We start from the raw sequence: 71488 nt of genomic DNA, 5'->3' as shown, positions 1-71488 counted from the left end.
GTATCACTAAAATATAAAGCAAAATAAAACGTTTAAAGGAAAACATGAGGTTTAATAAATGCTTAGGGTTTCCCCCCCCCAATTGAATGCTTTCTTTTAATGACATCGTTAACATTTCTCAACAAAAACACATGAAAGTATCACTGATAATTCAACAATAAAATCGCTTCATGTTGTGGCCATCACACAGTGTTTTCCAAAGTGATTCACGAGCTGAAAGTGCGCAGATTTAACGTATATAATCCTTTGTTAGGTTTATTATTTTCATTTCACACGTAAAACACATTTATAGATTCATCCACCACTCCACCACTGTTAGTTTTGGATGCGCTCGGCTCCAACCAATCAGACCAATTTATGCAGACGGCGCACTAATCCCGTAACTGCACACTACCCATAATCCTCAAACGCCGTTGCTATGGAAATGAAGATAACAACAGCTTGGTGCTACCCGTTATTCCTTTATTTACTCTAAAATAATAACCAGCGATAATACTGCCAACATAACAATCAAAGAAAGGATTTGTTGCCCGGACACTGAACTGTGTGCTGTTGGACTCAGGCCGTATTATTTACCCAGGGAATTCTCTCACGTCATCTTGGTGGCTGTCTATGTTCCCCCCTCTGCTAACCCCACAGCTGCATGTGACACTATCCACTCTGCCATAGCTCGGCTACAGACTCAGCACCCGAGTGCCTTTATTGTGATCTCGGGTGACTTCAACCATGTATCACTGGACAATACACTACCAACATTCAAACAATATGTGGACTGTCCCACCAGGGGAGAGAAAACTTTAGACTTACTGTATGCTAACGTCAAGGATGCATACAGCTCCTCCTCCCTCCCCCCACTTGGTAGGTCAGATCATAACCTGATTCACCTCACCCCCCGCTATGTGCCAATTGTGAGGAGGGAACCTGTGACCACCAGGACTGTTAGGAGGTGGTCAGAGGAGGCAATAGCGGAACTACAGGGCTGTTTCGAGGTGACCGACTGGGAAACACTCTGTGAGCCTCACGCTGAGGACATCAATGGGCTTACTGAGTGTATCACAGACTACATAACTTTCTGCACCGACTCCATTGTTCCAGCTCAGACTGTTCATTGTTACCCAAATAACAAGCCGTGGGTGACTAAGGACATCAAAGCCCTCCTCAACAACAAGAAGAGGGCTTTCAGAGGGGGCAACAAAGAGGAGGTCAGGAAGGTCCAGGTGTTACTAAAGGACAAGATCAGAGAGGCTAAGGACAATTACAGGAGGAAGCTGGAGTGGAAACTCCAGCAGAACAGCATGAGAGAGGTGTGGAGGGGCATGAAGACCATCACTGGATTCAGGCCAACCAACAGCAGGGGAGCTGAGGGAGGTGAGAATAGAGCCGACGAGTTGAATCTGTTTTTCAATAGATTCGACACCACAGTGTCTGCTCCCACCCCCACAACCTCACCTGCAGTCAGCCTGGAATCCAGAGCCACACCACTGTGCCAGCCTCTCTCTTCACATGTTGCCTCCTGTGAGATTCCTGACCAGTGTTGGTCAAGTTACTTGAAAAAAGTAATCAGTAACTAATTACTGATTACTCCCCCCAAAAAGTAATCCCGTTACTTTACTGATTACTTATTTTCAAAAGTAATTAATTACTTAGTTACTTAGTTACTTAGTTACTTTTTAAAAACACGATTTACAACCTGAAGAGGTGATAAAGTGATAGATCTTTCAGCCCAATTCTACTTTTTCTACATAATCCATCATACAAAATGTAATCAAATGGAAAAGTCTCTTTTTTTAACTTGTTTTATCAGTTTTAATCTTTTAACTTTATGCATCAAGCAAAACAATGCAACATTCTCTGACTTGAATAAATTAGTTTAACATTTAAACCTATTTTCTACACATTCCAGCACATAAAATAAAATATTTTTTGTGTTTTCACTCACTCTTTCAAACAGATGCAAGTAAAACACAGCAGAAAATAAATAAAGTCAAAGACTCAGCGGTCCTTTTGCTCTATTTTCACCTGTAAAGCAGGAGCAGGGTAGGCGGAGGGTTACCCTGGTGTAGGTGTGCTGCGGTCAGTTGAAGAATCCGCGCGAGTGTCTCTGTGAGTTTCCCATCACGTCGTAGCTACTCGGTGCTTGCTCGGAAGTTTAGGGGTTTTTTTCGCTGTAAAAAGAAGTTTTCTTCCCACGCACGATGGACGCTAATGTTTTTGTCACTTTTTATGGAATCAAACTCAAAGTAAGGTCAGTACTTCCACACTTTAAACGCTGCACGCTCATACTCTCTCCCGCACTCGATATATTATCCATTGTTGATCTGCACACAGCTGCTGTCACCAACGTCGCACTTGCTTACGTCACTGTCATGAGACATTCTCGCAAAAAAAATCACGGTTTTAGTAACGCAGTAACGCAGCGTTCCTACGGGAAAGTAACGGTAATCTAATTACCGATTTTGCAATAGTAATCCCTTACTTTACTCGTTACTTGAAAAAAGTAATCAGATTACAGTAACGCGTTACAAGTAACGCGTTACTGCCCATCTCTGTTCCTGACACCCCTCCCCCACCCATCACCTTCACTCAATACCAGGTTGAGATGCAAATGAGGAGACTTCACTCAGGCAAGTCTGCTGGACCAGACGGAGTGAGTCCCCTTGTCCTCAAGGCCTGTGCCCCCCAGCTGTGTGGAGTCTTTCATAAACTGTTTATGCTGAGTCTGAGTCTGCAGAGGGTCCCGGTGATGTGGAAGACATCATGCCTCGTCCCTGTACCAAAGACGCCTCGTCCCAGTGGCCCCCAGGATTACAGGCCCGTGGCACTGACCTCCCACATCATGAAGACCCTGGAAAGGCTCATCCTGGACCAGCTGCGACCCATAGTAAGACCACATCTGGATCCCCTTCAGTTCGCTTATCAGCCTCGTCTCGGAACAGAGGACGCCATCATCTACCTGCTCAATCGTGTCTACACCCATCTGGACCAGCCGGCGAGCACTGTGAGGGTCATGTTTTTTGACTTTTCCAGTGCTTTCAACACCATCAGGCCGACCCTCCTGGGTGATAAGTTAGCAGCGATGCAGGTGGATGCTTCTCTGGTGTCCTGGATTGTTGATTACCTGACAGGAAGACCACAATATGTACGTCTCCCACAGTGTGTGTCTGACAAGGTGATTAGCAACACAGGGGCACCACAGGGGACTGTCCTCTCCCCCTTCCTCTTCACCCTCTACACCACAGACTTCAGCCACTGCACAGAGACCTGCCATCTTCAGAAGTTTTCTGATGACTCTGCAGTGGTTGGATGCATCAGCAGGGATGATGAGACAGAGTACCGGGCTGTGGTCGACTCCTTTGTCACGTGGTGTGAGCAGAATCATCTGCAGCTCAACGTGGCAAAGACCAAGGAACTGATCGTGGACTTCAGGAAGACCAGGAAACACTTGACCCCTGTTTCAATCCAGGGGGTCAGTGTTGACATTGTGGAGGACTATAAATACCTTGGAGTACACATTGACAATAAACTGGACTGGGCTAAAAACACCACAGCACTTTACAGGAAGGGCCAGAGTCGTCTCTATTTTTTGAGGCGACTGAGGTCCTTCAACATCTGCCAGAAAATGCTGAGGATTTTCTATGAGTCTGTGGTGGCCAGTGCGATCCTCTATGCTGTTGCATGCTGGGGGAGCAGGCTGAGGGTCGCAGATGCCAACAGACTTAATAAACTGATCCGTAAGGCCAGCAATGTTGTGGGGATGGAGCTGGACTCCCTCAAGGTGGTGTCGGAGAGGCGGATGCTGTCCAAGATAAAGACAATGTTGGATAACACCTCCCACCCACTCCATGACATGTTGGTCAGTCACAGGAGCTCGTTCAGTGAGAGACTGAGATTACCGAAAAGCACCACTGAACGACACAGGAAATCATTCCTGCCTGTGGCCATCTCCCTGTACAACGCATCCACTTAACACACTGTTTGCTGCTACAACTACACATGTTTCTTTTCCAAATATTTATTTATAAGTGACTTATGTATGTATGTATGTATATATATGTATATATTGTACTATTCTTAGTTAGCGTATTGTCTGTCTTGTCTTAATGTTGGTTTAAAATGGAGCACTGTAACAAAAAATAATTTCCCCCAGGGATCAATAAAGTATTCTGATTCTGATTCTGATTCTGATTAATACGAAAATAAACTGGCCCAGTGTTTAATTATGTAATTACAAATTGCAAATTTTATTTTTTTATTTTATTTTTTACAAATTGCAATATTTATCTACAGCGCGCCTTTAGTGACATGTCAACAGATCTTAAGCAAGGCGATTGGATGGTTTTTACTGCAATGCATCTTGGGAGTCGTAGTAAATGTATCTTTCAACTCACGGTCCTGCAGCGAATCTTTCGACTCGACACGAGGCAGATCCTAGCTAAGTAAGTTGTAATAAACTGTGGGTAATTTGCATGTTAAACTGATATTAAACTTGAAATGTTTTCACAGAGCAGTCTGTGTACCAAGAGAACTACTTCTGCAAAAGTTTATTTAATTTTTTTTGGTGATGTATTCTCATGTGTAAGACACTTGCTTGGCCACCCAGCTAATGTTAGTGCTGCTCGATTTTAGCAATGTATCTTTTCTGTAATCAATTCAGTTTTTTTTAACCCTATTCACGTAATTAACTCAATATTAACGACTTTAATCTCGTAATTGATTTTTTTTCTAAATATGGTGTAATACTGCCTCGTAATATAAGTTATTTCTTTGGTCATAAATTATTTTTGTAATCATTTCACCAAAACAGACCTGAAATAATCCCTACATGTTCCATTTTCATTTGCAGAAATGACAAAGCCAAAAACCAAACCATGCCCTTCCTGTCAGGCTCCAAACACCTGCAACAGGAAGACATGCAGTGGATGTCTGGGCAGCCTGAACGTAAAGGAGGGATTGAAAAAAAACAAGAACAGTTTAAAAACAGTAACTGGGCTGCCTCTGTTAAAAACAACAGAAATGCGAGCAGGGTGGTTAATTCAGCCCAGTTGTCAGTAAGTTTAAAAGTTCTGATCTAATAAGTGGTTGGTCTGCTAGACAATTCTTTATTAATCACAGTTGTCAATGTTTTCTTGTATATCATGAAGTAAGAAACTAACAAGGCATGTATATACGCATAAAATATTAATTTATAAAAGAGCATAAATAAAAAAGTTATTCACATCAGAATAACATCATCACACTAAAGACATCAAACTAGAAAAAACTTGTTAAAAACTATGAGGAGACGACAGGAACAGTCAAGCTAGGTCGCTTAATCCAGAGATGGAATCACTTCATCCTCTACCAGCTCTTCCAGGAGACACAGGAGCAGGAGGATCCACGGGCCTACAGGACGACCAGGAGCAGGTAAAACACATCGTTGTTGACCTGCATTCTTACTGGACACTGTCCCAGTCTTATCATTATGTTTGTTTATAAATGCAGAGTTTTCCTTCTGGTTTCTGAAACTGTGATTTGTGTTTGTGTTGCAGTTCTCTGGGCTCCCCTGGCGACTCTGTCATTAGAGAGCTGTTTTGTTCTGAAGTTGAGAACCGCAGCCCGTGTCTCTGTGGCATAGAAACAGTCTACTCCTCCCTCGTGTCGCTGTTCAACATGCATTACCCTGACTCTCAAGGTGAGTCTGAGAGCACTGAGAGCATGGATATCTGTGACTGTGAATTACTCTGTCTTTGAAACTTGAACTATTAATGATTACATAATGGTTTGAATGAATTTAGTTTTTGAATGAGCAGAGGGAAATATCTGCTTGATTTGATGTATACACTGATATTCATTGTACTTTGACACTTCAGGAGAAAGAATAAAGGAGCACGACTTTGCTGAGATCCTGAAGAAAAGCATCTGCCTGCAGCAGAGATCTCACACATGGTGTGGAAACTGTGACAAGTATCAGCCCACAGTGAGTTACAGCTTTCATTCACTCATAATGACAATTCATTTATGGTTGGTTGTTACCTGTTGTGCAGGGTAATCATTTCTTTGTGTTACACTGTAGGTGCAGACACGCAACATTCAACGTCTCCCAGATGTTTTGGTGATAAACTGTGAGGTGAACAGCAGCAAAGAGGCCGAATTCTGGAAGGTTCAGGCCGAGGTAAGCCACTGATTCACTGTGTTTAAATACAGTTAAAAGAAAGTAATGATTTATCTGTTCATTATTTACATGATTGCCCATGTTTCTGTTTTTATAGTACGCCTTCAACAAATCCATGCAGAAGACAGATCAGGATCAGCGTCACGTGTGGATCCCCGCCACTCTCAAGATGTCCCTCAGCAAAAGTCAGAGACTGGAGATCAGCAGCTGGCCTGAGGGTGAGGAGGTGAGGACTTTAGATTTTCAGCTGATCTTTGCACTTGAAGAAATAACTGAGTAACTTTTCATTACTGAGTTAAAATTTCACTTCAAAATTAAATCCATATTTCCAGGAGCAATATTTTTAAAACATTATTACACTAATCTGAAGCATTGTAGATATTGAACTATAGGTTGGTTTTAGTGTTTTTGTTTCTGTAACACATGAATTTCTCAACTTTTGTGAAATGAAAAAGTTTATCTTACAATTATTTGCACTTTCTGTTACTAGTTAAGTGCTGCTGAACAGGCGGAGGGAGCTTCTCTGTATGACTTGGTGGTCACGGTGCCGCACATCCTGGACGCTGGCGCGGGTGGTAATCTGGTCGCACACATCAAAGTGGGTGAGACCTACCATCAAAGAAAAGAGGTGAGTGACGCTTAGATAAGAAAATTTGACATCTGCTGACTACAAAAAGTTTCATTTTTAACATTCAAAATGATTTTATTATTTCAGGGAGTCTCTCGCCAGCAGTGGTACCTCTTCAATGACTTCCTCATTGAGCCGATTGAGCAGGTAAGGATCCTAGATAAGATTCCTGCTTGTTTATTCATGCTAACTTTAATGTGTGCAGTCATTTAAAAATGTTCTCCTTTTGTTTTCAGACTGAGGCTGCACAGTTTGATGTGAGCTGGAAAGTGCCAGCCATCCTGTGTTACGCCAAGAGAAACTACCACACCAAATACGACCTCCGCAGTGAGTTTCAGCACAATCAGTCTGAAGTCAAATCCGACTTATATCGGACTCAGAAGCAGAGCAAGACAGACGCCACTTTCATCCCACTCACAGTCAGTGAGATGCTGCAGGCTGGTGACCTGGTGGGGCTGAACGCTGAGTTTGTAAAACTCAGTGAGGTAAGTCTGGCTATGATACCATCATTAATTATAATATAGGATCAAAAACAATTTTAAATATTCCTAATACATATTTTCAGTAGTTCAGCTAATCTGACTCAAGTATTTAAAACAAATTTGACCCCTGAATGTGTGCGTTTGCAGGAGGAAGCAGTGCTGCATAGTCACGGCACCAAATCGACCATCACGCCCAGTCAGATGTCTGTGGCCAGGATCACCTGTGTGAGGGGTCAGGGGCCCAACGAGGGGGTCCCCTTCATCGATGACTACATCTCCACTCAGGAGCAGGTGAGAAGCTGCAGAGAGAAAAGACCACGATGACCTAAAAGAATGAATATATAATGTTTCAAGGATCCACCCGCTAACTTGTCAATTTGTTCTTCCAGGTGGTCGACTATTTGACAAAATACTCTGGAATCGAACCTGGAGACCTGGATGCCACAGTATCCTCTAAGCACGTGACCACGCTGAAGTCGACCTACCTGAAGCTACGCTTCCTCATCGATGCAGGAGTTCGCTTCGTCGGCCACGGCCTGCAGAATGACTTTCGTGTCATTAATTTAGTGGTACGTTATTTCATCAGTTTTAAATTTCAAATTAGTTCATATAGTTTAAAGATGTGATTTTTTTTATAGATGTGCTTTGATTTTAATGTTTTTTATTTTCTGTTTCTTAAGGTTCCCAAAGATCAAGTTATCGACACCGTGCACCTCTTCCGATTGCCCTACAAGAGGATGATTTCTCTGAAATTCCTTGCTTGGTATTTTCTTGGTAAGTTAGTAGAAACAAAAAAAACAAAATCAAATCCAAATAATCCAAATATGAGTCTTTAATCGAATTAAATCACATTATTACAGTGAGAGGGATTAGGATCCAAATATGTAAACTGGATAATCCGCTCATATTACCGAAGTCAGTATAGTTCATGATGTTTTAGTTGTCATCAAACTCATCTTGGAATTAAATCTGAACAACAAAGTATTTAGAGGCTTTTTTGAGTTCATGCACTAAAGCGTACGTGTCAATTCCTCATATCCACACTGTAATCTGAAGCTGAACACTTTCATTTTGTCAAGGGTAGTGTCGTGGATGAGAGAAGGAGGACCCAAATGCTGGACTCACAGGCAGGTAGGTGAAGGTGGATGTTTATTGCCGAAGGAGTGAGCAAACAGTACAGAGGGAGGAAATGGCTGGCTGACTGAATGAACAAAGGACTGACTGACTGGACATACAGACGACATTGACATCAGACATACATCATTAATGACCCGACATTGAATGGGTAGAACAGAGGGCTTAAATACACAGACTGGTGATAATGATGATAATGAGAGACCGGTGAGTACACAGCTGAACATAATGAACTAATGATAATGGGAAGAGGACGGAACATAATGCACATGGACCAAGGCTAACACAATAAAACAGGAGGTGAAGCAGACAGAATATAAACAGTGAACATGAACTAAGAATACTGGGTCAAAGACCCAGAAACCCTGACACATTTTAATCATTCCTGACCTTTTTTTCATGTCCACAGGCCTCAACATCCAGGGAGAAACCCACGACAGCACGGAGGACTCATGCACAGCCCTGAAGCTTTACAGGAAGTACCTGGAGCTGTATCAGGAAGGAGGGAATCATTACGTGATGAAGGTGCTCTACGAAGTCTACGACAAAGGCTTCCAGCTGAACTGGAAAGTCCCGGATTCGGACATGAGATAGTCCGTCTGAGTGGACTGAATGCACTCTCCTTCCATCCACGGGTGCTGCTGTGCTTCCCTCTGTGATGGGACTGTGAGCAACACCATGACCTGAAGATGCTCGGGCTGCTTATTTTGTATCATATTTTATAGTTATTTGCTTTGAGTCAGTGACTCAGTTGTTTTTATCATATCTAAATATAAGCTTTTTATATCAGAGAGGTTTACAGGGGGGAAAGTGATCATTCAAAATATGAATTTGAAGCATTTTGTTTTTGTTTTTAAAAAAGGAAAAAGTCAAAATTGTTGCATGTAAATGAAGTCATCCTGAGCACTGTTTGTTGTTTGATACCAGGAAGTGGAGAATGTGCACGAATCCATGAAAATCTTGATTAAAACAGATTCCAACCACAATGAATTTAGTTTGTTTTTTTTTCACCAGATTCTGTGAAATCTGTTGCACTGTTCATTTTCCAGCTAACTTTTTGCAGCTTTCTCAGAATTCAGATCAACGTTCAATTTTTCAAAAGCTGTTATTTCTCTTCTATAAATGACACATTTAGCAAGTTTGAAAAAATTGTCCTCAATATTTCACCTCGACATCTTTAAAATGCTCTAACTGGTAAGGACTGTGCTTCAAGTGCAGCATTTACAGCCACCACCAAAAGTAGTAACTATACTTTAATAGATGTGCTTCATTTAATAAAGCTTTAAGTCACATTTGAACGATTTTTTGATATAATGGTGCCCTCTGCTGGATGATATGCACACTCTTACCGTTCACTCTTACAGTTGTTTTTAAAGGTTTATGTCATTATTTTCATTGTTTTTTGGCTTGTTTTGTTTTGGGAACCATAAAATGAAATTGTTTGAACTCCTTGTCTGGTCTTACAACAACTCTACAAGTAAAACTAAACATACAGTTAGTAATGATCCAGTAGATATGTTAAAAAACTACACAACACAGTTATTTCAATGTTCCACGAAAGAATGTGTAAATCTACACAGAGTATAGTAATCCTGTTCAGCTGGATATGTGGAGGTCAGGGATGAATGTGTTGTGTAGTCTCAATAATATTAAAGCAATAGTGTGATCACAATACTGATAACTGGGAGGCTTAAAAACGAGCTATTACAGTCTCAGAAATATTGTAATATCGATAATAATACTAAAATAAATCAGTACGAATATTTTTGTCAATATGTGGCGAGTAAGACAGTCAAGGCCTTTGAACCAGTTCAAGGCTCCGAAATCAACAGATTCTGTGAGAGAGAGGAAGCATTTTTTCAGGGGTATAAAAGTCCAAAGAAAGCCGTAACCTTTTCCGTGCCAGAGTATTGTTTAAACTTAAAAGTCAGTCAGAAGTCACCAAACACTCAGGACTCTTCAGAAGATCGTGAAGTAGACTTATAACACTACGAATGGCTGGTGTGAAGCTGATATCCAGGTCCAGATTTAGTAAGTAGAAATTTCTTTGGGTGATGCACAGTGCGCTAATTCATGTGATTCATATACAAAGATGTAAACATTTAATTTCAACAATTCCCAGCCAAATGCAGCGCAAAGCAGCGGCTTACACATGAGCACATCCGCATCCACAGCAACAACCAACATAACCACAAGTAACAGTAAATAATAAATATTGAATGTTACTGAGCAGCACACAAGTCCGACAACACACACCTGTGTGCGTGTAGATCCATATATTCACAAGGGTTCTCCGTGTAACTGTCTAATAGTAGGTGTGGGGAGCCCTGCCCCCAGGACATGAAGCAGGAATGGAGGAGATCAAGGCCCCAGACATCTACAAGCCCCCCAGAGCACGAGAGCAGTGTAGCAAAGTAACTGCGCGAATTGCTCGTTATTTTCTGCAGGCTGTGTGAGGCTGTGTCTTACTGGAGTCTGACACCGACAAGGTCACACTAACAGCTGCATTTTGATATTTGAATATCGTGGTTATGTTTTGACTGAGAGAAGAAAAAAAACCGAAGTAGACGAAAATCGCTCCAATTTCAATTATGGGTCGATCTGTGTGAGGATATTAAAAAAGAAAAGTTCATCTCAGTTTTGCTGTTCCATAAAAGATCAGTATTATTTCTGAAGAGCAGAAACGGAGAGACAGAGAGGGAGCACAACATTTTGATCCCAACCCTCATATTTACCTATTAACAATTAAAGAATGCCTAATTGGGACCTGACTGAAAAGATGATTAAAATGAGAAATGGACCCTTTCATTCAAAGCAGGACACAAATGTGTTCAGTTAGTCACAGCTAAACATAAAAGTACAATAACAAAAATATGAGCAAAGATTGATGCTTGACTTTAATGGCAACTTTGACAATTAATTCTCATGGATTTCTGTCAATTTGCAAATTATATGTACTATGTATAAAATTTGTCTGTTTAATAAAAACAATTTGTTTTATTGTGCATATCTATGAAATATAATGTGGATAAATGGGACAAAGGTTGAACTGAATCTTAACATTTATCAGATCACAGGTGAGGCTGTGTTAAAGCAGCAAGGAAAACATTTTTTGAGACACTAGAGGATGTTGAATTTCAGAGGTCCTAAATATGCATTATTTAAAGGTCTTAAAGGTCTTCTGAGTTTTTGCTTTTTGGTTGTGCAAACAAACTAAATACAGGTATGTCTGTGAAGGTTCTCAGTCATCCAGGTCATCGTAGTCAAAGGAGCTTGCAAAGAAAAGCGTCTGGACTTCTTTAAGTTACTTGAAGACTGTGATGGCTGCACTTACAGCCACACAGTGGTAATACCCACCATGTTAGTGTAGAGGCTTATAAGTAACATTGCATTCACATTTCTTTCTTTAAATATAGGAATTTATTTACAGGACAATAAATAACTGGTTTTGGTTTAGTTAATTAATATATCCACATAACGCTGCATTCTAAAATAAGTGCACACATTTTAGTTTACACTGTTATGTATGATTAATCTTTTGTTTTCTGAGTTACCTTAGTTGCAGCTGTTCCAGTCCCTTGATTAAGGAGCCAAGAGGTGGAAAAGGGGCAGAGCGAGCTTTAAAGGAAGGCTACAAATTGGTTCACGCCATAACTCAGGACCATGGGGGGGAATTGGAGTTCATTATGTTTGGTTTAGTTAGGTTTTGTGTGTTTTACCCCTTTTCCTGTTTTTGTGGGCTGATCAGCCACTATTTAAGTTTCCCCTTTGTCTCATTAAGTTAGGTCAGTTTGTTTGAGTTATCAGTTGTGTTGTTAACTTTGAGTAGAGTTTTGTTAGTTTGACCTCTTTTATGGGCCCAAGATTTTGATTCTTTTTGCATGAGTTAACCAATTATGTTTTTTGGGTTAAATAAAAAATCATTTTTTGGACTTTAACCTGTGCCTAAGTTTCCTTCACTGCTCGGTCCATCACAAAGACGTTGTAGCCGGTGTATCAGAAAAACTCAGGAGAGTTTTCTCCAAGCATGACATCCTGGTGCATTTCAGACCCAGCAACACGCTCAGACAAAAACTGGTTCACCCGAAAGACAAAACGCCAAAACATATGAGTGTACAATGTGGTGTATGCTGTACAGTGCAACGAGGAATGCCGAGACCTCTTCATTGGAGAGACCAAACAGCCACTTCACAAGCGCATGGCACAACATAGAAGAGCCACCTCCACAGGACAAGACTCAGCAGTCCATCTGCATCTTAAGGATAAAGGACACTCTTTCGAGGATGCCAATGTTCACAGTTTGGACAGAGAGGACAGATGGTTTGAAAGAGGAGTGAAAGAAGCCATCTATGGGTCTGGGTGCAATTCCCCCCTCCAGGGGCAAGGGTACCTAGACCCGGTTTGTAGAGTACGCTTGGGGAGTGTGATTGTGTGTACAGCGTCTCTTTATGTCTGTCTCCACGTTGGTTGAGTGTGGAGTGAGTGCATATGAGAGCATGAGGGTGGGAATGGATGTTTGTGTCTGTGTGTGCCTGTATGTCTGTGTCTATATGTCAGGTTGGGTATCAGACGCCACCTCTCTGGGGACACCTCAGGCCCTCCAAGGTTTGGAGGCCTATCTCCACCCACCACCACTTCCCCTGCCGGTGGCGGACTCCCTCAGGTGTCGGTGTGTTGGTGGTTCTTTGTGTCTGGGGGTGGGCGTCCGGGTACACACCGGCTCACTCCTTGGCGGCCGCTTGTCGGGGCCTGGGGCCTGGGGCTCGCTCGGGCCCCTTTGGAGGTGGGGTGCCCCCGGCCTCTCGGCCTGGGGCTCGGTCACTCAGGCACAGCTGGGGGCCGGCGGAGCTCACGGGCGCGTCACTGCAACTCCCCCTGACTTCTGCTCCGCGGCTGCTGGGCGAGCCCTCATCTGGGACTCTCCTCAGCTCTTACTGGAACAGTGGCGCGGCTGCCCCTCTGTTGGTCTTCCATGGTCTATTGTGTTCTGGGGGCCTCTGGATGTCTGGAGTTTTGATCTCCTCCATACCTGCTTCACACCCTGGAGGACGGGGCTGTGGCCCCCCCACACTCCCTAGCAGATCATTACATGGAGAAACCTTTGGAATGCAAGCATGCTGATCCACACAGGTATGCACACATGGGTATTCACAGACGCGGACTAAAGCTTTCTTGGCTGCTGCCTCCAAGCACACTGTGCGCTGTCTGTCTTGCGTGCTGCACAATATCGTTTATTATTTAGTAAATATTGATATCTATGACTAGCTAGTTTATTGTGATGGTGCTTTGTTTTCTCTATTATTATGTTGCTCTTTGTTGTTTGCTGTCCCCTCTGTTTGTTTTTTTTGTTTGTTTTTTTTTTTTTCTCCATACAGGTGACCCAGGAGTTCTTTTTTTTTTTTCTCTCTCTTCCCCCCCTTCTCACCGTCTCTTCTCCCCTTTGGTTTTCTTTCTTTCTCTCCCCCTCTTTCTCTCATTCATTCCCCCTGTCCTATTTATTAAAAAAAAAAAAATGACAAAGGATGAACTGAAGCTCTGCCATCACGTAAGGTCGCATACTGCTGTTTCTGATGTCATTTTAAAAAAAAAAAAAAAAAGCCATCTATGTCCACTGTGAGCGACCATCTTTGAACAGAGGCGGGGGTTTACGACACCAACTCTCTGCCATCTATAATCCAGTTTTGAGATCCCTTCCCAGATGCGTTAACGCTCACTCACATCCTTTTTTATTTATTTATTTATTTTTTGTCCCGTTTGGATCTATAGCCATCAGAATTGTTGTCTTAATTGGCCTTAAGAAAGATGCCAAGCAGATTTATTTTACCAAGTGGATCATCATGGCCTTGCCATATTGGTCCATTTGATTGACCTTTATTATAATTATGAATTTATTTTATTTTCAGTTGCTACAAAAGGGACAGACATGACTGGGGGATAGGACAGGGAGAAAGAATGAAAGAAAGAGAGGGAGAGAAAGAAAACCAAAGGGGAGAAGAGACGGGGGGAAGAAAGAAAAAAAACCCCAAACAAACAAAAAAAAAACACCTGGGTCACCTGTATGGAGAAAAAAAACAGAAGAGAAAGCAAACAACAAAGAGCAACATAATAAAAAAAAAAGCACCATCACAATAAACTAGCTAGCAGTAGATATCAGTACTTACTAAATAATAAACGATAATGTGCAGCACGCAAGATAGAAAGCGCACAATGTGCTTTGAGGCAGCAGCCAAGAAAGCTGTAGTCCACGTCTGTGAATATCCAACACCCACTCACATCCTGGGCCATCTGATCTCAGGAATTCGCATGATAAGGTGGGGCCAGGTTTCACAATGAACTCACCCGAAACTCTGGCTGATTGGGACCCACACCCAGTTTCACACCTTGGCTCAGGCATTTAGAGGATCATCAGGGGGTCCTTTTGTCCCTCTGTGGGGGGTTAGTCCCACTAGGTTTATATCTGGGACTCTCCACCATTTGACCTTAGAACTGAAGAAGCTTCTCGGATGAGAGGTGAAACGTCTTCAAGCAACTTAAAGAAGTCCAGACGCTTTTCTTTGCAAGCTCCTTTGACTAAATACAGGTATGTTACTTTTCCTGGAGGGCAGCCATTTTTAAAAACAAGATGGCAGCTGAAGTGTAAGTCAGACTGTGTCAGACCTTCGTCCCGTAATGATTCTCTCCTTCCTGAAACAGTTCCAGGAACTTCCTGTAAAGCTTCAGGGCCGTGCATGAGTCCTCCGTGCTGTCATGGGTTTCTCCCTGGATGTTGAGGCCTGTGGACATGAAAAAGAATGATCAGAAATTATTCTCCTTTCTTTCTCTCTCAGTCTATCTTCCACAAGCTCTTCTGGAAGCTTTGCTGATTTCAAATAACCCTTATCTTCACCTTACACTCTCTTGTTCGTGAGCATGGAAGAGCCTTTGCCTGCCCTGGATCAATTGTTTGGTCTTTTTCACTTATTTTCCTAACTTAGTAGAGTTGAAATGCCTGCTCAACGAGAGAAAGGTAAGATGACATTTTTCTTGCAGACATGCTTGTGGCTCAAGAAAAAATGAGTATCTGTGTTGCATCATTTAGACATATAATGCTTATGAAACTACACATTGTGAATTCAAGAGGGAAATTTGTGTCACACGCTGAAGAGTATTTCATGGTTCTCATGGAGTGGTCACTTTTATCATGAAAGGCAAATGAAACTATGCGGAGAGCAGCATCTGATGAAGGCAGTAGATTCCATGTTGGTTGGTGGAGAAAGATCCTGAAAGACGTCCACTGTTAAAAATAAGCATAAGTGGAGAGACCTGAGTATGGTTTTCATCTAAAGCTAGTCCACCTTCCAGAGGTCGTCTAACTTCCAGGATTATTAATGGTAAACCAAATCAACAGTCAAGTATCTTTTGTCATTAAGTGTATTTTAAATGAAATTCAGCTTTCTGTTGGCTAAACAGCATATAGTACAATTCAGCACCTGGAAACACAACACTTACCAAAGAATCAGTACAGTGGTAGCTTAAGTCAAAGTGAGCCTGCTCAGCACATCTGTGAAACATCCAGCAAAAATCAGCAGCACAATCACATTCAGCCAAAGAAATATGTCTAGTATCTCGTGAACATGGTGGCAGAGTCTTTTTGGTGGCTGCCACTAATCTTTAGGATAACCTCCCCGATTAACATAACAGGTGTCTGATCATTTTAAGACTCTGTTAGAAATCAGTTTACTCTGACTGGCTTTCAGCTTTAGCTGTTTCAGCTGTTTTATTGAGTGTTATGTTTTTATTGTGTATTTCTGTGCATGTTTGTTGATATAGTGATCATAAATGTACATTTTTTTATAGCCTGTACAGCAGGTATTTTAAATGAGCTTAAAAAATAACCCTAGTCTTGACTTCTCACTGAGTAACAAAGGCTTCCCCTTAGAGTTGTTTTTCCTGAGCAGTAAAACCTGGGCTGTAAAGAAAACATGGCAGGGAAAAAGAAAAGTGTCTGACTGCTGTCAAGTGCTTTGCAAAAAGTTTTATTATGACAAGTTTTATTCAGTTTAATCAGCAGCTGGATTGAAAACGTTTTAAGAGGCGCTGATCTTGACTATTAAAATAATGCAAGAAGCTCTTTTTAGATACTGTTTTATTATATAATTTAATTTATGGTTGATTTTCACATTTGCTTCATTTAAAATGTAAGTGATTCTCTTGCTTCAGACGTTATATCGGTAACAATAATAGATCGTATTAAAGATGGATGTGTTTTAGGTTTTTAATAGTGAAGCTGACACAGAAGTGTCTTAAAGCTGCATTCTTTCTTATGCTACCAAGGGGCAATACCTGGCTGAAAGATTTGTTGTCCTGTCTGAAGTTGTTTGTTTGATGTTGTTTGAAGTTTCCAGATCCAGATGCTCCTTCAGTCCCCACAGTCAAAGCAACTGAGGCACCTCTGAGAGTTAAAAACGGTCTTTCAATGTGCAGCTGTTCTCAGAGGTGTTACAATAAGGACTTCACCAAGTTCAGTGGAGTTAGAAGTTCACATGAATTTAGCAAGTTAGTTTCAACCTAAATATGATAAACCATGTTCTAACTAAAATGTACAGCTCTACCCTCATCATACGACAGGGAGAAGACACCAAAAACCAATATCACTCACTCATGAAAGGGAACAGCCATGGAATTTATCCATCAGGGTCAACTTTATTTAGCATCAGTAGGAATTTGAATAATGGAGGAACCTTCATTTGATTTTAATGTTATTGAAACACAAAAACTCCCAGGGCTTATGTGGCTGGTAAATTAGCCAACTAAATTAGCTAACTATAAAATTATAGCTTGCAAAAATGATTGCTAGCTAAACCATATCCTTTTATTCTCTTAACTTGTGTTTTATGCAGTCACCAACACATTGAAAAAACACAAAGTCTCCTTTCTGCAACGTTACAAGCTGTCAGGAGAGATATGTTGAATTTTAACATCCTCCTGGATGTCCAGCAGTTGGTTGTCCTGTCAACTGCAGCATAAACAATGTGGCCGAGAGAGGAAGCAGGAAAGAAAAAAAAAAAAAAAAAAAAAAAAAAGGAAAGAAAAAACCCCACGTTGCATGTGACAACTTAGTTCAAGCTATGCTGCTTCTTCACAATACGGTTATCTTCAGAGAAGGGGAGATAGGAGAATTCACCAGTGTGAATTCTCATGTGTGTTTTGAATGTTGATGAGGTAGCAAATCTTTTCTCACAGGTGCTACAAGAATACGGCTTTTCACCTGTGTGAATTCTCATGTGTCTTTTGAATGTTGATGAGGAAGCAAATCTTTTCTCACAGGTGCTACAAGAATGCGGCTTTTCACCTGTGTGAATTCTCATGTGTGTTTTGAATGTTGATGAGGTAGCAAATCTTTTCTCACAGGTGCTACAAGAATACGGCTTTTCACCTGTGTGAATTCTCATGTGTCTTTTGAATGTTGATGAGGAAGCAAATCTTTTCTCACAGGTGCTACAAGAATATGGCTTCTCACCTGTGTGAATTCTCATGTGTGTTTTGAATGTTGATAAGTCAGCAAAACTTTTCCCACAGGTGCTACAAGAATACGGTTTCTCACCTGTGTGAATTCTCTTGTGTTTTTTCAATGTTGATAAGTCAGCAAATCTTTTCCCACAGGTGCTACAGGAATACGGCTTCTCACCTGTGTGAATTCTCGTGTGTGTTTTGACCTTTGATAAGGTAGCAAATCTTTTCCCACAGGTACTACAAGGGTACGGCTTCTCACCTGTGTGACTTTTCGTGTGTTTTTTGACTTCTAATGAAGTAGCAAATGTTTTCCCACAGGTGCCACAAGAATACGGCTTCTCACCTTTGTGAATTCTCTTGTGTTTTTTGAATGTTGATAAGTCAGCAAATCTTTTCCCACAGGTGCTACAGGAATACGGCTTTTCACCTGTGTGAACTCTTAGATGTGTAATCATATTGTATTCATCCTGTAAAGTTTTTCCACACACTTCACATTGTACAGACTTGTTCTTTGTGTCCGTTCTACTTTTACTCGATGACACAGGAAGGTTGTCTACTCTTTGACTGTGACGTCTCTCATTCAGCTCTGTATTTCTAGTAGTTCCTGAGACCACATGCTGACTTTTTTCATTATCTCGGGTCTCTGCTTCAGGAGAGCTGTGAGAAAGGAGCTGCTCACTGTTTGGTTCTGGTTTACTGCAGGCACTTTCCTCATAAGCGGGTGTCACCATGAAGGTATCAGCCTCCTGCTTCAGCCCAAGCTGCTCTCCCTTCTGACTGCTGCCAAGTTCCTCCTTTTCCTCTTTAATCTGTGGATTCTCTGGTTTCTCCTGGTTCAGACTGGAGTTCCTCTCCTGGTTACAGACCTGCTGGTCTGTAAGAACCTCCTCTTCCTCAAAAGCATGCTGCTGTAGGGCATCTGAATGCACAAAGGGGAAAAGATGATAGTAAAACAAACATTTGAGAAAATATTTACTGGTCTGAACCATTAGCAGGTCTCTACATAGTGAGCCTGTTGCTCACATATACCACTAAAATTAAAGTCTACAAACGTGACAAATTATTTGGGCACTGATGCAAATGTTTAGTTCTGACACACTTATTAGCAAATTTCAAAGTTCAGCTTCTTATGTCTTTGATATATAAAATAAATAGATGTTGTTTTTTGTTAAATGAATGTGGATGTCTGAATTGGCCGCAGTTACAAGAAGGCATGCTGGGGAAGAGCTCTCTTACACAGTAGTAACCGTTTTGGCTGTGCTTGAAATGCCATGAAAACACTCTTCTTGTCTAACAAATGTAACTTTAGAAACTCTGAATTCCATATTTTCCAAAACAGAATAGAAATATTTATTCATATTACCCAGACCTGTAAACTGTTCAAATTTACCATTTCCATGCTGCAGAGGAAACATAATTCTTTAACTTAAACTGATAACAGAACATAATGAAACTTGTGTTGTTGACTTTGTGTCTCTGTGTAGATTTTGTCTGACCAGTGAGTGGAAATTTGAAACCCAGATGTTTCACGTCTTTCATTCTGGTGAATTTTTACGTACTAATTTTCACCGTTTTGCACAGGTTAATGGTGGAAATGTGTTTAAATAAAGAACAGAAAATCAGGCTGAAGAGATTCATTCATGTTGCTTATTACTTTTTGACCTTCAATTCTCTGACAGTTCATCAGTCTGTCGGAGGGTCAACACAGAAACACAGACAACTATTCACACTCATATTCACACCTATGAGCAATTTAAAATCACCAACTAACCTAACCCGGCTGTTTGTATGTCTCTGGATAGTGAACAAGGGGAGAACATGCAAACTCCACACAGAAAGGCTTGGCTACTTGGTAGAGTCAAACTCAGGACCTTGTTGCTGTGAGGCAACAGTGCTAACCACTGGTCCACTGAGCTGTCTGTGAGTTATATTCACTTTTATTAAATCAACATAGTTTTACATACCTATTCTGTGTAACTTTATCACAGGTTTCCAGATGGTCTCCAGCAGTCTGAGCTGCTTTTTATCAGTCCAGACAATAATGCCTTCAGCCTCCTGCTTCAGCCCAAGCTGCTCTCCCTTCTGACTGCTGCCAAGTTCGTCCTTTTCCTCTTTAATCTGCGGAGTCTCTGGGTCCTCTTGGTCCAGACTGGAGTTCCTCTCCTGGTTACAGACCTGCTGCTCATCCAGATCCTCCTCTTCCTTACAGTCATGTTGTTTTGGGAGGTCTTGAGGAATAAAGAAACACAAGAACAATAATCACTATTGTGTGATACAAAAACTATATATTTTTTATATTTAGTGATTGTTACGGCCCTAGCAGGGCCTCCTCCTGAAGGTGCCTGTGTGGGAGTGTCCTTCAATCGCTTCTGCTTGAGGTGCCACCTTTCCCTTTTACACAGCTGACTCTCATCAGTAATTAAAGGTATTTAACCCCAGGGAAAGGTGAGCTCTGGGCCAGAGTGCCATGTGAGTGGTTACAGCTAGTGAGCTGAGAGTTTGTGGTGTTTGCCGCTAGTGAGCTGTGTTATTGTGGTTTGCAGCTAGTGAGCTGCGTGTCTGTGTTTGCAGCTAGTGAGCTGCGTGTCTGTGTTTGCAGCTAGTGAGCTGCTCTTTCTTTTTGGCTTATGTTTTACTTTATTGACCAACGCCTGAGTTTTGTTTTTTTTCTTAAATGGTGATAGCGGCTCTTTTAGTTGAGCTACTTTAATAAAACTGTTTAATTTAACCCGTTTGCCTCCTTAACTCTTTTTCCTGACCCGGACACTTTTTGTTACTTCCCCCTCACCACCTAGACCCCTCAGGGGAACATAACAGTGATATAAAAACTAATATTTTTAAAAGCATGAATCAAAACCCAAGAAATGGTGATCAGCCTATCATATGACCCATTACGAGCCCCACACACACACACACACACACGCACGCTCAGGGAAATAGTTGTGCACACTCACAGCAAGGATCCTCACTGTGAGCAAAGACACAAAGTTCACCAAACTAAAATGCAATGTGACCACCATGAAAACAGTGTGTGTAAGGAAGAGGACTCCCTTACTGCATTTATTTATATTGTATTGTCTGTATAGCACTTTAGAGCACACCTTTCACTTTATTAAAAGCACCTTATCAAGCAATTTATGAGCATTGCACTTTAAGCATGGATTTGCACACTTCTTCCTCCTAGCGTTTTTCCCGCTCGGTTGCAGGGTCCGCTTTTCTGCAAAGTCGTCTCCACTTGGGTCGGTCAAGGGCGTCGGTCAGATCGGCTTCGATCTTCTTCACGTCGTCCTTGATTCGGTCCATCCATCTCCGCTTTGGTCTGCCTCTAGGTCGACGTCCTTGGGGGCTGAGCCGCAGTGCTGTTCTCACCACTGAGTTCTCATCGCTCCGTACCACATGTCCGTACCACGGACATGTGGTAAGCATGGATTTGCACACAAGAAGTTTAAATATTTGTTGACTATTTATTGGGAATTTTAGGGTCAGTTGGTGGCCTTGTTTCAGATCCTGCACAGCTGTTCCTCGTCAAGGAATGTGGTGGTTGTCTGTCAGGAGAGAAGAATGGTGATTGAGATTGTGATTAAGGTTTACCAATAAGGAAAACTAATGCAAATGTGTGTGTGAAATCTAGGGATAAAAGTGGTGCAAATAAGTGTTTGTAAGTTAATGATTACTCACCTTTCTTGCCTGTGTCTTCTTCAAGGTGTTTGGGCAAATGTTTCCCCTGGGGTCCAGACACCATTTAAAGGTTCCGGGAGAGACCATTGGTAAAGAGAGTGTGGTGAATCTTTTTGTGCTTGGGTTTCTGGGTTTTTATAATATTGGGTTTGGGGTAACATTAAAGTGTGAAATATTTATTAATATGTAAATGTGAAAATGTATTTATGTATTTATTTATTCTTATTGATATATTGTGTACTGTGGTGGAAGGTTGGGATTTAAGAATTTACCTGAGAGTGGAATAATGGTTAAGTCTGTGACAGCTGAACATATTTAAGGCTGCCAGTTGTCATTAGAGGGTGGATTTTTTTTTTGTGCTGTGAAGAAGCTCGACAAGTTAATTGTTGTAAGGAGAGCCATATAGCAAATAAATACTTTGTTCCACTACACTTGCCTTGGTCTGTCTCACTGTGTTTCCAGCCGCTAAGGGCTGCCCTGTTACAGTGTGTAAAATCCTTTTTTAAATGAAACTTCACTTCAACTTCAGAGAAGGCTGTTAACAACTTGTTAAATGTGTATTCCACTGACATCTAACTATATTTTACTGCACAATCTCAGTGTTTACAGATGATCTAAAACACTAATGCCTGATGTACTCAACATTGGAATCTGTTAGAGAAAAAATTTAAATAAATAAATGAATTAAAATGTATTAAAACCTAACCTATCAGTGACCATCGACCTGCACCAGTTCAACATAGTCCATCACTGAACATTGAACTACAGCACTGATAAATTCAATTTATTTATTTATATAGCGCCAAATCACAACAACAGTCGCCTCAAGGCACTTTATATTGTACAGTGGATTCTACAATAACAAATACAGAGAAAAACCCAACAATCATATGACCCCCTTTGAGTGAGCACTTTGGCGACAGTAGGAAGGAAAAACTCCCTTTTAACAGGAAGAAACCGCCGGCAGAACCAGGCTCAGGGAGGGGCCGGGCCATCTGCTGCGACCGATTGGGATGAGCAAAGGATACCCAGTTTAACATATTCTAGTAAAGCTAATCATACTGAAGAATCTCAGCTTCAACAGCACATTGTTAAAAACATGTCCATACCTATGATGTGTGAGTTTCTGTCAGGTTTCCGGTTGATATCCTGTCTGCGTAGACGGTTGATCTCCTCCTCATACTGGATGATGGTTTTTTGAACCTCTGAGAAGATTTCTTCATAAACAGCAGTTAGTCTCTCCTTGATGAACTCTCTCAGATACTGTACTGAACTCATTGCTGCTTCAACTGAGACTGGGCGGATCAATACAAGCATCAATAGAAGTGACACAGATGTTAATATTGGTATCAGATCCACACTAACTTGACGGGATCAATACTTTAGCTTCTGTCTCTTCTCTAGGTTCAGTCCGCTTCTTCAGCAGCAGCTATGTCTGCAAACACACTGCTCCACTACCACAGTAGTGCTGTCCTCCTCCCTTCTTCTTTGGGGGTTGATGGCGTTTGACATATCAGCTTACAGATGCATTTATCCCACCTTCTGGACTGGAGTGTGAACAGGAGAATAGCAGGGAAGACAATTATATTCTTTCATCAGTCTTATAATTCAATACTACAATTTTCCATTTACGCCTAGATTTCTGGGTTTAATGTTTTCCATAACACGTTGTATGCCTGTATTAAAGAAGACAGCTATCATCATTTCCTTATTTGTTTGAGCTTTCCTGATTTCTGATTCCAAACATAATAAACTATCCATCATCCCTTTCTTTATGAAACCCATTCTGATCCCCAGAGAAGAGACTGTTAGTATCTAAAAATCAGGTTAATCTGTTTTCTTTTAGAAGTTGAGAAAGAAATTAATAGATTACCCACAAACTGAACATGGACAGGATTTACTACAGTAGTTGAAAAATCCACTGGAAAAGGCACACATGAGATTATAGGTTTCACCTCTCGTTCGCTCTTTCCCTCCGTGCTCTGTTTGTGCGCAGGCTCACACTGCACTCACCCTCCCCCGAGCTAAACATCCAATCACTGTTAGTATGCAAATTACCCTGCATCAGGTTTCTCATTAGGCAGGGCTTTAGGGGTTATTTATTTGAATTAGACTAGCCAATCAAGATAAATTTTATGTTGTTGGTTGTAAAGATCTTGATGGACATTTGATTTTATTTTTTATTCTAGTTTTCAGTTTTATTTTTCAAGCTTTGCTGAATTTCCTTTTTTTTTTTTTTTTTTTTAAACTTGGTGTTAAGGCCCCTGGTCTCGGAGGAAGTGGCCGGCCATCCTGTAAAGAAATCCAAGCGTAATTAGTGATTCGCTGTAAGCTACACTAACAGTTTTCAGTTCTGTGTTTGTAATAAACCCTTTTCTTATATTGACCTCCCTTGTGATGGGCTCGTTTATGTTACCTTCCATGGCCCCAAGCCGGGTCGTAACACTTGGCCTAACCTTGTTAGTTTTGTTAATATTGGCATTGTGTTAATGTCATATTTGATATAAGCTACTCTGCATTTATTAAGGCTGTTGTGTGCTTAACATGTTTTAATCCTTTGTATCTTGTTTTCTTTAATCTGAACAAGCACCTAAAAACAGACAGTGATCTCTGTCGGCCTCTCTCGGTTTCATTGCCACCATTCATTTTAAAGCTCAGTTTTTAAAACCTTATGATGTAACTCCAGCCCAGCCTATTGTTGTTCTGCTAACTGAAGTTTGGTCCTTTTACAGCATCCTGCCATGTGATTACATTTATCCCTTACCATCGGGAATCCTCACGTTAACTTTCATCAAGTGGAAAACAGTTAGCATTCATCTTCCAGCTTCACTGTGTTTATATTATGCTAAGCATAGCTGTGCAGCTAGCCACCAAGTAGCACATCATTACATACCAGCTAGCCCAACTTCAGTAACCCAACAAACATCACTGCCATTTAGTTTTCTCTCTTAATTTATGTCACAAGTGATAGCAGAGCTGCATGTTTTAATTTTTCCAGAAATCCATCAGTCAGGGTTTGCTCACCACCATAAGCTCATGTGCCCCCTTTACATTTCTGTCTGCCCCCTCATGTATGCCTGTCTAGAACCGGCTCAGATAGCACTCTTAACCCTTTAGAGCCGATCGGAGCGGGAACGCTCTGTTATGCGTAACTATTTTTAAATCCCGGTAGCACTGCAACCACGTAAGCTAGCGCAAAATTTTTTTTTGCATATGAAACCGGAGGAGTTGTACTTACATATTGTGCCATCAGCTTGTCCTAGGTCACGGTTTCCTTCCACATAAAGCTTTGCAAAAACTGCATAAAAAGCGCTTGCAGGAACAAAAACATAATATTCCAGAAACACGCTTTGCCGGTCCGATCAGCTGTTCAAAACACTTCCTACGTTGGAATAGACGTCAGCGCGAACTTTTGCATTTCCGCCATTACCTGGCCGAAACCGGAAGTGACGTCATTTTCGCGGAAATGTAGTCTTTTTTGCGATCAGGGCCTCAGGGCCTATACTGCTCTTTTTAAAAGTTATCTTTGACTTTATGACTTTCTGTGTCGTTTCTGGGATGCTTAGGACTCATATTGCACTGCTGGAAATAGTTTATTTTGATGCATATGCTGCTTTTTTGCAAATTTGCAGTATAATATTTATTTTCGTTTTTCCTGCAGTGTATAAAAATTGGTGTATTTCAAAAATAAAACTATGAAGACACTCAAAATAAATTTCCTGTGGTGGGAAACTATTTTGTGCAACTTTTTTGTATTTACAGTTTTGAGGGATAAGCCTCTTAAATTTCTCTAACTACAAATATATGTTAAAAAATCAAAAACGATTTTCAATTTTTTTGTAGTTTATTGCACTTTTTTGCAATTTATGTAATTACTATGCACTTAATGAATACATATTATTAAAATCTGGGCTATAATGGTTGTATTGATGTATAGCAACTTGAAATGCTCCCAAAAATGGCTCCACAGCATGTAAAAATATAATATAAGCTCTGGCGGACTTGGTTCTATGGTAGGTCTTAAAGGGTTAATCTCCCAACATGCTTATTTATTGGTGTTGTTGCTGAATCTGGTTCCACTCACCAAACGACGGCCATTCTGGATTTTATGATCACTTGAAATCCCTCCTCCCGTTATCTTATTTCACCTCTACATCATCTCTCCCGCCATCTACTTCTGCTCTCCTTTCACTTCCGTCACATCACTTTCCCGCCTGCTGTCCAGTCACAGCCTAACCGGCCAACCGCGCCCCTCCCCCTCCACTCCTGCTCTGCTGTGAGTTGTTGTTGTGTGGCCAAGAGACTAAACAGACGCCTTTGTTTGTTTGTTTTTGGTTTACAAAACTTATAGAGACAGTGTAAACAGGTCCGTACAACAAACCTGCGACATTACCCACAAACTGAAAGGTTAAGAAATACACTTTATTAACCTTGTTATTGATACAGTATTTATTACAGGTGCTCCATGCATTCTCCTGCTGTATATCATTAAGCAGGGCTGCCCGTTTGTCACCTATTCTGTTCGTAATTATTTTTATGGACAGAATTTCTGGGCGTAGCCAAGTGGCGGAAGACTTTCACTTGGGTGGTCTCAAAATCTCATCTCTGCTTTTCGTAGTTGATGTGGTTCTTTGGCTTCGTCGAGTGATGGCCTCTGGCTCGCACTGGAACGGTTCGCAGCCGAGTGTGAAGCGGTGGGAATGAGAATCAGCACCAAATCTGAGGCCATGATCCTCAACAGGTGGTGTGCCAAAAAGTGATTGTCTGCCAGAAAGTTGCTTATAAAGCTGCAGTGCCCAGATTATGCACGTTGACAGCTACTTCCGTGCGACTGATTATGAAAAAACAACAACATTTATGCATTTGTTATTAGACACAGGTATGCAGTTATGAAACTTTAACGTTTCTTGTAACCGAATTATGACGCTTGTCAGAAGTTTGCTTTCAGTGTGTAGCGCAGTCACGAATAACTACACGCATGAAATAATTAATGCCTACAGGTTTAGTATATATACTCTCGTTTATTATATTTGTTTTAGTATTTTATATTTCATATGCATTCATTTTGTTTTCTTTGTTCTTTTTAAACATACTGTAAGAAGTTTGTAAGAATAAATCATTCCCATTGCCATACACGGGAGGTAACTCTAAATGTGGTGGAAATTACGGCGGCTGGCTCGAGTACATAATGTCAGTGGCACAGGAAGGGCGACAGTACGGTGGCCCCTAGAGACAAAGCACGTACAAACTCCAAAACACTTACAAAATCCAAAACACGTGCAAAATCCAAAACACATGCAAGCTCCAAAACACTTACAAAATAAAAAACACATGCAAAAGACAAAACACGTACAAAATACAAAAAACATGCAAAATCCAAAACACGTACAAAATACAAAACACGTGCAAACTCCAAAGCACTTACAAAATCCAAAACACGTGCAAACTCCAAAACACTTACAAAATAAAAAACACATGCAAAAGACAAAACACGTACAAAATCCAAAACACGTGCAAACTCCAAAGCACTTACAAAATCCAAAACACATGCAAAATACAAAACACGTACAAAATACAAAACACGTACAATATACAAAACACGTGCAAAATACAAAACACGTGCAAACTCCAAAACACTTACAAAATACAAAACACATGCAAAATCCAAAACACGTACAAAATACAAAACACGTGCAAAATACAAAACACGTACAAAATACAAAACGCGTGCAAAATCCAAAACACGTACAAAATTCAAAACACGTGCAAACTCCAAAACACATGCAAACTCCAAAACACATGCAAAATACAAAACATGTGCAAAATACAAAACACGTGCAAAATACAAAACACATGCAAAATACAAAACACGTGCAAAATACAAAACACATGCAAAATACAAAACACGTACAAAATACAAAACACATGCAAAATACAAAACACATGCAAAATACAAAACACGTGCAAAATCCAAAACACGTGCAAACCCCAAAACACAACGGAAGTGCTCCAGGACGCTAGGGGCAGTGTTGAGCTTTTGTTACCTAGTAACTACACAAGCCAGGAAGTACCAATGACCGGATTTGGGGTCTGCAGCCTTAAAGGCCGCATTTTAAGGCCGATTATGTCACAGCGACACGACAAAGACTGTCCCAATTCAAAGGCTGCTCGAAATGCGGCCCTCAAATGCGTCCTTAATTTCCCTGAATTTTAAGGATGGGTCTGTGTAGCCTTCATGGCCCAACATATCCCAGACTTCATAGCGCGGCGGTGGTTTGGATAATTTTGCCGAAAAAAAAACGGCGGAAGCGGAGCGGACGAAGAGTAAACTTCCAGAAGTAAGTACTGAATATTATGTCACTTATTTATGCGCAAATGTTTTTATAATGAAGAACATTAAAACATTACTGTTGGCAACATGTCGGGAAAGTTATGTGACATTAGCGACGTTTGTACTAACTTGGTTTTAAAGCCTTCACTTCAAAATATTCGCCGTTCAATAGCTGACTTTAATCTTACAGAGAATGTGATGATTTTATGCGTAATTAAAGTCAGTCATGTCAGTCAGCTGACGGTTCACTCCTTAAGCTGAAAGAAAGATGCTTTAATCACAGGAGTCACACATGTGTCCACTGTACCATCTGGGAACTCTTCTTGTTTAGCACTCGTAATGACACAAACACTAAATCCTCCTTCTCTGGTGCTGTTTTGTAGCAGTGTGTACACCTGAGACTGTCACCTGTCTGTCTGTCCTGCACTCTCTCTCTGTTTCTTTCTCTCTGATTGTGGAATAAAAGTATGAACATGTATTTATAAGTCACACTTGTGTTTGAATCCTGCAGCTTATCACACATTTGATTTCTATGTGTGACACCTGCAAGTGTCCAGAGTGAGGACAGACTGAGGGACCCACTGCATTACATCATCTGTGAGGCTTTGCACCCCTGATGATCCACCAGGACAATCTCAGCAGTATGTGAGGAAGAGGAGGAGGAAGAGCCAGCAGCAGCTGACAGATGGAGAGAATAGACAGACTGTTCCCTGTTTGTGAAGGACTGCTAGAAAAGTTTAAAATAACTAATTGTCTGTCCTGAATCAGTCTTATTAGGTAATGTTCAAATAATTTTATCATTCCAGTGTTTCCAGTGTGGGAGAAAGTACTCAGGGCCTTCAAGTTACGCACTATGAAAGGCAGCAACAAGTTTGATGTTCAGAAACCTAAAGTCTGTATCAGCAGCAGAATGGAACTAAAAATAAATGTTTGTTTCGGTTCTATGAAGCTTTGAGTATTTTGGATCAGTAGCACTGCTGTGTTTGTTGCATCATATTGCTGTAATTGTTTATATGCTTTATATATTCTGAGGTAAGTTGATCTATAGTGTTACATCATATTCTATAAGGATGTTATGTGTTTGTATACTTTCTGCCCAGTGTGACCCATTTAGCAGACGTCAGCCTGTTTAAAGCTCTGATATCTATTCTGTATGACTTAAAGCAGTTATGACATGGTCTGATTTTCTCACCCAATAAAGGAATATTTAATACATCAGTCTACTCTTCATTTTATCAGAAACATATATATACTATTATATATTGTACATATATTTATTAGTTTCAGATGTAGCCATTCTTGTATTTTGCTTGTTTACATTATTGTATTTTGCACAACTCTGTTGCTTGTGAAGCTCGCACACAAGAATTTCACTCACATGTGCTGTACCAATGTACCTGCACATGTGATGTGACAATAAAAGTGATTTGATTTGAAACAGCTCACAGCTTGTACATTTTCTTTTTACACATGTATGTAAGCATTTGAGCCAAATTTAGTAATGCCAACATACTGAAGGAACAACATTTGTCTCTTATATATGATACACCTATATATGCACTGTCAATATACATTTTGAACCAGCTGCAGATGTCAGAGTAACAACTGACTGACCCCCACATAAAGTGCGTTACAGTAGTCCACAGGGGAAGAAATAAAAGCATGGATCACGGTTTCAAAGTGCTGCCTAGAAAGAAACGATTTCACTCTTGCCAGTCGCCTTAAATGATAAAAATGGACTGGTCCAACTTAAAACCAAGGGCAGTAACAACAGGTTTAAAATAAACCTCCAGGGGTTCCAAATGAAAAGAAGAGGACTCACAGGGGCCACTGGGTCCAAACACCAACAAATCTGTTTTCTTTTCATTCAAATTTAAAAAGTTTAGAGCCAACCAAGCTTTAATGTCATCTAGGCATGTCAAGAGAGGTTTTATTCAGATGCCATCCTTCGGCTTCAGTGGCAAATAAATTTGGCAGTCATTCCTATATACTTGTCTTTGAGTGAAGATTTAAGGTGGTAAGACATGTAAATAACTGCAACTTGAATCTGTACTGAAGCTCAGTATTTGACAAAGAGTTCATGTTCACTGCTGTAATACCTAATAATGACTAATATAATAACCATAATATTGGCCATATTATATTTACATTACCAAAGTGATATGACTTTAGTCTCATGAACAACATTAGCTAATTGTTATTTACTAGCTAATCTTAAATGACTGTTCAGTACAGAAATGAAGCCCAAAAATCATGTTTTACTGTCCTGTGGTCTCAGCCTCAGATACTTATCAAATCACACAAAGCTCTTGTAGAAACAAACAAACAAATGAAAAAAAAATATGTTCTCCTTCATTTCTGTCAAAAAAAGTTGTATGACACGTTTCCAGCTGTTAGTATCATAGTTGCTAGGCAACCTGGGAAGCGCAACGGAGACTAGAGCCCATGTGTTTGCAACAAACTTGCCGTTTATTTTACAAATCGAGCTCAACACTGCCCCTAGCGTCCTGGAGCACTTCCGTTGTGATTTGGATTTTGCATGTGTTTTGGATTTTGTACGTGTTTTGAATTTTGTACGTGTTTTGAATTTTGTACGTGTTTTGGAGTTTGCACGTGTTTTGGAGTTTGCACGTGTTTTGAAGTTTGCACGTGTTTTGGATTTTGCACGTGTTTTGGATTTTGCACGTGTTTTGTATTTTGTACGTGTTTTGGATTTTGTATGTGTTTTGGAGCTTGTACGTGTCTTGGATTTTGCATGTGTTTTGGAGTTTGCATGTGTTTTGGATTTTGTATGTGTTGAGGAGTTTGTGCGTGCTATTTGGAATTTGTAAGTGTTTTGGAGTTTATACATGCTTTGTCTCTAGGGGCCACCGTACGACAGTATTGAGTGACCTCAAAGTGATAGTGCAGTAATGCGCCGAAAAGGATGCCAGTTGCCGTTAAGCACCGAAGAAGAAGGGGGGAAAAACACTCGAGTTGGTATGAAGGAGCAAAAATGTCGCGATTAAGAAATATTTTTTCTTATTCTAAATTGAAAGAAAACATGTCCAAAAGAACTCAAAGACAGAGAAAACTTTCCGGAAGCTATATAGAAGGGTAAAATGGCCTGGGTGTAGGACCAAGTTCGTCTAGAGCCTCTAAACAAGAGTAATTCACTTTTTTTAAATAAAAAAATGGCAACTTTGCTAAAGCTAAGTTTCGTCTTTGTGTTAATTATTTTTTTAATTATATTATAATTTAAAATTATTGTTTTTGATTGTCAAAAAGACTTCTGAATTATCAGTTGGTTTCTTTTTACTCAGTTCAACAAACTTCACTATTATTCATTAAAGTTCTGCATTCTACATTTATAAAATAACTTTTATCCTCAAAGTATGCAAGGTTTTATTGTTATTAATTATTATTTTGGGGGCGGGCGGGGGCTGAAAAACGCAACACTTTTGTACAAACACAAACACTGCAAGAAATCTACAGTGAGGGGAAAAAGTTTGACTGGAAGAACCTAACGCTAGAGTTGTAGAAATATCTTGGACTTCTACTAGACATGGCTGTCATACGGCTACAGATATTTTGCTATGTATAACGTTAGTGTTTCTGAAAATCCTAAAAAAAATCTATTTATTAACAAAATAAACTAAAAATAGACTTTATTATATTTTATAGTTTTAAAATTGGATAACAACTGACTTGAACATAATATGAAAAAATGTGTTTTCACCATGGGAACACTGGGAACATTGATTGCTTTAATAAAGTTATCTATATTTTTATTTTCGTACTTTCCATTTGTATTTAGATGGGGCGATGCATGGCAGATTCTCTGATGTTTCTCTGTTTCTACCTGTACTGATGCTAGCACGACTAAAACTAGCCAAGCAGCATTAAATATGTGAAGCAAGGCAGAAGGATATACTCATAAAATGAACAGAATCATGAGAATATAACACCACAACACTGCAAATGTAACAAAAATATGTCAGTATCAACTGGTATGTTATTTAAAATCTATATGAACACTCAACAGCTTATGCTCCGCGGCTGTTGAGTGACCCCTCATCTGGGACTCTCCTCAGCTCTTTCTGGGATAGTGGTGCTGCAGCCCCTCTTTTAGTCTTCCTTGGTCTCTTGTGTTCTGAGGGCCTCTGGATGTCTGGAGTTTTGATCTCCTCCATACCTGCTTCATGCCCTGGTGGACGGGGCTGTGGCCCCCCCACACCCTCTAACAGATCATTACATGGAACCTTTTAAATACAAGTGCGCTCATGCTCACAGGTGTACACACGGGTGCTCATACACACAAACTACACCCTTTTTGGCTCCTACCTTAAAGCACACTGTGCGCTGTCGATCTTACGTGCTGCACAGTAATGTTTAACATTTAGTATTTACTGTTATATTCCCATAGATCATCGTGATGTTGTTTATTCTATTGCTCTAGTCTTCTTCTGCTTCTTTTCTTTTTTCTTTCTCAACAGGTGATCCAGGAAAAGAAAAAGAGAAAAAAAAGGACACAAAGACAAAGGTGATGAAGCAGATTTTCATTGTCTTTTCTCTCTATCTCTTTTCTCCTTTTTCTTTCCCTCTCCTTCTGTTAACTTTCTTCTGAACTTTTCTTTTTGTTTTTCTTTCCCGTCCACGAGTCTGGCCTGATTACAATAACTTAGAATAAAAATAAGTAATAAAGATCAAATAAACTATGACAATCAAGTGGACCAGTATAGCAAAAGGCCCACTTGGGAAAGTAAATCTGTTGGGCATTTTTCTTGGCCTTCAGACAATAATTCTGATTGCTACAGTGCCAGACAGGACACACACACACACACACAAAAAGACTATGACGTTAGAGGTTTTGTGCTTTGAAGTGATTGGTTACATGTCAATGGAACAGCCTTTGAGCTTTAAGTTATCTCATGTGATGCCATCACAAGCTTTTCTTTTGATGTGTGTTGATTGGAAGTATTGCAAAATAGTTGATTATATAATTATATAATTATAAAATAATAATTGTCCAGAAATAGGCTTTTAAAGGCTTTTATTTTTTTTTAGTATATGCTGAATTAACAGTATAAGAGCCTCTCTACCAGAGTATCACTAAAATATAAAGCAAAATAAAACGTTTAAAGGAAAACATGAGGTTTAATAAATGCTTAGGGTTTCCCCCCCCAATTGAATGCTTTCTTTTAATGACATCGTTAACATTTCTCAACAAAAACACATGAAAGTATCACTGATAATTCAACAATAAAATCGCTTCATGTTGTGGCCATCACACAGTGTTTTCCAAAGTGATTCACGAGCTGAAAGTGCGCAGATTTAACGTATATAATCCTTTGTTAGGTTTATTATTTTCATTTCACACGTAAAACACATTTATAGATTCATCCACCACTCCACCACTGTTAGTTTTGGATGCGCTCGGCTCCAACCAATCAGACCAATTTATGCAGACGGCGCACTAATCCCGTAACTGCACACTACCCATAATCCTCAAACGCCGTTGCTATGGAAATGAAGATAACAACAGCTTGGTGCTACCCGTTATTCCTTTATTTACTCTAAAATAATAACCAGCGATAATACTGCCAACATAACAATCAAAGAAAGGATTTGTTGCCCGGACACTGAACTGTGTGCTGTTGGACTCAGGCCGTATTATTTACCCAGGGAATTCTCTCACGTCATCTTGGTGGCTGTTTATGTTCCCCCCTCTGCTAACCCCACAGCTGCATGTGACACTATCCACTCTGCCATAGCTCGGCTACAGACTCAGCACCCGAGTGCCTTTATTGTGATCTCGGGTGACTTCAACCATGTATCACTGGACAATACACTACCAACATTCAAACAATATGTGGACTGTCCCACCAGGGGAGAGAAAACTTTAGACTTACTGTATGCTAACGTCAAGGATGCATACAGCTCCTCCTCCCTCCCCCCACTTGGTAGGTCAGATCATAACCTGATTCACCTCACCCCCCGCTATGTGCCAATTGTGAGGAGGGAACCTGTGACCACCAGGACTGTTAGGAGGTGGTCAGAGGAGGCAATAGCGGAACTACAGGGCTGTTTCGAGGTGACCGACTGGGAAACACTCTGTGAGCCTCACGCTGAGGACATCAATGGGCTTACTGAGTGTATCACAGACTACATAACTTTCTGCACCGACTCCATTGTTCCAGCTCAGACTGTTCATTGTTACCCAAATAACAAGCCGTGGGTGACTAAGGACATCAAAGCCCTCCTCAACAACAAGAAGAGGGCTTTCAGAGGGGGCAACAAAGAGGAGGTGAGGAAGGTCCAGGTGTTACTAAAGGACAAGATCAGAGAGGCTAAGGACAATTACAGGAGGAAGCTGGAGTGGAAACTCCAGCAGAACAGCATGAGAGAGGTGTGGAGGGGCATGAAGACCATCACTGGATTCAGGCCAACCAACAGCAGGGGAGCTGAGGGAGGTGAGAATAGAGCCGACGAGTTGAATCTGTTTTTCAATAGATTCGACACCACAGTGTCTGCTCCCACCCCCACAACCTCACCTGCAGTCAGCCTGGAATCCAGAGCCACACCACTGTGCCAGCCTCTCTCTTCACATGTTGCCTCCTGTGAGATTCCTGACACCCCTCCCCCACCCATCACCTTCACTCAATACCAGGTTGAGATGCAAATGAGGAGACTTCACTCAGGCAAGTCTGCTGGACCAGACGGAGTGAGTCCCCTTGTCCTCAAGACCTGTGCCCCCCAGCTGTGTGGAGTCTTTCATAAACTGTTTATGCTGAGTCTGAGTCTGCAGAGGGTCCCGGTGATGTGGTAGACATCATGCCTCGTCCCTGTACCAAAGACGCCTCGTCCCAGTGGCCCCCAGGATTACAGGCCCGTGGCACTGACCTCCCACATCATGAAGACCCTGGAAAGGCTCATCCTGGACCAGCTGCGACCCATAGTAAGACCACATCTGGATCCCCTTCAGTTCGCTTATCAGCCTCGTCTCGGAACAGAGGACGCCATCATCTACCTGCTCAATCGTGTCTACACCCATCTGGACCAGCCGGCGAGCACTGTGAGGGTCATGTTTTTTGACTTTTCCAGTGCTTTCAACACCATCAGGCCGACCCTCCTGGGTGATAAGTTAGCAGCGATGCAGGTGGATGCTTCTCTGGTGTCCTGGATTGTTGATTACCTGACCAGGAAGACCACAATATGTACGTCTCCCACAGTGTGTGTCTGACAAGGTGATTAGCAACACAGGGGCACCACAGGGGACTGTCCTCTCCCCCTTCCTCTTCACCCTCTACACCACAGACTTCAGCCACTGCACAGAGACCTGCCATCTTCAGAAGTTTTCTGATGACTCTGCGGTGGTTGGATGCATCAGCAGGGATGATGAGACAGAGTACCGGGCTGTGGTCGACTCCTTTGTCACGTGGTGTGAGCAGAATCATCTGCAGCTCAACGTGGCAAAGACCAAGGAACTGATCGTGGACTTCAGGAAGACCAGGAAACACTTGACCCCTGTTTCAATCCAGGGGGTCAGTGTTGACATTGTGGAGGACTATAAATACCTTGGAGTACACATTGACAATAAACTGGACTGGGCTAAAAACACCACAGCACTTTACAGGAAGGGCCAGAGTCGTCTCTATTTTTTGAGGCGACTGAGGTCCTTCAACATCTGCCAGAAAATGCTGAGGATTTTCTATGAGTCTGTGGTGGCCAGTGCGATCCTCTATGCTGTTGCATGCTGGGGGAGCAGGCTGAGGGTCGCAGATGCCAACAGACTTAATAAACTGATCCGTAAGGCCAGCAATGTTGTGGGGATGGAGCTGGACTCCCTCAAGGTGGTGTCGGAGAGGCGGATGCTGTCCAAGATAAAGACAATGTTGGATAACACCTCCCACCCACTCCATGACATGTTGGTCAGTCACAGGAGCTCGTTCAGTGAGAGACTGAGATTACCGAAAAGCACCACTGAACGACACAGGAAATCATTCCTGCCTGTGGCCATCTCCCTGTACAACGCATCCACTTAACACACTGTTTGCTGCTACAACTACACATGTTTCTTTTCCAAATATTTATTTATAAGTGACTTATGTATGTATGTATGTATATATATGTATATATTGTACTATTCTTAGTTAGCGTATTGTCTGTCTTGTCTTAATGTTGGTTTAAAATGGAGCACTGTAACAAAAAATAATTTCCCCCAGGGATCAATAAAGTATTCTGATTCTGATTCTGATTAATACGAAAATAAACTGGCCCAGTGTTTAATTATGTAATTACAAATTGCAAATTTTATTTTTTTATTTTATTTTTTACAAATTGCAATATTTATCTACAGCGCGCCTTTAGTGACATGTCAACAGATCTTAAGCAAGGCGATTGGATGGTTTTTACTGCAATGCATCTTGGGAGTCGTAGTAAATGTATCTTTCAACTCACGGTCCTGCAGCGAATCTTTCGACTCGACACGAGGCAGATCCTAGCTAAGTAAGTTGTAATAAACTGTGGGTAATTTGCATGTTAAACTGATATTAAACTTGAAATGTTTTCACAGAGCAGTCTGTGTACCAAGAGAACTACTTCTGCAAAAGTTTATTTAATTTTTTTTGGTGATGTATTCTCATGTGTAAGACACTTGCTTGGCCACCCAGCTAATGTTAGTGCTGCTCGATTTTAGCAATGTATCTTTTCTGTAATCAATTCAGTTTTTTTTAACCCTATTCACGTAATTAACTCAATATTAACGACTTTAATCTCGTAATTGATTTTTTTTCTAAATATGGTGTAATACTGCCTCGTAATATAAGTTATTTCTTTGGTCATAAATTATTTTTGTAATCATTTCACCAAAACAGACCTGAAATAATCCCTACATGTTCCATTTTCATTTGCAGAAATGACAAAGCCAAAAACCAAACCATGCCCTTCCTGTCAGGCTCCAAACACCTGCAACAGGAAGACATGCAGTGGATGTCTGGGCAGCCTGAACGTAAAGGAGGGATTGAAAAAAAACAAGAACAGTTTAAAAACAGTAACTGGGCTGCCTCTGTTAAAAACAACAGAAATGCGAGCAGGGTGGTTAATTCAGCCCAGTTGTCAGTAAGTTTAAAAGTTCTGATCTAATAAGTGGTTGGTCTGCTAGACAATTCTTTATTAATCACAGTTGTCAATGTTTTCTTGTATATCATGAAGTAAGAAACTAACAAGGCATGTATATACGCATAAAATATTAATTTATAAAAGAGCATAAATAAAAAAGTTATTCACATCAGAATAACATCATCACACTAAAGACATCAAACTAGAAAAAACTTGTTAAAAACTATGAGGAGACGACAGGAACAGTCAAGCTAGGTCGCTTAATCCAGAGATGGAATCACTTCATCCTCTACCAGCTCTTCCAGGAGACACAGGAGCAGGAGGATCCACGGGCCTACAGGACGACCAGGAGCAGGTAAAACACATCGTTGTTGACCTGCATTCTTACTGGACACTGTCCCAGTCTTATCATTATGTTTGTTTATAAATGCAGAGTTTTCCTTCTGGTTTCTGAAACTGTGATTTGTGTTTGTGTTGCAGTTCTCTGGGCTCCCCTGGCGACTCTGTCATTAGAGAGCTGTTTTGTTCTGAAGTTGAGAACCGCAGCCCGTGTCTCTGTGGCATAGAAACAGTCTACTCCTCCCTCGTGTCGCTGTTCAACATGCATTACCCTGACTCTCAAGGTGAGTCTGAGAGCACTGAGAGCATGGATATCTGTGACTGTGAATTACTCTGTCTTTGAAACTTGAACTATTAATGATTACATAATGGTTTGAATGAATTTAGTTTTTGAATGAGCAGAGGGAAATATCTGCTTGATTTGATGTATACACTGATATTCATTGTACTTTGACACTTCAGGAGAAAGAATAAAGGAGCACGACTTTGCTGAGATCCTGAAGAAAAGCATCTGCCTGCAGCAGAGATCTCACACATGGTGTGGAAACTGTGACAAGTATCAGCCCACAGTGAGTTACAGCTTTCATTCACTCATAATGACAATTCATTTATGGTTGGTTGTTACCTGTTGTGCAGGGTAATCATTTCTTTGTGTTACACTGTAGGTGCAGACACGCAACATTCGACGTCTCCCAGATGTTTTGGTGATAAACTGTGAGGTGAACAGCAGCAAAGAGGCCGAATTCTGGAAGGTTCAGGCCGAGGTAAGCCACTGATTCACTGTGTTTAAATACAGTTAAAAGAAAGTAATGATTTATCTGTTCATTATTTACATGATTGCCCATGTTTCTGTTTTTATAGTACGCCTTCAACAAATCCATGCAGAAGACAGATCAGGATCAGCGTCACGTGTGGATCCCCGCCACTCTCAAGATGTCCCTCAGCAAAAGTCAGAGACTGGAGATCAGCAGCTGGCCTGAGGGTGAGGAGGTGAGGACTTTAGATTTTCAGCTGATCTTTGCACTTGAAGAAATAACTGAGTAACTTTTCATTACTGAGTTAAAATTTCACTTCAAAATTAAATCCATATTTCCAGGAGCAATATTTTTAAAACATTATTACACTAATCTGAAGCATTGTAGATATTGAACTATAGGTTGGTTTTAGTGTTTTTGTTTCTGTAACACATGAATTTCTCAACTTTTGTGAAATGAAAAAGTTTATCTTACAATTATTTGCACTTTCTGTTACTAGTTAAGTGCTGCTGAACAGGCGGAGGGAGCTTCTCTGTATGACTTGGTGGCCACGGTGCCGCACATCCTGGACGCTGGCGCGGGTGGTAATATGGTCGCACACATCAAAGTGGGTGAGACCTACCATCAAAGAAAAGAGGTGAGTGACGCTTAGATAAGAAAATTTGACATCTGCTGACTACAAAAAGTTTCATTTTTAACATTCAAAATAATTTTATTATTTCAGGGAGTCTCTCGCCAGCAGTGGTACCTCTTCAATGACTTCCTCATTGAGCCGATTGAGCAGGTAAGGATCCTAGATAAGATTCCTGCTTGTTTATTCATGCTAACTTTAATGTGTGCAGTCATTTAAAAATGTTTCTCCTTTTGTTTTCAGACTGAGGCTGCACAGTTTGATGTGAGCTGGAAAGTGCCAGCCATCCTGTGTTACGCCAAGAGAAACTACCACACCAAATACGACCTCCGCAGTGAGTGTCAGCACAATCAGTCTGAAGTCAAATCCGACTTATATCGGACTGAGAAGCAGAGCAAGACAGACGCCACTTTCATCCCACTCACAGTCAGTGAGATGCCGCAGGCTGGTGACCTGGTGGGGCTGGACGCTGAGTTTGTAAAACTCAGTGAGGTAAGTCTGGCTATGATACCATCATTAATTATAATATAGGATCAAAAACAATTTTAAATATTCCTAATACATATTTTCAGTAGTTCAGCTAATCTGACTCAAGTATTTAAAACAAATTTGACCCCTGAATGTGTGCGTTTGCAGGAGGAAGCAGTGCTGCATAGCGACGGCACCAAATCGACCATCACGCCCAGTCAGATGTCTGTGGCCAGGATCACCTGTGTGAGGGGTCAGGGGCCCAACGAGGGGGTCCCCTTCATTGATGACTACATCTCCACTCAGGAGCAGGTGAGAAGCTGCAGAGAGAAAAGACCACGATGACCTGAAAGAATGAATATATAATGTTTCAAGGATCCACCCGCTAACTTGTCAATTTGTTCTTCCAGGTGGTCGACTATTTGACAAAATACTCTGGAATCGAACCTGGAGACCTGGATGCCACAGTATCCTCTAAGCACGTGACCACGCTGAAGTCGACCTACCTGAAGCTACGCTTCCTCATCAATGCAGGAGTTCGCTTCGTCGGCCACGGCCTGCAGAATGACTTTCGTGTCATTAATTTAGTGGTACGTTATTTCATCAGTTATATATTTCAAATTAGTTCATATAGTTTAGAGATGTTTTTTTATAGATGTGCTTTGATTTTAATGTTTTTTATTTTCTGTTTCTTAAGGTTCCCAAAGATCAAGTTATCGACACGAAATTCCTTGCTTGGTATTTTCTTGGTAAGTTAGTAGAAATAAAAAAAACAAAAATCTAATCCAAATATGAGTCTGTAATCGAATTAAATCACATTATTACAGTGAGAGGGATTAGGATTTAAATATGTAAACTGGATAATCCGCTCATATTACTGTCAGTATTAAGTTAAGTATTCAGTATTAAGTCAGTATGGTTCATGATGTTTTAGTTGTCATCAAACTCATCTTGGAATTAAATCTGAACAACAAAGTATTTAGAGGCTTTTTTGAGTTCATGCACTAAAGCGTACGTGTTAATTCCTCATATCCACACTGTAATCTGAAGCTGAACACTTTCATTTTAATCATTCCTGACCTTTTTTTTCATGTCCACAGGCCTCAACATCCAGGGAGAAACCCACGACAGCATGGAGGACTCATGCACGGCCCTGAAGCTTTACAGGAAGTACCTGGAGCTGTATCAGGAAGGAGGGAATCATTACGTGACGAAGGTGCTCTACGAAGTCTACGACAAAGGCTTCCAGTTGAACTGGAAAGTCCCGGATTCGGACATGAGATAGTCCGTCTGAGTGGACTGAATGCACTCTCCTTCCATCCACGGGTGCTGCTGTGCTTCCCTCTGTGATGGGACTGTGAGCAACACCATGACCTGAGGATGCTCGGGCTGCTTATTTTGTATCATATTTTATAGTTATTTGCTTTGAGTCAGTGACTCAGTTGTTTTTTTCCATATCTAAATGCTTTTTATATCAGAGAGGTTTACAGGGGGGAAAGTGATCATTCAGAATATGAATTTGAACCTTTTTTTTTCTTTAAAAGAAAAAAACAAAATTGTTGCATGTAAATGAAGTCATCCTGAGCACTGTGTTACAATCCAATGTTGTCAGTGTTTTGTTTAGGCGTGACTGTTATGTGTTTCCTGCTTTACTTTGAAGGTCTGTCTTATCTCAGTGTGTTCAGGTTACGCTTCCTTGTCTCGTCAGTTCTGATTTGCCCCAGCTGTGTTTCCCTCCTGTTGTCCGGTCCCTGATAGCTCCCTCTATGTATTTAAGCCCTATATTTCAGTTTGTCATTGTTGCTGTTGTGGGCAGCACGGTGGCACGGTGGTTAGCACTGTTGCCGCACAGCAAGAAGGTCCTGAGTTCAATTCCACCATCAGGCCGGGGTCTTTCTGTGTGGAGTTTGCATGTTTTCCCTGTGTCTGCGTGGGTTCCCTCCGGGTACTCCGGTTTCCTCCCACCGTCCAAAGACTTGCAGTTTGTGGGGATAGGTTAATCGGATAATCCAAATTGCCACTAGGTGTGAATGTGAGTATGAATGGTTGTCTGTCCTTGTGTGTTAGCCCTGCGACAGACTGGCGACCTGTCCAGGGTGTACCCTGCCTCTCGCCCTATGACAGCTGGGATTGGCTCCAGCACCCCCCGCGACCCTGAAAAGGATAAGCGGTAGCGAATGGATGGATGGATTGTTGCGATCTCCCCCTGTGTTGTAAATAGTTTGTTGTATATAGATGTAAATAGTTGTCGATACTTTGTCTTACTTGGTAGCTGTAGGGGTGAGAAGCCATTTTTCTTTGGGAACCTTTTCTCCTGTTTTTGGTTAGGGAGGCAGGTAAGACACCTGTAATTTTCGTTTGGGGTTTTCTGTGAAGGTAAGCCAGCTGCATTTCATTTCTAGAGTTTTTGTTTGTTGTTTTGGCCATGCTCACCCTGACGCCTGCTACCTTTTGGGACTTGATAAATTGACAGGCTGTTGTGAAATCCGTGGTAGCTGTTTTTTGTTGGTTCGTCTTCCTTGAGAGCAGGGAGTGTGGGGGCATTTCTCCTTATTTTTATTTTTCTTCTGTTGCACGCCAGTTTTCCCTGGGCTGGGGTGTAACAACTGTAAAATGTTTGTTGTTTGATACCAGGAAGTGGAGAATGTGCATGAATCCATGCAAACCTTGATTAAAACAGATTCCAACCACAATGAATTTAGTTTGTTTGTTTCACCAGCTTCTGTGAAATCTGTTGCACTGTTCATTTTACAGCTGGATTTTTATTTTTATTTTTATTTTTTTAGGTTTCTCAGAATTCAGATCGATTTTTAATTTTTCAAAAGCTGTTATTTCTCTTCTATAAATGACACATGTAACATTTTTGGGGGAAAAAAATGTCCTCAATATTTCACCTCGAGCTCTTTAAAAAGCCCTAACTGGTAAGGACTGTGCTTCAAGTGCAGCATTTACAGCCACCACCTTTGAAAAGTAGTAACTATACTTTAATAGATGTGTTTAATTTAACCCTGTCAAGGCAGGCGTTGCAGATTTGCAACAAGTAAAAGCTAAACAACCTGATTACCCCACATACATATTTTATGAGTTTTTTTTTCCCCTCAGAAGTACCACTGGAGGTATTCTTTTGTACATTAGCAACAAAAACTTAATTTGAGCCTGAGAGGGTTAATAAATCTTTAAGTCACATTTGAACGATTTTTTGATATAATAGTGCCCTCTGCTGGATGATCTGCATACTCTTACCGTTTCCACACAGTTGTTTTTAAAGGTTTATGTCATTATTTTCATTGTTTTTTGTTTTTTTTTTGGCTTGTTTTGTTTTGGGAACCATAAAATTTTTCGAGCTCCTTGTCTGGTCTTACAACAACTCTACAAGTAAAACCAAACATACAGTTAGTAATGATCCAGGAGATATGTTAAAAATCTACACAACACAATGGATTTCAATGTTCCACGAAAGAATTTGTAAATCTACACAGTATAGTAATCCTGTTCAGCTGGATATGAGGAGGTCAGGGATGAATGTGTTGTGTAGTCTCAATAATGTTAAAGCAATAGTGTGATCACAAAACTGATAACTGGGAGGCTTAAAAACGAGCTCTCAGAAATATTGTAACATCGAGTAAGTAAATGCATGTATTTGGAAACATATACTTCTAAAAATACTTTTATTGCACCATGTTCATTCACTCATGAGCTGCTGTAACATGAATCATGCAGTCAAGTTCTATAGTCTTGCTAATGACCTACTAGGTGTGTTACGCGTCGGGAGTGAGAACGGGTTGTGCAACAGGGACACATGGAAAAGTTGCAGGACGGCGGCCCTCGAGGACTGGAGTTTGAGACCCCTGCCGTATGGTGTTCATGCAGTTATCTACCCCACAGTGACAGCATGTCTGACTGCCTGTTCAGCATATGTAAAAATATATGATGAGTTTAAGCATGTGATGACAAACATGGTGTTTGTCATCACATGTCACATACATCTGGATGATCATTTGGAATAAACAAGAAACTAAAAACTTGTTGCTTCATCTTTTACCGTTATTATCATTATTATTATTATTGATCTTATTTTACATTTTTCATTGTTAGGCATTAGGTTTATTTTTTTTTCCTTCCAACTTCTTTTCCTCTTCCATGTTACTGTGTCAGCTTGTCAGCATCTATTTGGGGTTGGGAGCGGAACAGAAAGTAAGGAAATCCAAAGTGCCATTTAAACCAGGAGAGGTTCTTTTTCAGAAGAAGGGATTAATTCAAAAGAAATGAATTTACACAGGTGTTGTCGAGTTTGGCGGGCCACTCAAGCGGCCCTACTACGCACAAAAGAGAACAACAAACGCATCGCAGATCGGCACCGGACCCGTTCCCTGTGCAACTGTGACTGAGCAAGAAGAGTGGTGGAGAAAAGAGGAGCTGTTTGTGTGTGGAAACCCCCTCCCCTGGACTCCGGCCCCTTTCACTCCTGGACCCTGGAACCCTGGCCCTTTCCCCCAAACACCTTTGTATATATATTGCACTGTGGCAGATCACTGTAAATAAATTCACTCTTGTTCGAAAGGAGTTTGTGTTCTGCGCTTGAGTCTGTCCCTCTACTCCTCTTCAGTTCGCCTCAACATAAGCTCATCATATTCTATGATTTACTCTCAGGTGTTTGACGAGGTTAATGGTGCTGTCACAACACCTTACTGTCTTGCCACATGTATCGCAAACCGCGTCTTAGCTGTTTGTGGAGGTAAAATACATCCACACATGACTCCGTTTATGCTCAGCCATTGCTGTGAGTGTGCATGCCAGAGGCTGCTACACATTTATCCAGCCGTATTTCACAAATGACAAAGGCGTAAGAGGAAGTAGTTCCTTCCAATTTAGACGATCCGAATGATATAGTTTATTTCCACTGTTCCTGTTAATGAAACACTACAAATTTACCCCAAAGTACTAAAATATCGATATTTTAATATGAGAATCGATTCTAGAACATAAATTACTGGTATCGGAAGAATCGATATTTCAATATCGATCCGCACACCACTATTAGGAACTTCGTCTGTGTGTCATTCCAATTCAGGTTTTTATTATTTTATTTTATTTATTTATTTATTTATTTATTTATTTATTTGTTTTAGGAATTTGGATTTTAGGATACTTCAAACAAATCTGCCAGATTAACAGGGTGTGTGAAGCTGGAGTTTGACACAAGATTGGTATTTTTAAAAGATTTAAATCACCAAATTCTGAATAAAAGTTTAACAAATTCAGGACATAATTAGTAATAGAAAGTAATAGAAAGCTAGTTGTATACATTATTAATCAGGATCAAAATTAAGGCATGTCAAAGCTATCCAAAAACATACCACATTAAATGCACAAAAGGCGCACAGAAAGCATACTTAGTTAATCTTTGAGTAGCCAGTAAAGATTATGAAGGTGCTAATTAGAATAACAGTTATCTGTTCTGCAAAGAAAAAAATAAATATGGGTAAAATTAACATGAGTATGAGAAATTTCAGCATTAAGATCTACCTAATGTGCAACAGTTCCCTGACATCTGTTTCATCTTTACAACACATGGCTACTTCACAAAATGCACAAAATAAAAGATTACCAGAAATTATTGAATTACAAATGAATGAAATTGTTACAGCTCAATTAACAGTTTTCATGTGGATCTTTGTGGGACTGTGTGCCATGATACATACTGACACAGAATGAAACGGCAAGATTTTGAGTAGATGTCCCCAACACAAAAACGTTTTTTTAAACAAAGGTAGTTTGTATTTCTGTGTATATTGCGAGTACAATGTTTTACTTATGTTTACATCAGACATCAAATCTACTCACTCTTTAGAATATAAGAACACTCAACTCTTTTCTTTAAAAACATCTATAGATTGATAAAAATCTATTAGTATAACTACAAATCTATGCTCTGTGCTGTGTTGATAATCATGCATGCAAATCAAAATCAAAGATGAGAACGATGACATAATTTTTTTTAAAGTTTGATTACAATTCCAAAATGTATTATGCCATTCAAAAATATTTTGGTGATCACACATATTTTTCTTTATTTGTTTTCCTTAAAAACCAAGCCAAATTCTTCTGGGATTAAATATTATATAAGCTATTAATAAAAACACAACAGATTAACTCACTGATACTATGGAAAAAAGGAACAAAGAAAAGCCTGACTTCTTGTTGGTTATCTGAATAACCACAGATTTCTGCATTCATTATGTGTTGCTAGCTGAATGTAAATCACTGGATGCACTGGATGTCATGTTGTAGCCATCTAAAAAAAACAGAGCAGTATAGTTAATCTGTGGCAAAAAATAATACACAGTAGACACTGAAGTAAGAAGTAAAATAATTGTATGAATAAATAAAATTAAAAAAATTAATTTGTGTTAATGTGCAACCCATCCAATTGTTTTCTGTGTTGGACTGCCTGATTAAGGTACAAGCACACCTAACAACACACAGCTTTTCCTGCATCTTTATGTTAATTTTTTAATTGTTATTTACCTCTTCCACGTCTCCAGTTCCTTAAAAATCGAAGTCCACTTGACGATGAGTTTCCAGCACTTGTGCTCTAAAATACAATACAAAAAACAAATCATGCAATATTTGAAAAAACAAAACAAAACAAAAAACAAGTTGGCTGAGATCCAAAAATAAGGAAAGAAAAAAGGAACACGAAAACTGTTCTTACCCCTGTCCCACTTCTGGACGGTCGTGCATATGATGATATTGCTGACCGCACCTGGTAAGTGAAATCTCAAATGTTACACTACAATGGAAGTTGCACAAGTTAGCTGTAAAAGTAAATTAATTCATGATGCCCAGCCAAACACTAAAAGGAATCTTTTTGTAAGTCTATGGTGATGTTTATCTTGCTTTTTTGTGTGCTTGTGTGGGATACGAACACATACATATAACTGTTATTTATTGAAGTGTGGGCCCACCTGCTGTTTGCTACTTTCACCATCAAGTCTGAATTAGTCATTTATATGGATTTACAGAGAAACCATGAAATGGCACTAAAAGGCAGAAGTTTGACTTGACAAGAGGATTTTAGTGTAGTATTATTACAATTCATATTCCTTTGTCAGTAAAGGTTTGTAGACATTAAGCACTTTGTTGGTTAAACCAAATTATATCATTTAACATTAATTTAAAGTAATTCAACAATAAGCACTTATTCATTAACTTGACTTAAAATTGAGCTGTACATACCTTACCATCCAGCAGTGTTCCAAACACCAAAATAAAGAAGCCCTTTTTTAAAAGACAGAGTAATGTCCGTTATCAAGGATTCAGTGATTAAAGATTCTGCTATTATGGTATAAAAAGGTAAAAAGTTTATTTGTACCTGTAGCGAATTGAAGAGTGCGAATGCAATATTGATTCCTATGTCTCTTGGATGCACCAGAAGTCCAGCTCCCAAACCCCAAGTTATTCCAAAAAATGGTGTAAGCACAGCCAAGCTCTTGACAATAACCAGTAAAACGCTCTTTTCACCTGCTTGTGCAGCAGTTGTTCCAACCCTTCTCCTTATAATTTTGTACAAAACCACAACCAGGATAATGAGATTTATCAGCACTATTGAAAGTGCAGGAATCACAAACGCCAGTAGAGCTTTGGACTCATCCCAGTTGAGCCAGCAGATTACATTTTCTCTGATATATTTGTTGTCTGGTGCAGTTGCAGCTATAGTTACTGTTGCTATGATTAGAGGAGCTCCGTAGCCTAGAGAAAATCCAATGGCCAGCATAGATGCTTTAGACAAACCCCCACCAAAGACATTAGTTGTACGGTAGAGCAGCAACAAAGCTGAGGCAAACATCCAGAAGAACAGAGCTAGGTAGAACAAATGGATAAAAAAGGTAGTTGCAGTGCATGCTGAGTGGTTTTTATGATTTGCATCTGAAATGGCTGCTCCAATTATAAACCAAATATCTGCAATCAGGAGGGACACAGCAATGTTAACTATGGAAACATGACGCAGGTAAGAGGTTTCATTCGTTCTTATTTTTCTCCATATGAGGCCTTCAATGATGAGACATATGACCAAGGAACCCATGGAAATGCCAACTCCGATGTAGGTTATATAGTCCAAAATTGGGCTAATTGGACTGTTTGGTGACATCAGGATAGAGAATGAGGTCAGGTGGTTGCAGTTGCAGGTGACAGTTCCAGTTTCATTTGTATTTACCACTTCACAGCCCTCATCGTCCCATCCTCCGAGACCATTAAGGAGACTGAAGTTCCAGAAGACACATTTTGGATCTCTCAGTGTATCATTTAAAATATCAAATGTCAAAGAGATATTATTGATTTGGCCACTGGACTGAACAAGTACAACCCTGCCACCGATGACCTTAATCGATGAATTGTCTATTTCTCTTGCAGGGAGTACATTATTCAGCGAGGCAAATGTTATCACTGTGATTGACTTATTTTTACCCTCATTCTGTGGTATTTCTATCACCACTGAAGAATTAAAATCACCAATGATAGGGTTTGTGTATATAGTTCTGTTCAAGATGATAAAAGGCGTGTCAATACCAGAATTATTGAAACTGGCAAGGTGTTTTGTTATTATTTCAAGAGACTGCAATAATGATGAACTAACACCGTCAGGGTTAGAGATGTTATACGAGATACTTTCATTGTTTTTGTTCAGAAAGTTCCATGAGTCCCTTGCCTGATCTGTGGTGAGAACACCTGCAGTTATCAGGATATCCTACAGTAAAAAAAAAAGTATTAGATTGAATAAACAAATACAAAATTTAAAAAAAGCATGTATTATTTAGAATACTCAAACTTCAGTAAACTAGCATGTACCTTCATTGAGTTTTCATTGATTGAGATATTGAATAATTCTGTTCTGTTGGCTACATTTCTGAGGATTTGAACAACAGCATCAATATTTTTAGGTGAGTTAACCACTTGCTCAGAATTCCCATTAGTAACATTGCTGAGCTGTTGCAAAAATGCTGGCAGTGTAGTGGCAGTCAAGACCTGCAAGAGTTGAAGAGAAAAAGTATTTAGTTTCACAATTTAACTCAATGTTTAAGTTAGAATGACAAACTTGGGCTTCCTATTTACTAATTCCTATCTCAAAGGTTTTTGTTTGTAGAAATCCTCACAGAATCTGGCTTACGTTTACTACAGTCTTTTAACCTTAATCTGCCTGCAGTTATAAACCGAACAGTGAATACCGTGTAGTGATGCGCGAATCATGAACGAATCGTTCAATACTCGAGAATCACTTTACTGACTCATGAATCATGATTCACAAGCCCAACTGACTCACTGACTCATCCCTGTTGCTGTTAGCAGTAATGTATCTAGCTTATAATTAAAATTGTGGAGAAAAACACAACATCCAGTATCGTAACAAAAAAACTTCTGCTCTGAACTGGAAGAAAAAACCCTGAGTAGAAGCTCACATCAAGAAAATAGCTCCTCGGTTCACAGTAGCATCGCTCTGCCTAAGCGAATCACTTAGGACTCGCTCACCCCCTCCCTCCTGGCTCACAGCTTCTTCTTCTTCTTGGTTGGCAACCAATGTTAAGGCGCATTACCGCCCCCTGGCTCACAGCTCAGTGGACATTTAGATGAGAAAATATATATTTAACACATTTAAGGAAAATACTAATAAAATAAAATAAAATAAAATAAATGTTTATTAAGCAACTTTGATAGGAAATTGCTTAATTTTAGAAATGTTTTTGCTCTTTTTTGCTCTATAAAATTGTTGTTTTCTTTTAGAATCATTCATCTTAGCAGTAGGATTTACATGAAAAGGGAAACAAATTAAGTTTGATTGAAAATGTACATTTTTTGCACTCTCTGGTCAACTGACACAGTGAATCAAATGACTAAAAAACCGATTCACTTTGGTAAGTGACTCATTAAAACTCGACTCAGTAAAAAGAATCGAATTTACCATCGCTAATACCGTGTTTCATTTGTGCTTTCCATGTCTTCTGATCACAAATTGTAAATAGTGCTGTAGTGGCAAAACAAAGAAACACTACTTACTTACTTTGTGGTTATTTATTGAAAAAGTGTTTTTTTGTGCATACTTTATAAACTTAAACTACCTGCTTACTTTGTGGTTATTTATTTGACAAGTTTTATTTTTATTAAATGGGTGACAAGTTTATTTTGTATTAACAGTTTGTCTGTCATCACTAATGGTATAAAACTGTAAAACATGTATTGCACAAAGTTAAAGGGCTTGATAAGCATTGACTCATTGCAGCTTACTTTAATTTCTGTTGTGCGGGGTTTTTTGGTGCAGTGGTTATCCTTTTTTATCTTTTTTTTTCTTTTTAACTTTCTGAGGTTTGTACTATGAAGCAGAACTTTGTCTTATCCGGGTAACTTTGGGGTGAACCAGGGTTTTCTGTAGTGATGGGATTTCCGGCTCCTTTTAGAGAACCGGCTCTTTCAGCTCCCAAAACTCGAAAAGCACATACAAACTCCAAAGCACGTACAATTTAGGGGCATCTATTTGTACTTGTGGACAATATAAATTGGTTACTTTAAATGAGGGAATATTACATTTCCTACATTTTGTATTTGTATTTTACTTATTCTCAGACTATTAAACAACATCAAGGTTCCAGCTGAAAGAATAATAACTAAAACTGCGTTATGCAAATTTAAACATTTATTTAACTCTTTTTTTTTCACCATTGGCACAGCACCTGCCCCAGCTCTGATGCTTTCGGAAGGAAGAGAAGACAAGCTTTATGGTGATATTTTAAGTATCATGTTAGCACAACGCATTCAGAAGGTACTGTTGTCTGAACACAGACAGAAAAATCAGCTTCTACTAGATACTAGTTAACATGTGCAGTTCACATCACTGTAATGCTTTAACCATTTTGGGCTAGAGAGAGAATTCAAATGTTCCTTGAAAGAGGAGAATTATATCTCTAATTTTATAGCTGAAACTTAGTTAACTTAGTAGTTGTGATGTTTGACGTTAGGGCAATTGAATCCAAATAATGGAAAGAATCCCTGTATATATTTAACTTACTTTGTAGTACATAGAGCCCTGGAACTTGAAACTAACACTAGAAAACTAAAGTCAACTAAAACTCAAGTATGTTCACCAAGAAATAAAAACACCACTTAATCCTAAGACCATGATCGTTTTGCTGTCTAACAGGATACCATCCATTTGGAAACTGGTTGAAGGAGCTGTAATAATTTGAGAGGTGGATTCATCTTCCATTATAGCCCAGAATAGAATCAACAGGATTGTGTTGAGAACCATTTATATTTTACATTACATTACATGGTCATTTCCATCATCAGCAAAATTGAAATGTAGAGTAGAAAAAATTAGTCATTTAAGAGCCTATCTTACCATTTGATATAATCTAGTTTTGAAATTTATAGTCACAGTTGTCAAGTAAAACACATAGCAAATTAACTTTAATTAAAAGAGTAACTTAAAGAGAGGTTTGTGTAATATTTTTGTGGCTTCACTTAGGTGAACTTTCTAAACTCTTTAAAATATGTAATATTGTGATTTATCTCTAAGGTACATTTTCCACAATACAAAGAACTAAAAAGAACATGGCAGTTTATATAAGTCACCTCAGATTGGTCAAGCAGCTCCTTAATGGGTTGCAGTATGCAGGTGTCTCGTATTTCAGTATATGTTGTGATGTTGCACAATGCACTCTTTTCTCCTTCCTCATTGTTTGCACAGGGTATTCTGGCTCTGGAACCACTAACTGCCTTTCCAAATTCTTTATCATCACACATTTGAGGATCTAATAAAACAAAAACAAAAAAAAGACCTTATTAAATGTAGATAATTTTTAACCTGAATTTAATAAATTGCTTTATAATGTGTTAATACTCACTTCCTTTGTAAAATCTGAGTGTTATTGTTTCTTTGAATTCAGGATAGGTAGTTGATTGACAGGTAATTGTATCCTGCTCTTTGTCTGTACAGCTATCAGTTTTATATTGATAGGAAATGCTTTTTTTACCTTTGGATAAATCGCAGAAACAACAAAGTCAATATGAATAGCAATACAAGCTAAACATTCAGATCTGATGTAATATTAATCAGACTAGTTTTTAAAAAGTTTTGTCTCATATTAGTAAATAACGTAAGTATTGCAAGATGAGCAGAGAAATTATTTCCCAATAGCTGATTTGCATTTTGTTGATTCTTTGTTTCAGATTTACCGCTAATATTCACGTTTGTGAAATTAATATTGTAGTCATTGTTGACAGTGCAGCTTAGTGGCACATTTTGACCACTACAATTCAAAAATTTTTGAATTGGGTCCACTCTGATCAAGGGTTTCTCTTTGAGTGTGAAGGCTCCATTGGATCGTTGTCGATAAAATGATTCATCCTTTTCCCGTATGAGCCTGCATTCATAATTTCCTGGAATGAAAGTAAATTATTATATACATAAATAAAATAGTGTTGCCAAACAAAAATAATAATATATGGGTTGACAGTGTCACTTATTTCTGTATTATACAGTTGTAATATGGCTGGTTCTCCTATGCAGATTCAGTGTTTCCTACAAAAAAGCAATAATGTAGCTGATAACGAGTTTTTGCTCCATTTTGTTTCAAGAATACCATTCTCTGTCTAGCAACATTTTATTTTACTGTTATATTATTAAGAGCTCAGCAACCACTTATTTCCAAATTTAAATAGGATTTCTAATATGAATTAGTTGACATCTGTGTTCACACAAGTACACATTTACACTGGCACTTGTAATTTGGTATTTCTTTCTCTTGAGAAAGGCTTGTGCAACAGCAATGGTTTAACTATTTAAATCAAATGATTTCAGTCCTTCTGCACTAATATTGATTGCTCCATTGCAGTAACAACGTTTTCCTTAACCCTCTGGGGTTGCAGCGACCCAGCGACTCCATTTCAACTTGGGTCAGAAGTGCGGACTTCAAACTATATACCAGATTTTAAATTGTGTCGATAGGCCACGTAAAAGAGTTATGATAAAAGATACATGTGATGTTTTTTTCTGAACCAAACAAGTTTTACCCTTAAGCCAATCAGAATGTTGTAATTGCACTTGCTGAATCACTAAAAAATGCTGAGACTACACTCGCATTTTAAATGTATATGATTTGTGAATTTCCCCATGGAATGCAGTTGTTTGCTTCTTACCACTGTCAGCACGAATGAACTGTGACACAGATAAGACTGAGTGACTGTTGTTTTTTGAAATGGTATGTACTCCATCTGCAACTATGACATTGCCATCACGTCTCCACTCTGCTCTCCAGTCAGTACCAAAGAGATCCAATGGTGGATGGCCACATGTTACAATGACTTTATCCTCCCAAAATCCACTACCTTCAATTTTAAAATCCAGAAAACGTGGCTCTATAAAAATGAACATAAATATAAAAAAATGATTAAACAATCATCTGATCTCATGTGTTTTTTGATATGACATTAAACATATATGTAAAATTGAATAAAATCACAAATGTAGACAAGTGCTTACCATCTGATATCATAGAGTAGATTTTTGCTAGCTGGTCAAAAATTCCATTGTTTAGTGTTTGGATGACTGTAGTAGCAGCAGTGACATTATATTCAGCGATGGTGCTTCCACTCCTATAATATGGAAAAGGATTGGAAACGCTAACATTTCTGGCATGTAATGTACATTTTCACTCTCACACCTACAGATAAGTCAATGATAGTTGAGTCATAGTTTTATATTTTCAGTCTACTAGCACTTGGAATCCAATCCCCTAAATAGCTTTGCACTATACTTAACTTAAAAAGAATTCTCCAAAAACCTCACATTTTTCTTCAATTTACGAGTTAGTAGTTTACCATTTGGTAAAATCAAGTTATTATTATTATTATTATTATTATTATTATTATTATTATTATTATGACCACAACATATTACTCAAATGACTGGAGAACTGGGCAGGTCTTTCAGGAACTGTACTAAACTGGTTCAAAACATACTTAGAAAACAGGAAATACTTTGTATCAATAGGTAACTTCACATCTGAGCAGACAAGTATCACATGTGGAGTTCCCCAAGGTTCCATCTTGGGACCCCTTCTGTTTAACATTTACATGCTCCCACTGGCACAGATTATAAAGAACAACAAAATAAACTACCACAGCTATGCAGATGACACACAAATATATATCACAATGTCGCCAGGAGACCGAGGCCCTGTACAGGCTCTTGGTAAATGCATTGAGGAAATTAATGACTGGTTGTGCCACAATTTTCTCCAGCTAAACAAAAACAAAACTGAGGTAATAGTCTTTGGCGCCAAAGAAAAACGATTACAGGTCACCAGAGAACTTCAATCTATACACCTAAAAACCACAAACCAGGCGAGAAATTTGGGTGTAGTTATGGATGCAGACCTAAACTTAGAAAAACACATTAAGACAATAACAAAATCAGCTTACTATCACCTCAAGAATATTTCAAGGATAAAAGATCTGATGTCTCAACAGGACCTGGAAAAACTAGTCCATGCATTCATCTTTAGTAGGCTTGATTACTGTAACAGCATCTTTACAGGTCTACCTAAAAAATCCGTCAGACAGCTCATTCAGAACTCTGCTGCTCGAGTCCTCACTAAGACCAAAAAAGTGGACCACATCAGTCCAGCTCTGAGGTCTTTACACTGGCTGCCTGTCCGTCAGAGGATAGACTTTAAAGTTCTGATGCTGGTCTATAAAGCTCTGAATGGTTTAGGACCAAAATACATCAGTGACCTCCTGACCCAGTATGAACCTTCCAGATCCCTCAGGTCATCTGGATCTGGTCTTTTATCAGTTCCCAGAGTCAGAACCAGACACGGAGAAGCTGCATTCAGCTTTTATTCTCCTTATATCTGGAACAAACTCCCAGAAAGCCTCAGATCAGCTGAAACACTCAGTTTATTTAAATCCAGGTTGAAGACTCACCTGTTCTCAGCTGCATTTTAATAAAGCACCAAATCCACACTTTGATTGATTGATTGATTGATTGAATCTTTATTTTGAACATGTTGAAAAAGTATAAAAAAAATAGAATTAAAAGAGACAAATGAACAAAGCAAACAAAAGGAAAACGAGCAACCACAACTCCAAATAACGTCCATGTTCAAAAAGGAGCAGGAAGAAGCATAAGCTTATTTAATCCCACCCCTTTTCCACTATCTAGTATCAATAGACTACAGAAATACCTCCTTGCAATTACATTATATGTTATGTGTAATTTTTATTTTTTATTTTTTAAATATATACACATATATGTTTCTATCTATCCATACATACGTATATACACACATACGCACATATACACATTTCCAATAACCCCATTAACACCTCAAGGATACACAGCCTACAATTATATATATATATATATATATATATATATATATATATATATATATATATATATATATATATATATACCCATACCAACAAACCCGTGCATGCGCACACACATGAAAATATTAGACAAGAACACCCTATCAAATCTCTACCTTTTCCCTGTACCCTGTAAAAACCGTATCCTTAAACCGCTTTTAAACTGCGCCATGCTTGGACATTGCTTCATATCTTTACTTAGTCTGTTCCACAGCTTCACTCCACTCACAGAGATGCTAAATTTTTTTAATGTTGTACGGATACGAGGATGTTTTAAATTTAATTCCCCCCTCAAATTGTATCCCCGTTCCCTTTTAGAAAACATTTTTAGAATATTGTCAGGAAGCAGGTTATTTATTGCTTTATATATAATTTGTGCTGTGAGAAAATGAACCAGATCTGTGAATTTTAGAATTTTTGATTTTAAGAATAGTGGATTTGTATGATCTCTGTAACCAGTTTTATGGATTATCCTTACGGCCCTTTTTTGTAATATAAAGATTGATGATAGCAAACATTTGTAAGTATTGCTCCAAACCTCTGCACAGTAATTCAAATACGGTGCAATCAGGGAACAATAGAGAATGTGGAGTGATTTGTGGTCCAGAATGTGTTTTACTTTACTCAAGATTGAGACACTTCTTGAAATTTTGTTATGTATATGATTTATATGAATTTCCAGTTTAATTTATCATCTATAATCACACCAAGAAACTTATGTTCAAGTACTCTTTCAATTTCCACACCATCTACATGAATCTGCACTTGTGCATTTCTAAGGGAATTCCCAAATAAGATAATTTTAGTTTTACTTAGATTTAGCGATAGTTTGTTCCTGTTAAACCATTTTTTAATTTTGCACATTTCTGAAGTAATTGTATCCAGCAGCTCCTTTAGATTCCCCCCAGAACAAAAAATATTTGTGTCATCTGCAAATAATACAAATTTTAATATATCAGATGCCTTACAAATATCATTTATATAAATAATAAATAATTTTGGACCCAGTACAGAGCCTTGTGGAACACCACAAGCAATGTCCAAGCATGATGAGGAATGGACACCCAGCTTCACAAATTGTTTCCGGTCACTTAAATAATTTTTCACCCATTGCAGTACAACCCCCCTAATCCCATACCGTTCCAGTTTATTAATTAATATGTCATGATTGATTGTGTCGAATGCTTTCTTGAGATCCAGAAATACTCCAGCTGCATACTGTTTCTGATCTATAGCATTCGTAATCTCCTCAATTGATTCGATTAATGCCAGAGATGTTGATCTTTTTGATCTGAATCCATATTGACTGTCAGAGAGTAATTTATATTTATCTAAGAATTTGTCTAATCGTTTATTAAACAAGTTTTCTAGGATTTTGGAGAATTGTGGTAGTAAAGAAACAGGCCTGTAATTTGTGAAGTGGCGTCTATCCCCGGTTTTATACAGCGGCACAACTTTAGCTATTTTCATTTTGTTTGGCACTTTTCCCGTCTGAAATGATAAGTTGCAAATATATGTTAGAGGTCCTACAATTCCTTCAATGACCTTCTTGACGATTTTCATGTCAATATCATTACAATCAGTAGATGTTTTATATTTACACATGTGTACAATGTCAATTATTTCTTTTTCCTCCACTGATGTAAGGAACATTGAGTTAGGGTTCCTATCAATCAGGTTTTCACTACATTCTACTGATGGCAGTGACTCAGGAATTTGTTCTGCCAGTTTTGGTCCAATATTTACAAAATAATGATTAAAGCTGTTGACCTTATCAGCAGTGTTTTCCATAATATTGCCATTATCGATAAAGTATTGTGGATAACTTTGTTGTCCAGAATTATTTTTAATGATACCGTTTAAAACATCCCATATTCCTTTCATATTATGTTTATTGTTGTTCAATATTTTACTATAATACTCCTTTCTACATACACGTATAATATTGGTCAACTTATTTTTGTATTTTTTATATTTATTTTCAGCATCTTTTGTTCTTGGTTTTAGGTATTCCCTATAGAGTGTATTTTTCTTTTTACATGCATTTTGTAAACCCTTAGTGAGCCATGGTCTATCTGAATATTTGTGCTTTCTGTTGTATTTTATTGTTGGACAGTTTTTATCGTACAACTCCATGAATATTCTTAAAAATATGCCATATGCAATATCAATATCAGCTTCTTTGTACACATTGTCCCAGTCCTGATTTAATAGATCGTTCTTAAATGCAGTCATAGTTTCTTCTGTCCTTACACGTCTGTATCTCAGTTGTTCTTCATGCTGATTTTTCTTATAATTAGTGTCATAAACTGCAAAAACTGGTAGGTGATCACTGATGTCATTAATTAATAATCCGCTCACAATGTTGTTTTCCATATTGTTAGTGAAAATATTGTCAAGTAAGGTGGCACAATGTGGTGTAATTCTGCTAGGCCTGGTTATTTTAGGATGTAAACTCAAACTGTACATAGTGTTTAGGAATTCGTCGGTCATTTTATGCTTTTTTGGATTCAACAGGTCAATATTAAAATCACCACAGATAAACATAACTTTTTGATTTGTTTTAGAGAATATTTCCTCTATGAAGTCATTAAATACTTGAATACTAGAGCCAGGTGTTCTATATATACAGCTAATTATTACATTTTTTTCTTTTTCCTTATAAATTTCAATTGTTATACATTCTAGTAAATTATCAATTACAGTTGTCATACTTTCTACCACCTTGTAGTTTAGGTTTTTATCCACATACACAGCTACTCCCCCTCCACTCTTGTTCCTTCTATTTACAAAATTCACTTCATATCCCTCCAGTCCAAAGTCCATTCCTTTCTCCGCATTGATCCATGTTTCAGAAATGGCAATAATTCCAAATGGATTTGCCAACTCATTTAGATATTCCTTTATATTGTTGAAGTTGGCATACAGACTTCTGCTATTAAAATGGATTATTGATAATTTATTTTCCGTGTTGATGGTGTGCTTAAACTGTTCATCAGTGAAGTAGCAGCAGTTACAGCTGATGTTGTAGAAGAAAACTTTTAAGCTTAAATTTCAAAACTTACATTTAACTACTGATTTTATCTATTGTTCTGATTTTATCTGTTTTGATTTTATATACTGTTTTGTTTGTTTGTTAATTAGTTTGTTTGTTTGCTTGTTTTAATCAATTTTAAATCATGCTTTTTATTTGTTTTTGTTTCTAATGTCTCTGTAAAGCACTTTGAATCACATTGTTGTTGAATTGTGCTATACAGATAAACTTGCCTTGCCTTGCCTTATTATTAATAATAACAATAACAATAATAATAATAATAATAATAATAATAATAATAATAATAATAATACATTTTATTTATAGGTGCCTTTAAGACCCCCAAGGTCACCTTACAATAATACAACAATACAATATAATAAAGTATAGCAAAACAAAATTTAAACATAAGGTAAAAAAAAACAAGCATGAAAGTATATAAACAAGTATAAAAGGGTATGGAGTTCTGAATAGATGGGTTTTGAGACGTGTTTTAAAAGTACAGAGAGAGTTTGTAGTTTGAAGAGCTGGTGGAAGTGCATCTAAAGTCTTGGGGCAGAGCAACTAAAAGTCCTGTTAGAGAATTGTGCATCAATATGGTTGTCATTGTGCAAGATGATTAGATCTTTAGCAAGGTGATTAGATCTTTAGCAAGAATGCTCAGCTCTGTTTTCTAAACACTGGTTCGTTAAAATGTTACGCCATATATGGGGTGACTGAGGATATTGGTGACATCACATGCTCACACATCGCAGACACACACGTCCCATGTTCACAGGTGGGTGTCTTATCTGTCGCATGATTAATGAGATGTTTGTGTAAATACTGATGTTAATAAAAGGACTGTGAGAGGGGTCCCAGAGTTTGGAGTTGGCTGAGATCAGATGAAGAGCTCAGGCTCCCCTTGCAGCAAGTAAAAGACAAAAAGCACTGTGGTCGTACACAAATGATTGGTCTCTGAGCCAGCGGCGTTTAAGTGTTAGACCCAACAGGTCTGTAGTCAGGCATACATATGGAGAAGATCAGATAAATATGGAGGAGCGAGGTTATGAAGCTCTTTGAAAGTAAGAAGCAGGATCTTGAAATTGACACAGAGGTGAATTGGAAGGAAATGGAGCTGTTTAAGGAAGGAAAGGAAATTGGATCGATACTTTGCTTTTATCGTTCAAGTTGAATATGTAAACCTATTTTCCTTTGGAAAAAATAAACCTCAACCATGCACAATGAAAAATGTCTGAACCTTTTTGTGTGCTCTACAGACAGAAACACTGACATATACCAGGTCGCCAAAAACCCAGTTTCAAAACACATGTAGATCACAGTGATCACAATCACAGTGATATAGTGGTGATTAAAATGTGTTCAGAGATTTCATCTCATAAGTCACGGCACACTACCCTTTCCCCAGTTAGCTGCCTGATTGCCTTTGTAGTGTGGCAGAGCACTTCTGTGAATGAGTGAAAGTGTAAATGTTGAATGTTTTTGTTGAAATATCCAGGCAAGTATATACATGTAAAATGAAAAGATATACGTGTTCAAATAGCGTCAATTAACACACAACTTCAGGTTTTTTAATTTCTATGTGATTATTCTTATAACTAAACAATGAGAACAAGTAGTCTGATGTCCTGTAATCATTATGAAGCTATAATTTGAAATACAATAACACATTAAGTTTTTGAACAAAGTATTGGTATTGGTTGAAAAGGAGACTCTGGGTTGCTGCATCTTGTTGCTGTTTCATCTTAAATTGAATTCAAATTCAAATTCAAATTCAAATTCAAATTGGTCATGCGATTTTGACGTGCCGGCGTGTCCGTCGACCCCAGTGGGTTAAATAATTTTTTGAATAATAATTTTGAAAAATATTTCTTCATGTCATTATGCAGGCCGCAAGTAGGGGTGACATGGGCTGCAAGATTGAGACCCAGGCATTAGATCCTCTTAATGCATTTTTGTTTGGGTTTCCACTGGCGTGGAATTACCAAAAATAGAGAGGGCATTGCCTAACATATGAAACAGGAAAAGACCGCTGTGTAATTCCTTTATTTGTAACTGTATTCTGAATATCATCATTTTAAATGGTAACTGTAATGGAATACAGTTACTCATATTCTGTATTTCAAATACGTAACGCTGGTACATGTATTCCGTTACTCCCCAGCACTGCTTAGTTGCAACAAGTGGTTATTTGAGTTGCTGTTTCCCTCCTATCTGCTCAAAGCAGTTAGGGCACTTTCTTCTGAGCTTTGATATTAGCAATGCATTTTTAAAATTCATTCATTTATTTATTTATTACAGAGAACTGTCGCTCACTAGATACACAATATTGCCAAAGGTTTTCACTCCCCCACTTAAATCTTGGGCGCAAGCATTTCCCTACATGTTGAACTGTGTATGTGACAAATAAAATCTGAATTTGAACTCTAGCATTTGTGAAAAAATGGGTCATTCTCAGTGAATTCTAGAATGGTACAGCTGTGAACCTTTCTTAGTACTGAATATTCTAGAGACAATTATTAGTGGCAAACAATCAGTGGGGATTTTATGTGATGGGTAATATAAAATAGTGCTCAGATGTTGCCAAGTTTCAGCAGAGTCAATTGTTACAGCCAATGACTTGTCAGATACTTAGACAAATCTGTCTAATCTTCATGTGGCCTCCAGGTTAGCTCAAGAATAATGTGTAGAGAGCTTCATGGAATGGGTTTCCATGGCCAAGCCTTACATCATCAATTGCAATGCAAAGTGTAGGATGTGGTGGTGTAAAGCATGCTGCCAGTAGACTCAAGAGCACTGGAGTGATTAATAACGCTTCTCTGTATACGATCTTGCTCTGGTGGTTGCCAGAAAAACTGTATACGACTGACTGTTGAAGAGACTGAAATCCTCAAAGCCTCACCCGCCTGAGTCGGTCTAAATAAGGTGCTGAATCTTTAGCCGTATAATTATTGGTAAAGTATGGAGTTCTGGAATATATAAAATTTGTTTGCGCTATGGTTATTTTCTTAAAATTCAGGATTATAAATGTAACAAAATAAGTGGAAGTAATCATTCTGTAATGATTCTGAATGAATGAAGTGCAATAGTATCATGAATAGGAGGTGTTTTTGTACAAAGGTCACGATGAACAGTAAAAAAAGGATTTAAGCATGGTGCAACTGGTGTCATTTGGGTCAAAAGTGATTTCAACAGGACTAGGGAAAGGGGAGAGTAAAGTTTGTGAAAGCGTATAAAGTGATGTTTCTCTTAATAAAGAACTGCTCTCCGGATTTTGTCACAAGCAGATGAACCATTTAGAGAGCAAACTCTTCCTCAAAATGTTCCATCTGCTTTGTTTTTAAAGTGAGGAGCACTGAAGGATTAGGCATGGCAAAGCAAATGCCAATCTCCATTTAAAGTCTAATATTGTGGACAATCCTTTTTTTTCTTTTAACTCTTTGTGAAGCATCAAAAGTAAAACTAGGGTATGAATATCACATCTCATAATGCTTCTTACAGGTTGTTCTAGCTCTTAAAATTAACAGATCTCTGGGACCTATTTTCCTGGGCACTAAAGTTTAACCTTGCTATTCACCAAGTCCATAGATGACTCAGGAAAACTGATTTTATAGATGTGGCAGTTGAATGTGCCTACCTCTACGATTGCTCCTGGGTTGCCTCATCTGGATTTACGTGAATTTCCTCACCACCAGCTTAGGCTACGTCTACACTAATCTGGATAAATTTGAAAACGGTGTTTATGTCTAGAAACACTCCGTGTCCACACTATCATTTTCAGTTGTTTTCATCCACACTGAAAAAGCTACGTTCCTGTACTGCGTATGCATGAAACGTCTGCCGTTTATTTACTTTACGGCTCTTTGAAATGTTGCGGCAAAATGTCGAGGAAAAGTGCTGAGTTTTATCTGAAGGTTTCTGGAGCATGTAGAAACTTATATTATTCTTTACAGTTTTTTCTGAATGCTTAAACCCTAACTGTGATTCCTGTAGCACAATCTCTAAAACTATTCAGACTTATAGCAAAACCACTCACTGAGTTTGCAAAACTAAAAGCACAAAAACTGCTTTGCACTCAGTTTGCAATTTTGTAACACACACTTTGCAAAACTGTAGGCACAATTCACTGCACAACACTCAATTACCAAATTTCCAACACACTCCTAGCAAAAGTATACACATGTATGGCTATCATTAACACTAATTTGCCAACTGTCTGGCACACTTTCACATGTGAAAACTTTTTTAGATAATTAGTTCACTTTGCAATCAGCCTAAGCACTATAATACAGGTAAGCTGTGTGTGCGGAGTACAATGGAGGGAGCAGAAAGAGTGAGAAGTAGAGGAAGCCAAGGAAGAGGACGTGGAGGTGAAGAAGTAGGATGAAGAGGATGACAAGGACAAGGAGGAGCAAGAGGAAGACGAGGAGGGGGGAGAGGAAGATGAGGAGGGGGGAGAGGAAGGGTAGGAAGAGTAAGAAATAGAATTGCTGATGACATCAGAGCTACAATAGTGGACCATGTAATCAACCGTGGAATGACCCTGAGGGTAGCTGGCCAACGGGTCCAGCCTAACTCGAGCCGCTACACTGTAGCAAGCACCATAAGGACATCTTGAAATGAGAATCGGTTAGTACAGTCACTTCGCACAAAGATTTGTAGCACTGCCATATGCCAATGAGAAACACACCAATACCATTGATGTAAAAATACTGAAATTGTTACTTTACAGAATTGCTAGATGACCAGATGCTGGGGCAGAGGAAGCATGTTCACTGCAGACCAAGTAACCCATATAGTCATTATGGCGATTGCAAATAATCCTATACTTGGAAATAAACACTTGTGTTTGTTTTGATGTGTTTGAATAAACACCAGTACTTGAAGTTTGGATCCCTCCATGCTTATGGATCTATGACAGAAGTATGAGCTCAAACTGACATAGCCTACCTTGTGCACAGAGAAAGCAAAAGCCAGATGTGTTTTGTATTCATACCATCAATGTGCAGTTGGCGCATCGTGTGCTTAGTAGATGATGGCTTGTGTGTACTGTTTGATACGGAAACACCATTTTTACGAAGGTGTGAAGAGTTAATCTAGCTGTGTTTGCTTTTGCAAGAGAACTACAATGTTTTGATGATTGGGTGACAGGTTTTCTTATTTGTGTGAAGAGTTTTGCAAAATTAGCCAATAGTTACAAAAAATGTGCTTAAGCAATCAGAAAAAACTGTAAATCTAAAAATGCAGTTTAACCAGCCACAGCTGATTCTCATTGTAGATGAACATCTACACAGGTGTTACTCCTTCAATTTTTCAACTCCTTCAATTCTGGCATGCCAGAAGATTCTTTCCTAGGTGTATTGCCCTAGATGACATAAGATGTGATGTGGATGGGAACCTGTGGCCAAATGGAGAAGACCGAGTAGATTAGCATTACTATTGTATGTGTATCAGTGGATGGTGTGTATACAAATTCTTGTATTTTGGGATTACTTAGTGCAAAAAACTAAAAATACATAAACAAATATTGACGAATTCTGCATGATGTCTAATTCATTCCAGTAACATATATTGAAATTATAAACAGAGATGTGTCCTTGTTTTACACAAGAAAACACTGTGTAATGCTACATGTTGCTAGTGTTTTTTAGGTCATTGTTTTGTGGGTGACAAAGTGTGTTTGTCGGCTGTCAACCTTTGCTAGTGTTCTGGAAGAATGAATTTATTTGAGACCTGAATAAAGTGTTTTGGTAGTTGTAGTGCATTTTGAATGTGAAATGAACTGCTTTGCCAAGCTGAAGGTCAGTTAGGAGAATTGTGTGAAGAGTTTTGCAAAAGTGACCTAAGTATTGAGAAATGTGTCCTAGCGGCTGTAAAAAACTGTAAGTCAAGTTCTTGGCCTGTATTAGAGTCTCAGTCTGCCTCTGTATAAGGTGATGATTATACAGATGTTATACTAGATGTTTTTGCCAGTATGGTGTGTGTGTAAGTGATTCATGGGTAGTGGAACTTTAGGTTGTAGTTATCCCTTTTTTGTAGGGCATTTATGTTAAGAAGCTTCAAGGTAACCACATAATGATTTTTTCTTTTGACTTGCAGTGTTGACACAGAGGAGAAACTTTTCAAAGACTGTAACAACTGTAAAAAAACAAACAAACAAAAAAACCTAAACAAAGAAACAATTGTTAGGATTGGTATATTAAAAAAGATAATGTGACTTACCGGAATTTAATTAATTGTGCTGTGATTTTGTTCTTCTGTGCTTCTGCTTGAATCTGTTTGAGATAGTGACATTGCCAAACATGAATTAAACCACCTGAATTGAGTAGTTTGAGATTATGTGAAAATTGAATGACACAAAGATGGGGCTAATTGAGACTTACAGCAGTGCTAACATTTCTGAAAAAAACACTGTTTGGATTATTGTATGTGTCACTAAATTCCACATTTATGGTCAATTGATCTGTTGTAACAGAAGCAGTAGTTGGTGTTATTGTAGTAGTTGTGTTTGCTGTTGTTGTTGTAGTTGACATCGCTGTGGTTGTAGTAGTTGGCACTCTTGTAGTACTCGAAACCCGTGTTGTTGTTGTGTCTGTCATTGGTGTGGTTGTATTTGGCATCAGAATTGTTGTATTGGTTAGAATTGGTGTTGGTGCAGTTGTTGGTAATGGTTTTGTTGTAGTAGGATCTGGTGTAGTTGTGTTTGGAATCAGTGTTGTTGTGTTTAGCATTGGTGTTGTTGTAGTAGGATCTGGTGTTGTTGTGTTTAGCATTGGTGTTGTTATAGTAGGGTCTGGTGTTGTTGTGTTTAGCATTGGTGTTGTAGTAGTAGGATCTGGTGTTGTTGTGTTTGGCATTGGTGTTGTAGTTGTAGGATCTGGTGTTGTTGTGTTTGGCATTGGTGTTGTAGTTGTAGGATCTGGTGTTGTTGTGTTTGGCATTGGTGTTGTAGTTGTAGGATCTGGTGTTGTTGTGTTTGGCATTGGTGTTGTAGTTGTAGGATCTGGTGTTGTTGTGTTTAGCATTGGTGTTGTAGTAGTAGGATCTGGTGTTGTTGTGTTTGGCATTGGTGTTGTTATAGTAGGGTCTGGTGTTGTTGTGTTTAGCATTGGTGTTGTAGTAGTAGGATCTGGTGTTGTTGTGTTTAGCATTGGTGTTGTTATAGTAGGGTCTGGTGTTGTTGTGTTTAGCATTGGTGTTGTAGTAGTAGGATCTGGTGTTGTTGTGTTTGGCATTGGTGTTGTAGTTGTAGGATCTGGTGTTGTTGTGTTTGGCATTGGTGTTGTAGTTGTAGGATCTGGTGTTGTTGTGTTTAGCATTGGTGTTGTAGTAGTAGGATCTGGTGTTGTTGTGTTTGGCATTGGTGTTGTAGTTGTAGGATCTGGTGTTGTTGTGTTTAGCATTGGTGGACAGGGAATGATATCTGTGGAGAAACATTCAAGAATTCCTTATATTGTTTTAGTGACACGGAGAACACTCATGACGCAAACTTGATGAATTTAAAGTGAATAAAAAAAATACATCTTGTTATAAAAACGACAAGGTCCTTACTTGTGACTGGTTCACAGAATTCTCCATCAGGAGGAAATCCCTTTATGCAATCACAGGTTTGTGAGGTAACATTACTGCATGCGCCGTACTCATCACACTTGCCACATGACCAAGCAAACTGGTCTTCACACTGACACTGGAGTCCTCCAGTGGAGTTTGGATAGCACCCTTTTCAAGACATTTAAAAGAATAACAAAACACAGTTCACAAGTCATACAGCACCATATGAACAGCATTAAATGTGTTGGAGTGTTGGAAGTCAAATAAGATCAGGTCCTTACATGTGGTGAAGTTCAAGTCTTTCAGTGTTAAAGACCCAGTGATGATTTTGGGGAAGGAGAAATTTCTCAGAATATTTCTGAGCACAACACTGAAATTCTGGGGCACACTAGATGCTGGGATGTGCAGTTCAAGGTCTATATCAAAGTCCACTGGTGCTGTGAAGGAGAAAAGGGGAAAATCCATCACATACAACTGTTGCAATGATGGGAAACTATATTTACGTGAAAATGTAAAACTGACCCAAGTTCGACTCATGCATGTTACAGATTTTCAAATACCTTTATCATTTAAGAATGCATTACTTATTAAAGTATGTTACTTGTCCAGGTTTATCCATTACCAACACATGGGTTTAGGTCAATGCCTAAAAAGCTACTTGGTAAGTTTTAGAAAATTAGCAGCGGCTGAGCTAAAGCACAACAGTAGCCATATCTTTTGAAAGTGTTTTCTTTGTTGCCAAATTGATGGCCTCCACGTTTTTCTCTCTAAATAACATATTGTATACACTTTCCATTGTAAAAATAATTTCTTACATATTGATATTTGATAACACACCCAAAATACAAATTAAACATAACAAGATCATTTGTGTCTTTGAACACAAACAATCAGATAATTTAATACAGTGTGTATAGAATGAATTGAACTGTGCTTCCACAAATGAATAACAAAGATGTTTGTCATACCAGGAGGTGGTGTTGGGCAAGGAGCGACGCCTGTGGAAAAACATTATATGTTTAATTATTTCAATTTCAAGCCAGAAACTAAACACCATGACTTTGGTTATGTCATAGAAATGTCAGCAAGGATAATGAATGCAGTGTTAGGTGTGTTAATGTTTCTTTAATACAGTGAGTATAGAATTAATTGCAGTGTGTTTCCACAGAGCAATTCATATCTAATGTCTAATCACTCTCATAACACAATGTTAGGTAATCAGACAGTTGAAAAGTTCATTCATCTATTTGATAAAGGAAGTAGTCTGTTCATCCAACAGCTAGACAATTGCAGTTCTTACTTGTGATTGGTTGCCAGAACTCCCCACTCAGAGGAAGTCCATAACTTTTGGTTATGTCATAGCAATGTCAGTAAGGATTTTGAACGCAATGTTAGATCTGTTAATGTTTCTTTAATATGCTTCTAAAATGCTTCTATTTCTTCAGCTGCAAGTTTCTTACTTGCGTTTGGTTCACAGAACTCTCCATCAGGAGGAAGCCCTTTGATGCATCCACAGGCTTGTGAGGTGACATTACTGCATGCACCGTATAGGCCACACTTTTCACATGACCAACCAAAGTGGTCCTCACACTGACACTGCATTCCTCCGGTGGAGTTTGGATAGCACCCTGTTAAAGTCATTCAAAACAATGACAAAACACACCTCATAAACCATGCACCAGAGTATGAACACATTTAAATCTGTCCGAGTACAAAATTCTTACATGTGGTGAAGTTCAAGTCTTCAATTATTAAAGACTGAGTGATGGTTTTGGGGAATGACAAATTTCCCACATAGTTTCTGAACAGATCAATGAAATTTGGGGGCAGGCTGGATACTGGCAAGAGCAAGTTAAAGTCTATATCATACTCCACTGGCACTGTAGAGGAGACAAAAAACAAGCACCCCATTTATTTAAGATGTTTCTACTTCTGTTGCAACTTTATATATATAATATACATGTGAAATACATATATCACATGTATATTAAATTACATGTGATATATCATTTAGTGATATAGCTGTTGGTGTAGCTAGTGTTGACACTGAGAAAACATTTCTCAAACATTTCATAAATTTTAAATATCTCTCGTAAACAAGAAAATTGCGACTACAGCAACTGAACCTTTGAAACAAATTTCATACAAATGGTCAGAGGGCCCGGTGGCGCCAGTGTCCGGCAGCCTCGCCTCTGTCAGTGCGCCCCAGGGTGGCTGTGGCTACAATGTAGCTTGCCATCACCAGTGTGTGAATGTGTGTGTGTGAATGGGTGGATGACTGGATATGTAAAGCGCTTTGGGGTCCTTAGGGACTAGTAAAGCGCTATATAAATATAGGCCATTTACCATTTTTATACAAAGTTATGGCTTTAGGATAGAATTCAAATCAACATCCTTTACACTTTAAAAAAAATTACATTATTAAATCCTTTCACAGAACACAGACGTAGAAACCTCAGTCTAACTACATATGCTGGATAAATGTACTTACATTTACATTACATACTTACTTACCTATCACATGTGATACATGTTTGCCTAGTCCTACCTGGGTTGCTGGTTTTTAACTGGCAATATTGCCCATCTGCTGGAAGTCCATTAATGCATCCACACGTATCACCAACGATGGCATCACAGGCCTCATAGTCAATGCATTTGTTATATGACCAAGCAAAGCTCTCCTCACATGTGCACTGGTATCCAGTTATGTTTGCAGTTATGTTTGGTGAACACACTGAGAAGAACACAACACAATGGTTCAATGTGACACTTTGAGTGAATAAGATTGGCAAGCAATGGAGATGCAACATAAATGGATGTTTTACCTGTTGTTGTATTAATGCTTGTAATCTCACCAGTGGCGTTGATCAATAAAGGAAAACTGAGAGTGTTCAGTATCGACTGGAATTGTTCCAGATTTGAGACGCTTATAACAGCTTGGAACTCATACTCAGTGGAATTTGATGAAGCTAAAGGTAAAAAAAAAAGAAAAAAAAAGAAAAACCCAAACAAACCATAAAGCAATGATAACACTGATAATCTGGACTTGGTCAGATACTGTTATTGCTATTCAGTTCTGCTTGTTCATTGAATATCCTCCCTCGTCTAGTTTTTCAAAGCACTTTGCAAAGCATGTTTTTTTTTAATAAATACAATTATTATATAATTATATTATTAGTCAACAAACATGTGTTACGTTGTAGTAACACTGCTAAAATTTTACTCACTTTCTCTTTTTTGTCTTAGATGAATGCTGGATTCTTCTGCACTCATTAACTCCTGGAAGAAAATCCAGGAGGAAAATGATTTGTTTCACTGTATTTTTTCATCATTATACATTCATTCATTTTTATTCTTACCTCAAAGAAGCCGTTTAGAAACTCTCTGTGTCTCTCATACTTAAGACAGTTCCATATGACTAGGAGAATAACGATGCATAACGAGACCTTTCGTAATGTCATCCTAACTAAAGAGAAAAGAACACAAGTCCTTTTAATAAAATCAGTCATTATTCACGGTGTCATGCTGCTGGCATTCCTTCTGTAAATGGGAGCCAACAGGAAGGCAAAAGGTTTTCTGCCTACCCATCATTAACCCATCTGGGAAAACACATTTGGGGACATCATGGAAACTGAGGACAAAAGTAGCTGGGTGCCAGGTGGGTAGCCCAAGTGGGCCCCAACCATCAGACCCGCTTCTACCCATCTGGGCCCCATACTCATTTGTTGGCTGGGCTTGATTTGGGGCTTATCTCGGACCCAGCATAAACCCATCTACGAAAACACATTTGGGGCCACCATGGAAACTGAGGACAAAATTAGCTGGACCCTAGTTGGGTTTCCCAAGTGGGCCCCAAATATTAGCCCTGCTGCTCCCTATTTGGGCCCCACATATGTGTGTTGACTGGGAGGCAACCGCCTGTGTTGCCTGGGAGGCAACCGCCTGTGTTGCCCGTATCAAAAACCGCTACTGCATCTGATGATTAACAGGTGTGCCAGGTTCAGTGACTCACTGCCCCGCCTACCTATACAAAAAGGGAGGCACCAAAAAACACATACAGACAAAAACACTACATAACCAGAACCCAACTCCTAACAGTGCAAGCCTTTTACCTCAAACTTAGTCACTGCTCGGTGACATTCGTCTATCCTGGCCTGAAAGGAGACACTACCTGTAGACTGCAGCGAGAACTGCCAGCATCTGAGCCAGCCAGACTCTGACCATGATGAGAGAGGCTCTCTCTCATCATGGTCACCTAAATGCAACACACAGTAATGGCAGGTTTTGTAATAAGGCAGATCGCGCTAACATAATATGCACTGTTAGTTGATTATTTACCTGCCGCATTAACGGGAGAGGACGTGCAATGTCACCGCTGCTGCTGGGTTGAGATTCACGAGTCCGGGGCGGAATTAACCGTCTCGAGGCAGGCGTTGCCGATTTGCAACAGTTAAAAACTAACAATCTGATTACCCCACATACATATTTTATGAGTTTGTTTTACTCAGAAGTACCACTGCAGGACTTGGTTGTGCATAAGCAACAAAAAACTTAATTTGAGCCTGAAAGGGTTAAAAACATGACATTCATTTAAGGTCATCGCGAGCAAATGCTTTTGCATATTCATAGTGTTTCCTCCCTTAAATGAAATATCTACTTTGCAAGTATTGCAAGTTGCCCTGTTCTCATAAAGTATAACAAAACATTTGAGCGTTTGAGCTGCTTAGGCGCCGTGTTTCCTGACAGGTAAATGACGCTCCGCAACGTGGTGACATCATTCGTGGTAACTGGAATCGATAAGGGAATCATTTGCAAAAATGGCAAACAATTTCAAGGAATTGAAACAGTGGGAACCGGTTCTCAACAAGAACCGGGTTTCGATACCCATCCCTAATTATGTCAGACTTTGAAACAAAGACACTGTGTTGTGCAATACATACTAAGTGCATTAAAATAAAGTTTATATGTACAGCAGTGGTAAAGAATTTAAACACTCACTTTTGACTTTAGCAGCACAGTGTGAGTAGAATTTCGTTAAGTTAGAGAAATGACACAGACATAAAAACGTAACAATGAGATTAGTCTAAGTTTAGGTGAAGATGGCGTTTGGTTTGCTGAAATGTGCCCATGTTTATTAGTTGTTCTGGATCATGAACCCGATAAATGTTTCACAGTTCTTAGCAGCATTATACCCCAAGAGTTCAACCTTACTAATAAGATTTTTGTCTTATAATTTATTTTAAAAGGAAACTAATAAGTTAATGCGCATGTGTACCCCTGAGACTGTCTCAGATCTGTTATTGATGTTATTGATGTTTGTTCCTGAATTGAAAAGTGTATTATCTCCAGTCATCCATCCATTAATCCATCCGTCTTCCTCAACATACCCTATTCAGGGTAGCAGGAGTTGTAAGCTTGTCTCAGCTGTCATACGATAACAGATAGCAAACATTCAAAATATTTAATTTATTGCTGTTTGCTTGCAAAGTTAATTATTTGTTTGTTTTTAGCAGTATTGAATAGCAGTATGCTATTCAATACTGCTTATTGAATAGCAGTAAATGCAAAATAGCTAGATATTAGATATGTCGGTAAACATTCTAGGATACTTTTTTAAAATTGGTCTGAAGATATGAGGAATAATAATACAATATAAAAGACACTGAGTAATGGAAATTCTACATTAAGTTGATTACCTTTTGCCGTTGTTGCCGTCTGTAAAGCCTCTTGTCAGGAGAGCATAATCATTTTGCAGCACACCTTCACATACAGACTACAGCATCAAATGAGAAACCAACTTCCTTGATTGCTTTTTCTGAGTCACAAACCTGTCTGTCTGGTTTCTTTGAGAGAAATGTAGATCATACACTTGATAAACTTCAATGTGTTGATGATTGTCCTTGTTGAGGCAGACAGTGCTTCATGGTCTTCGTTCAGTACCTCAAATTGGCTGACTGGTGTTTACAAACAGAAAACCAAACAGGGGTGCCAAAGCTGAAAATTTCTCTCATGATATGCATGAATTTAGCTCCTGGATCCAGAAACATATCTGCTTTATTTTATTAGTTTGTGATATTTTCTTAGGATGTCATGCAGGTTTTTTTTTTAATCATTATTTGTCATTCAATTTGTTTGATGAAAAATTTCATATTTTATTGTTCATTGGTAAAAAGCAAATAAATGGGCTTTCCAGTTGTATGAAATTTATTGCCAAGAACCATTGTTGCAGAAAAGAAACAATGAGCCAAACATGGTTTATGTTTTGTGGTAAGTTTATGTGAATTATTAT

The 71488-nt window shown here is 39.0% G+C and overlaps 4 protein-coding genes across 4 annotated transcripts; 2 read left to right on the top strand and 2 right to left on the bottom strand.

Annotated features, from left to right (window-relative positions):
- Window positions 1-5319: 5319 nt before the first annotated feature.
- LOC146611199 (PAN2-PAN3 deadenylation complex catalytic subunit PAN2-like) lies at window positions 5320-9089 on the top strand. Its single transcript, XM_085344757.1, has 12 exons — window positions 5320-5399; window positions 5529-5671; window positions 5850-5956; window positions 6053-6151; window positions 6249-6377; window positions 6642-6779; window positions 6867-6926; window positions 7016-7264; window positions 7409-7552; window positions 7651-7830; window positions 7942-8035; window positions 8805-9089. Exons 1-12 carry the CDS (start codon window positions 5320-5322, stop codon window positions 8987-8989), a joined length of 1608 nt encoding a protein of 535 aa, XP_085200883.1. The 3' UTR covers window positions 8990-9089.
- An 8401-nt stretch (window positions 9090-17490) lies between these two features.
- LOC146611198 (uncharacterized) lies at window positions 17491-22882 on the bottom strand. Its single transcript, XM_085344797.1, has 4 exons — window positions 22675-22882; window positions 19852-20115; window positions 18175-18806; window positions 17491-18090 (listed from the first exon to the last, which is right to left on the bottom strand). Exons 1-4 carry the CDS (start codon window positions 22880-22882, stop codon window positions 17491-17493), a joined length of 1704 nt encoding a protein of 567 aa, XP_085200923.1.
- A 14384-nt stretch (window positions 22883-37266) lies between these two features.
- Window positions 37267-40473, top strand: LOC146611197 (PAN2-PAN3 deadenylation complex catalytic subunit PAN2-like). The gene is made up of 12 exons (XM_085344907.1): window positions 37267-37346; window positions 37476-37618; window positions 37797-37903; window positions 38000-38098; window positions 38196-38324; window positions 38589-38726; window positions 38814-38873; window positions 38964-39212; window positions 39357-39500; window positions 39599-39778; window positions 39886-39937; window positions 40289-40473. Exons 1-12 carry the CDS (start codon window positions 37267-37269, stop codon window positions 40471-40473), a joined length of 1566 nt encoding a protein of 521 aa, XP_085201033.1.
- A 4951-nt stretch (window positions 40474-45424) lies between these two features.
- On the bottom strand, window positions 45425-68708 carry LOC146611196 (uncharacterized). Its single transcript, XM_085345588.1, has 22 exons — window positions 68559-68708; window positions 68427-68478; window positions 68025-68168; window positions 67748-67933; window positions 66924-67079; window positions 66660-66827; window positions 65481-65636; window positions 65200-65367; window positions 64726-65071; window positions 64032-64389; window positions 63871-63923; window positions 52723-52835; window positions 52380-52598; window positions 51417-51620; window positions 51086-51214; window positions 50814-50992; window positions 48039-48215; window positions 46564-47937; window positions 46428-46469; window positions 45904-45954; window positions 45717-45783; window positions 45425-45483 (listed from the first exon to the last, which is right to left on the bottom strand). The coding sequence occupies exons 1-22, from the start codon at window positions 68706-68708 to the stop codon at window positions 45425-45427; spliced, it is 4551 nt and encodes a 1516-aa protein (XP_085201714.1).
- Window positions 68709-71488: the final 2780 nt, after the last annotated feature.

The sequence above is a fragment of the Diplotaxodon limnothrissa genome, linkage group LG20 (assembly GCF_057381915.1).
Source record: "Diplotaxodon limnothrissa isolate DT_005_m linkage group LG20, D_limnothrissa_male_GT1.1, whole genome shotgun sequence".
Classification (NCBI taxonomy): Eukaryota; Metazoa; Chordata; class Actinopteri; order Cichliformes; family Cichlidae; genus Diplotaxodon; species Diplotaxodon limnothrissa.
The sequence above is the reverse complement of the archived record's forward strand: the minus strand, read 5'-3'. Positions and strand labels throughout refer to the sequence as shown.

What these genes read in the sequence shown, in the direction of transcription:
- LOC146611199 (XM_085344757.1), top strand. Translation starts at nt 5,320, where the DNA reads ATGGAATCACTTCATCCTCTACCAGCTCTTCCAGGAGACACAGGAGCA. An exon ending in GCATTACCCTGACTCTCAAG is followed by an intron (nt 5,672 to 5,849) that starts GTGAGTCTGAGA and finishes TTGACACTTCAG; the next exon opens with GAGAAAGAATAAAGGAGCAC. An exon ending in ACATCTCCACTCAGGAGCAG is followed by an intron (nt 7,553 to 7,650) that starts GTGAGAAGCTGC and finishes TTGTTCTTCCAG; the next exon opens with GTGGTCGACTATTTGACAAA.
- LOC146611198 (XM_085344797.1), bottom strand. Translation starts at nt 22,882, where the DNA reads ATGCTTGTATTGATCCGCCCAGTCTCAGTTGAAGCAGCAATGAGTTCA. An exon ending in GATAAAGTTACACAGAATAG is followed by an intron (nt 18,807 to 19,851) that starts GTATGTAAAACT and finishes TTGTGCATTCAG; the next exon opens with ATGCCCTACAGCAGCATGCT. An exon ending in CATTTGCTACTTCATTAGAA is followed by an intron (nt 18,091 to 18,174) that starts GTCAAAAAACAC and finishes ACCTTATCAAAG; the next exon opens with GTCAAAACACACACGAGAAT.
- LOC146611197 (XM_085344907.1), top strand. Translation starts at nt 37,267, where the DNA reads ATGGAATCACTTCATCCTCTACCAGCTCTTCCAGGAGACACAGGAGCA. An exon ending in GCTGGCCTGAGGGTGAGGAG is followed by an intron (nt 38,325 to 38,588) that starts GTGAGGACTTTA and finishes TTCTGTTACTAG; the next exon opens with TTAAGTGCTGCTGAACAGGC. An exon ending in AGTTTGTAAAACTCAGTGAG is followed by an intron (nt 39,213 to 39,356) that starts GTAAGTCTGGCT and finishes GTGCGTTTGCAG; the next exon opens with GAGGAAGCAGTGCTGCATAG.
- LOC146611196 (XM_085345588.1), bottom strand. Translation starts at nt 68,708, where the DNA reads ATGACTGATTTTATTAAAAGGACTTGTGTTCTTTTCTCTTTAGTTAGG. An exon ending in TCTAAGACAAAAAAGAGAAA is followed by an intron (nt 68,169 to 68,426) that starts GTGAGTAAAATT and finishes TTTTACCTTTAG; the next exon opens with CTTCATCAAATTCCACTGAG. An exon ending in GTTCATTCGTGCTGACAGTG is followed by an intron (nt 51,621 to 52,379) that starts GTAAGAAGCAAA and finishes CTTTCATTCCAG; the next exon opens with GAAATTATGAATGCAGGCTC.